A 72,089-nucleotide genomic window follows, 5' to 3' on the forward strand; every position below is an offset into this window, starting at 1 on the left:
TTGCAACTTGATGAATTAGAAGAATTGAGACTTGATGCTTATGAAAATGCTAGGATCTATAAAGAAAGAACTAAAAATTGGAATGATAAGCATATCAAGAAAAAGGACTTAAAAGAGGGAGATTGGGTTATCTTATTCAATACAAGGTTAAAATTTTTTCCAGGAAAATTAAAATCAAGGTGGTCAGGTCCATTCAAAATTGTGAAAGTTTTACCTCATGGTGCTGTGGAAATTTTTGGTGAAAAATCTGGTAATTTCAAGGTAAATGGACAAAGGTTGAGGCATTATTTAGCCGGTGAGCCAATTGAGAAAATAGCAACTTGCTATCTTTCTCATTCTCCATGAAATTTTGAGTAAGTATGGTCAAGCTAAAGACCTAAACTTAGCATTTTTGTGCATAACTCCCAATTTTTCTTTCATTTGTTTTAAGTTTTTTTTTATATACTCCTTATTCAGAGTTTAACATTGTTCTAATTTCCTTGTGCAGATGGGATACAATGCATTGCAAGCAAATGAGCATATAAAAAAAAAAAAAAAAAATAACATTTCATGTCTTTAATTTCATTGCTTAATTACTTCATATTTTGAACTTATTTTGCTTGTGTTGTTTTTATTTTACTTGAACCATTTACTTATTCAGTTTTTTTTAGTTCCTCATAAAATACATTTTTCTTTTATATTTTTAGTACATTGCTCACTTGCTTTTATGTGCTACTGATTTACACTTGATGGCTATATTTTTGAGCTTAACTTCCCTATTCCAAATTTTTGAGATTAATCGATTTAATTAATGGATTCCATTGCACTGTTTCTTTTGCAATGAGTGCAGCAGCTGTCCAAATTTTATCTAATTAAATTGGCTGCACTTCAATGAGGTAACAATTCTCATCTCAGCTTGTGTCACTGTCAACACAAGTTGTGCTATCGCTTATGCAACAGGGTAATAATTCTTTATGCACATATGATCTACCCATTTTCTGCACATTATCCCATTCCATGCACTCTTCTAACATTGAGGACAATGTTCATTCTGAGTATGGGGGAGAGGGTAAATTTTTTGCAAAAATTATTTTTCCTTTTTCATTTGCATATAGTGACACATTCATTACTACGTATATACACTTGCATATAGCCTCATATACTTAGTTACGCATACTTAGTTGCAATTAGGTTGACTATACATTTACACTCATGCATATCATTCACTCATTTAAAATTTTTGAATTTTTAAACCAGTCTTTGAATTCCATAAGCCACTTATTCAAGCAATCCAGCTTGCCTTTAGATGGTTAGTGGAATGAAATTTCAATCTTGTTACAAAGTATTAAGCATTATTCTTTCTCTTACTTAATAGCTGAAAATTAATATATCAATTTAGGTATGCAGTGCTAGTTAGTTATTTTGAGTTTTGAGTGTCTGGATAAGCCTTTAAGGAAGAAAATGGTCATTGTCGTCTCACCATTCCTAGAACAAGCATCTTAGATCTTTCAAAGCGAAATTTTTAACTTGCATTTGATAAGAATATGATTTAGGCATTCCTTCATATTTTAAACCTCACATTTAGCCTTAACCTACCTCAATTTCATTTTAACCCTTGCAAACCCCCTTGAACCTTAATCTCCTAATTTCTTTGGAACCCAAATCATTTACCTAGCCATTAAACCTAAACACTACCACCTATCTATGAGAATAGTATTTTAGCAATTAAGTGCATAAAAAAATGATAATGATATAAAAAAAAAAATAAATAAATAATAATAATAATAATAAAATAATGATTAAAAAAAAAAAAAAAATCTCGGAGGATTGAAACATCTTGAAAAGTGCTAGAGTAATTGTCAAAAGTTGAAAAGGTCACCAAAATATCCCAAAGGTAATTTTGGGTGTGACATGAAATAGGGACACATACAAAATCAAAATAAAATAAAATAAAATAAGCATAAAAAAATAGTCCCTTTGTATAATCATTGTGATAGCACTTGAGATTCATTGTGAATTTCTTTCCTCTTGATATATATAAAAAAAAAAAAAAAAAAATATTGGATGCACTTTGAGTTTCATGATTAATATTATTCTCATATTTTGTTTACCTTATTCCCTTTCTTTGTTAACCACAATTTTACCCTATTAGACCCCATTACAACCCCTAAAAAGACCTAATGATTCTTTGAAAAATGCTTGTTACATTAGTAGAGTTAGATCTTTTATGCTTGCATATGGGTTTGGCAATATAATCTTCCATACATTACTCACCATCTATTTGAGACACATTGGCTATCTATTTCATTTAGGTTTGTTTTGGCACAATTGACTCTTGTAGTTGGTTGGTATTTGTTGCTTGGGTTGATTGGTTAATTCTTAGCTATTCTGTAATAGTTGAGAGTGCTTGCTTCATTCTTTGTGCTTTTGGTGGGAATTTGGAATGTTGGTGGCTAGAGGTAAGTTGGTGGTTTGGATTAGTGAATTTTGTGTTTTCAAAGACTGATTCTATTCCCTTCCAAATGAGTTTTAATGAAATTTTGCTTGAGGACAAGCAAGAGTTTGAGTATGGGGGAATTTGATGCATGCATTTTATATCATCATTTAGGAGTAATTTTTGCACATAATTTACCCTTATTCATAGCTATTATTTTAGATATTAGTATATATTTAGTCAATTTTACAATTTTCACATTTCTTAGTTTAATTTTTGGAATTTATTTGTTTTGTAGGTTAAATCTGGAGAAATTTGATGTATTTTGATCGAGTAGCCATTTGGAGGAGATTAAAATCGAAAAAAAAAAAAAAAAAAAAAAAAAATTTTGAAGTTGAGAAAAAAATGGTAGAGCGACACAACCCATGACACAACCGACTTACTTATGTCGTTTTCTTGGAAAATTTTTTGACGTGGCATTTCGTTACTCAGCCTTTTTACCTCACTTTTTCTAGATCCTTCCCCTTTTACCCATTCTAGAACAATCCCTTAGCCTATATAAAGACCCATTTTATCACTTTCTTGGGATATAGAGAGCATAGAGAGCAAGGGAGGCATTTTTAGAAAGATAGAAAGAGAGCAAGGGAGGCATTTTTAGAAAGATAGAAAGAGGGAAAGGGAGGAGCATCTTTCAGATCTTCTTCCAAAGAAAGAAGGATCAAGTTTCTCGCACTTTTCTCACAGAGATCCTGCTGCAAATTTGCTGGGTTTTTCTACCCCTTTTAGCTTACATTTCCATTATTTCTTCATTTCTTCATTTGGGTTTGTCTTTAAACAATGATTTGTGAGTAGTTGATTGAGATTCTAGAGATGGGTTTGTAAATATTGATTTGTTTTGTGGTTTTGAACTGATTTAGCCATTTAAATGAAGATTGTTATATTTTGATTTATTGCTTGTGTGCTTATTTCCTTGCTTGATGAATGGGCCCTCATTAAGTTAAGTTTTAATCCTTAATAGATGGACTGAAAAGTGAATATTGGGGATGGATAATCTTGCAATAAACTTTATTTTCTTGGTGTTAGAAATAAGCTAAGAAGATTAAGGGGAACTTTCCAAAAATCAATTAGAGCATTAATTGGGTTTTGTTAGATTTGAAATACCGTGAAAACAGGGTTTGATTTAATGAAAACCAATTTTGAGATGCTTGAAAAAGGTTTCAAAAATTTAAGAATTGATTTCCCTCAAAATTGCAATTCTCATGTGTTTGGCTAAATTAGGGAAAAACCACATGCAAACAATATTGAAAATCCAATCTCTAGAATCAATTTATTTTTCATTGAAATTAGATATAAATCCTCCAAACCTCATAAATAGCAATTTAAATTTAAATCCAATTTAAATCCAATTTCTATAATCACTTTATTTTTATTTTTATTGAATTTAGATTTAATTTCTCTCAATTTCATAAATAGATATTTCAAATTAATTTTTTGGGTAATCTAGTTTAATTAATTTTAGTTAATTGATTGATCTAGTTTTAATTCCTCAAATACCAATTTTAATTCCAAATTTCATTTTACATCTTTAATTTTTGTCTTAATTTTAATTTTTAGATTTTATTTTTAATATCTTTTAATTTTTGTCATTCTAATTTGCTTATACTTTTATTTCCAATTTAAGCACAATTCCCTGTGGGATCGATATCAATTTTTAAAAACTATACTACTGTGACCCGTGCACTTGCGGACACCGTACCATGGCTGACGCCTTAAGTCTCAAGACTATGGCAAGTCTACGGGTTACTCCTTTGTCTATGGTACATGAGTTGAGATCATTGCATGCCAGCTTAGAGATTAATGATGATGGGCAGACAGCAGTTGCATGGCATGTACAACCAGTGTTGATTGATTAGATTAGAATGGCTACTCAGAATGATCAGAAATATCAGAAGCTGATGGAAGAAGTCCGAAAGGGCAAGAAACCAGAATTCTCAATCAGAGATGATGGTCTATTGCTACAACAGAGCAGAATGTGCATTCCTAATAATGTTAATTTGAGGCAGATCATTTTGAAGGAAGCACATGAGTCTCCTTTTGCCATGCACTCTGGTGGCATAAAAATGTATAGGGGGCTAAAGGAGCATTACTGGTGGATGGGTATGAAAAGAGATGTGGCAGAGTTTATTTCTAAATGCCTAACTTGTCAGCAAGTAAAGGCAGAGCATCAAGTACCCGCTGGGTTGTTACATCCACTACCAGTACCAGAATGGAAATGGGAAAGAATAACGATGGATTTTGTAATGGGACTTCCGAGGACACAGAAGAGTTATGATGCAGTTTGGGTCATTATTGACAGACTAACCAAGTATGCTCATTTTTTGCCAGTTCGGATGGACTACAGTTTAGAAAGATTGGCCAAGTTGTATATTGATGAGATTGTGAGACTGCATGGAGTGCCAGTATCCATCGTATCAGACAGAGATCCTAGGTTCACTTCTAGATTCTGGGGTAGTCTTCAGAGAGCCCTAAGAACTAGATTGAACTTGATCGCATTCCACCCACGCATGATGGCTAGTCTGAGAGGGTAATTCAGATCTTGGAGGACATGCTACGGGCTTGTGTGATTGAGTTTGAAGGCAGTTGGGATACACACTTGCCTTTGATTGAGTTTGCTTACAACAACAGCTACCAATCAAGCATTGGGATGCCTCCATATGAAGCTTTGTATGGCAGAAAATGTAGAACCCCGTTGTGTTGGGATGACGTGGGTGAAAGAAAGATGATTGGACCCGAAATTGTTCAACAAACTGAAGAGAAAATCAAGGTGATCAGAGATCGACTTAAGACTGCATCGGACCGTCAGAAGTCCTACATTGATTTGAAAAGAAGGGATAATAAGTATGCAGTGGGTGAGAAAGTATTCCTCAAGGTTTCTCCTTGGAAGAGAATTATGAGATTCGGTAGAAAGGGGAAACTGAGTCCTCGTTTCATTGGGCCATATGAGGTTCTGGAAAGAGTGGGTCCTTTGGCATATCGTTTGGCACTACCTCCAGAGTTGGAGAAGATACATAATATCTTCCATGTGTCTATATTGAGGAGGTATTAATCAGACCCATCTCATGTACTACCAGTAGAGGAAATTGAAGTGAATCCAGACCTCACATATGAAGAAGAACCCATAGAGATTCTGGCTTATGAGGTGAAGCAGCTACGAAACAAGCAAATACAGTTAGTAAAAGTGCTGTGGAACCATCATTCGGGCCAGGAGGCTACTTGGGAACGAGAAGAGGACATGAGGAGACAGAACCCATAGCTATTCAGAGATTAGTATCAAGTAAAATTTCAAGACGAAATTTATTTTAAGGGGGGGAGAATTGTAACACCCCCGTTTGCATAGCCTGGTAAATTTCACTGTTCCGGTGACTGATGTCAGTCCGGACAATTAAGGGGATTAGAACCACACTTAAGACAACTAGATAAGCCATAAATACAAATAATTAGTAATGTTCAATTAGTTAAGTATAAATAAGAAAAACAGAACAGAAGAAGTTATTAGAAAATGCGGAAAACTAAAATGAACCAAAAATTTTAACTAAATGTTTAAACACTTATTAGAAAATGCTCACCACTTATCAAAAATAAGAAAATTGTTTTAAAATCCCTTGTAGGGTACTTAATGAGTTATTGGTAGGTGAAGTTCGGTAGTTCATTAGGTATTCTACGGGATCATGTTATGCCTTACAGAGGGGTAAGGTGTGACACCAATTGGTATGGGACCAATTGGGACTGAAAATAGGCACTATGTGACACAATTTTCATTTAGGAAGCATGCCTTAAAAGTGACCAAAATCTAGTGAACAAACCGACCAAACTTGAAAATCTGCAGTATGAACAGTACACATAAATAGTAATCGTGTTTGGGTCATAACTCGAGCTAGGTAGGTCAAAATAACCTGAAATTTTACCAGTAGTTAGATGAGATATAGACCTAAAAATTTTATGAAGAACACCAACCCAAATTATGCCATTAACCCAATCAAATTAGTGAGCAAATTTCACTGAATCTGCAAAACTGCAGATTTACCACATGAACAGTAAAGTTTCAATGGCTATAACTCTCCTTAGAAAACTCCGATTTAGGTGATTCTTGAACCGATGGAAACATAAGACATAGAAGAACATTTCATATGAAGAAAATTAGACCAAATTATGGACTTAACTTGATCAAATTGCTGAACGAAGTTGGATCAATAAATCTATCAGAAATAAATTCTGCAGATGAGCGAATCGTATTTTGGCTATAACTTGAGCTACAAAACTCCAATTGGAGTGATTCAAAAAGGAGAATAAACTTAAGACAATAGGGAACATTTTCTATGAAGGAAGTTTTGCCAAATTCTAACAGAAAAGTGACCAATGGAACAGTGCAACTTAAGACACTAAAACTAAAAATTTGCAAATTTGCCTAAAAGACTTAGAATTTGAGTAAACAACCAAAACCAACAAATTTAGTGACCAAAATGTGGTATGTGGGTGAAGTTGGAATTCTCATACCTATTAAGCCTTAGAAAGTCAACAAATTGACTTGAATGTATCATGAATAGTAACCCCGAAATACAAAATTTAAAGAACGTCAAGTTTAGCACATTAGAGCTAGGTATAAATGAATGTAAATTTATTTTTGGACTAATGATGAGTTATGATACTGAAACATTGTGAAACTGTGTGTTTCAGTTGAAAAGAATACCGGGAAAAAACTCGAGGAATCGAGTCAAGGCCAAGAGGCAACTCGTTTAAGGTTTGTACACAACTAACTCTTTTGTTATTTTTCAATTCCAAGTTGATTTGAAATAAATTTATTGTATAATTTATAATTTTTGTTGTGTTGAGAATTTTAACTTATCGAATGAAATTGTACAATTTGAATATAAATTTTCTTATGCATTTAAGGATTTATTGCATTATTTTGAGGATTGTAAATTTTAAGTTTGATGTGTTGCCAACCTTGAGCATGAATTTATGATAATTAAATATGTTGATGATTTGTAAACACTTTGTAAATAGAAATTGCTTTGAATATGATTTGAAACCACAATTGACATGGCAAAATTTGTTGTGAATTCTCATTAGCTTGTCTAGTGAGATATCTCCTCCACTAGATGGGGCGAGTTACTTCCTCTCTGGCTTGCCAGTTGGGGAAGAATTTGAATGAGTACTCATATATACTAGCTAATATTTGTTTCTCCCTTTTAATCTCGGTTATTGGGAGAATGTGAAATGTCGTGGTGTACAACACGGCATCTATTTGAAATTTGGGCCATGAGATAAACTGTGTGAATTGTTGACAACGCCCTTTAAATTATGCATAATTTGATAAATTGTGATTGAAATGAATAAATTGTCAGTGAATCAAAATATTTTTGTATTATTTCAGAATTTAAAAGAAATGTAAATAAATAGTTACTATTTGATAAAATGATATTCAAATGAATAATTTGCATAAAAAGAAATATTGATTTTTGAATGTTATGGATTTTGAAGAATTTAGAAATTTTAAATTCTTATTCATTATGAATTGTTAAGAATAATTTGTATTAAGTTTTAAATTATTAGTTTGTGTACCACTAAGTTCACTAGTAAGCGATAGCTTTGTATGCTGTTGCAGATATAGAGACTAGAGGAGCAGTAGATTGAGCTGCTGAGGACAGGAGAGCTACCTGCTTGAAGTTATCAGGTATAATTTATACCCTGACTGTAAATATTCATTTTGATGTATGTATTGCACGTAATTTTATGGACATGTAAAATCGGTCTTGAGCAGCTTGTACAAAATTTGTATAAAGTTGTAATAAATTTTAATTTAGATTTTCTTAATGTAAATTTCTAGTATGATGAATATAAATTATTTTGTCTCCAATGAAATATGAGTGAAACTATTTTATTTAATCTGAATGAAATGTATTGCTAGTATTTTGAGAATTATTGAATTTTGGACTTGAAAAATTGATTGAAATGATTGTGGAATTGTTGAAATGGATTGAGTTTGATTGTGAAATTGAAGTAGTTGTTGAGAAAAAATTTTACAAGTACTTTTTACAGGTATTTGAAGAACTGATTTCTCAAAATACAGACAGAACTCTGTGAAAATTTTTATAAATTTTTCGAAAAAATAAAATGGGCCAAAAGTTTTAACTAGTTTTTAACTTCAATTAAATGTTTTAAATACCTATTAGAAAATGCTCACCACTTATCAAAAATAAGAAAAAAAAATTATTTTAAAATCCCTTGTAGGGTACTTAATGAGTTATTGGTAGATGAAGTTCGGTAATTCATTAGGTATTCTACGGGATTATGTTATGCCTTACAGAGGAGTAAGGTGTGACAAAGATACAATAAACTTCCAATTAAACTTCTATATTCTGTTGCTTCAGCCTTTTCAATCCCATCATTCTTGCTTATGTCGCAAGGGAGTTTGCGGTCACCTGAACGAACCCTCACCGAAGTGGTAAAGAGTGAGGAGTCGCCACCTTAGTTTTGAGGGAAACTAAAGAAAACCATTTGTGAAGATAAATTGAAATAAAACTACTTCAAAACAGAGATTCTAGGTTCGGGGTCCGTAAACGGGTGGGGAAGGTGTTAGGCACCCCACCTCGTCCCTTAATAAGGGTAAGTAGATTTAATTTTTGCATTAGTTAGGAAGGCTTGAATGGACATGTTAATCCTTTTGACTAAAGGAACATTTGATTTTTCACTAAATTTGGATCACCCAGATACATAAGTAAATGAGACAACCTTAGTGAGTTACTATTGCATGTTAATTTTATTTAAAAGAACTATTTTATTCAAATTTAATTTAAGAATTGGATAAGAACTCTTCTCCGAACTTTTTAATATTTATTAAAATTTTGAGTTGAGGTCGGATAAGAACTCTCCTCCGATCTCTATTTAATATTTATTAAAATTTTGAGTTGAGACCGGATAAGAACTCTCTTCCGATCTCTATTAAGTATTTATTTAAAATTTGAGTTGAGACCGGATAAGAACTCTCTTTCGATCTCTATTAAGTATTTATTTAAAATTTTGATTTGAGACCGGATAAGAACTCTCCTCCGATCTCTATTTAATTAAAATTTTGAGTTGAGAACTCTCCTCCGATCTCTTTTAAATTAACAGGAACCTGAATGGGATCTTTCCGATCTCCCGAATTTTAATTTCAGCTACATGTTATAAGAGCCTAAAGCTAAGGATTCTGGCATTCAAAGATGCTGGGGATAAGGCTTCTTGATACCTTGTGACTAAACGGGGGATACTAGACTTGATTTACCAACCTTCCATGTAGTCACCTTACCAATATCTATTAATGTCCGATCTATTCTGTTTCGTTTACTTTGGTTTTATTCCACTTTATGGCATCTTGCCGAATTGCCGTTTACGTCAGCCTAATAGTTTGACTATTTTCCTGACGTGTTATTCAGGCTCTCTCTTTTAAAAGAGACCCTTAAGTTGCAGTTACCTACGTTTTACCCAACCACTTACACGCTACTAGGAGCTAGAAAACTTGCATTCAGAAATGACGAAGATTAATAAAATGATGGACTGATCACTAAAGAAATAACTCGAGAGTAACATTCTTTGGGGTTCTTTGGCACAAAATGAACTTAGAGAAAATCGCATACATAAGAAGAACAAAGAAAATGCGAAAAGTAAACGTAAACACTTAATAAAACGGCAATATGAGCTCTTACCTGTAAGGAGCCAAATCTATTGAAATAACTACGGGGTGACAAATAGTGATAAGACAGCGGACTGATTAGCCTGAGGGCTGATGTTCGTCGTGAACTGAAGGGTGCTTAGCTAAAATGCAATCAGATTAAGATAAAAATCGAGTGGAATGAAGTTAAGCTTGGACAATGGGAATGAAAACAGAGATGATAAAGGGCTGAAAGTGAGAGTGTGACCAGATAATGAACAAACTGGAAATGTAGAGTTCCAGTATTCAGAATCCCTTTTTAAGAAAACCCTTCAGAAAACTAGTTTCAAGAGTCTTTCTAATCAACACTTCTAAATAGCAGAGTAACAAACTGAATGAAGTTTCAGAGTTCTTCCGCTATAATAATTACCTCTCGTTTATATTTTTTTCCGTTTTTTTTTTTGAACAGTTTTCAGGCAGGTATTTATAGGAATCGGGTGCTCCCCATGAAGGGTCAGGATTTATTTTGAGGGAGATGGAGGGTCTGGATTTTGAAGGACATGATCGGATGCTCGAGAATTAAAGAGAACAAAAATGAACGGCTGAGATTATTCTTCAGAATATTTGTCCTTTTCTCCTTTCAATCTGACGATCTCAAATCCTTTTGTCCGGAGCGATCCGAGGGCTAAGAGTGAAAGGCGCTGGTCTTGTCGTCTCTTCTCTTGATCCAAGGGCTCCGGGTTCGTCCTTACAAGTGAGATCAACAGTGGAGATTGGGATGTACAGATCGTCATGACATACCTGGCACTGCCAAAGATTGCGGCGATTCTTAGGCGTGCGGTGGAGATCTCGTCTGCCACGCTTTAACTACCTCGGCTCTGATTCTGACGACGGTTATTTGGGATTTGTCTTATTCCTTTTGCCTTCCGATCTCTCCCACGCTCCTATTCCGATCTCTCATGCTAATCTCCCATCTTCCGATCTCTATTATTCCGATCCCTAGAGATCGCCCAAACGATGTAATCCGATCTTTTGGAAATAAAAGTCAATTATCATCTTATTATTATTGCACTGATTATTTTCCGATCTCTGATGTGTTTATCCGATCTGGTTCCCAACTGAACAACCCTTAACTGATTCGCAATTCGAAACATTTATCTTAATATGCCGATCTCTAATTAGCCGTTCTCTTTATGGAATTTGAGAGACGTGTCAGAACAGCTGGCGAATCCTGTTAACCGATGCATTGCCTGGGACATCGTGAGCATTAAATGCTCGAACGAGTATAAATAGGGGTAGGGGTTAGCCAGTTTCTTACTTATGCCATTTTCTGTCTCTCGCAAGCAATTCCAAAACTCTCCCGATTTTCAAGCTCTTCCGACTCCGTTCAAGCTCCGGTAAGGGTTTTAATCCTTCTTTTAGCTTTAAGTTCTTTGTTTTCCTTAAAAATGAGCAGCGCCGAAGGTCAGAGAGCGGCAAGCCCACCTTCCGTCTATGTTTCATGGTCGTCTGATGAAGAAGAGGTGGTTGGGCCGAGCGCACAACCAAAACCTTCTAGGGTCTCCGTTCCAGCTCAGGGGCGAACCGCACCATCGAGGCTTGTACCTTCCTCAGGGAGGGAGAATCTTCCTATGGACGAGCTGCCATCGATCTTGCAAGAAACCGATCTGCAGTCGTTTAGCCAGGAGTACAACATAGAGCCCGATTCATATGAACTTATCCGGTGTCACGGCGATCACCGAGCCGATCACTCCTTTGAAGAGAATGACATGGTGATGGTATACGAGGAACAGTTAAAGGCCGGTCTTCGGTTCCCTCTGGACGACTTCTTCAAGGAGGTCCTAAAATTCCACCGAGTGTGCATCGCCCAAATTCACCCTAACTCGTGGCGGATCTTGGTAGCCTTCCGAGGCCTGTGCCGAGCTAAGGGAATCAGACCTACGGCTAAGGTGTTCGCCGAACTGCACAGGCTAACTCGCCGAAAGGACGACGAGCATTGGTTCTTTCAGGCGAAGCCTCATTGCGGGCTCTTCACCGATCTGCCCTCCTCCCTTAAGAATTGGAAGAACCGCTTCTTCATTCTGAGGAGCAAAAATCCGACCTGCTTCGAGGACTTCCCCCGTAGCTGGTGGCACCAGGGGCCCTTGATTCCGAAGCGTATTACCCTGAACAAGGAGGAAAGCCTAATAGTGATGGAGCTGAAGAATCAAGCTGCCACTCAAAAGTACTCCTGTTTAGATGCGGTGACTGCCGAGCTGCATCATTGGACGATGGAGTTGATCACGGGCGAAAAGCGCGGGCTTCAGCTCTCTGATCTTGGCATCGGTATTTTCTATTTCTCAGATCTTTGGACCTTAGCGATCTCACTGACCTCTTTTTTGTGTAGGTATGGCGGGTGGTGAAGGTTCCAGGAAGCGGAAGAAGGAGAGAGAGATTTCCCGGAAAATAAAGGAGATGAAGCGTTCGGCACTACTTCAAACACCCGGCCATGAACCTGGGGAGACGCAAGGAGGCCCGCCCCGACCTCTGGCCGCCGATCATCAAGTCGTCCGATCTCCTCCTCAACAGGAAGAGCCGCCTCCACCTCCTCCAGTTGCTCCAAGCACAGAAGGGGGTCGTTCTCGACCTCCTACGAGGCCCCCTTCTCGTGGCGCCCAAGTACTGATTGCTTCCCTAGAGAACAACCGGACCGTTCGGGAGAACCCCGATTTTGCCAAAGTTTTGGGGTCTTCCATCTGCCTTCGGGAGGATCGGGACAGACTGTCTCCGGACAATCTTGACGACATCCTAACCCGATCCATGAGTCTGAATGTAGAGTGCTTGGTGAACCAGCACATAGTCCGGGAAAAGGCGCACCGCCTGGGTAAGGAGGTCGAGAAGAAGAGTCAAGAGGTGGCATCCCTCCGATCCCAACTCTCATCCGCTCAGGATTACATATCTCAAATTGAGGGGCGGATGAAGTACTATGAGGATAAGATGGCCGAACAGACTCATGTTCTGGCTGAAAGGGATCATGCTCTTAGAGAAGTCCAGGCACTCCGGGCCAACGAAGCTGCTCAGGTCGCTCATCTTGCTGAGGAGCTTAAGGCAAAAGATGAAGAGATGGTGACAGGAATAGCCGGTGCCTATGTGAACGCTCACAAGGATCTCTTGGCCGAGCTCCAGAAGCGTTACCCAGAGGAGGACTTCTCTTGGATGGCCGACCTGGCTCCCGAAGGCGAGGAGGAAAGCGAAGAGGAGGCCGAGGGTGAGAGAGAAAATGAGCAAAATGTAGATCAGGCTGGGGGTGATCCCCCAGCCGAATGACTTGTACAAATTTTTGAAATGAAATGAAGTGGAATGCCCTTTTTGTTCGATGAATGGTTATGATCGGAAAATTTCTAAATTATTAAACACTTGATTGTCTGAGTATGTTGAAATAACTGAAGATGATTATTAACCTAAGTGTGAGAGATCGGAAAACACAATGAGCATGAGATCGGTAGGGAAGAAATGCTGAACGGGACTTGATTAAAATTGGAAATTTGACTTGAACACTTAAGATCGAAATCCTCATTAAACCGGACCAAAACCTTAGCTCTTAAACTTTTGAAAGGGAGATCGGCAATAAAACTTGTAAGAAAAGATCTAGTTCACTTCGTTTATACTACAACGGGTCGGAGAGATCGGTGAGCGATTTAATAGACTGGTAAGGATTTGACTGATGTGAGGACTTAGCATTGATTCAATTCTTTGAGGAGAGATCGGAAATGTGACTGTCTATCAAAGAGAAATCGAAAATGTGATTAGCTGTCAAAAGGAGACTTAGTACTGAGGTCAGTTTCAAAGTTTTATTGATTTTGGGGATCGGCCAAAATATGGTGTCGACAGCTTAATTTCTCATTTACCACAGAGAAAGGAATAGAACTACTTCCCCGTCTTACTTGGTTATCCATTACCAATTGCCCAAACTTGACCTAGCCATGCCTTTCTTCTCTCACAGATTTAGAGGTGAGGTTTTGCAGTAAGATGTTACTAAGCTCAATCTCAAATCTCAAAAGCCTAAATTGCCTTTCTATTGAAGATAATGATGGGGTAATTTGCCTTTCCCATAGAATACTGCCAAACCTCACTTCCCTTCATTCATTATATATTGAAAAGTTCACTAAGCTTAAATGGTACCCACAGACGTCGCCAACCTCAGTGCTCTACAATATTCATATGTCGGTGATTGCCATGAGTTGGAGTCTTTTACAAAGGAAGGGCTGCAGGGCCTGGGCTTTCTTAAACGTTTGCAAGTCCACAACCGTTCGAAGCTTAATTCTTTGTCAAAGGGATTGCAGTGCCTCACTGGGCTTGTGACGTTGACTCTTGGTGGATGTCCTGAGCTGGTAGCTTTGCCTGATCGAGTAAAGCACCTTAACTACCTCCAATATTTAACCTTATCAGGCCAACCCACAGCGATTGATGCATCAGTAGATCCTATTGGCTGCAAATTTCGACGTCAGATAGTTCTGTGCCATAGTCTTGGAGAACCCATTGTCATTGATCGCCCAAAGTTGCAAGTCTTGCCTGAGAACTTGCAGTATGTTCCTGCTCTGGAATCCTTAAGCATATCCTATCATCCGGAACTAGTATCATTGCCTGATTGGCTGGGAGACATCACTTCTCTTCAATCTTTGCATATTTTCAATTGCACAAAGTTGACATCTTTTCCATGGAGCATTCAGAGGCTTACTATATTGCAGAATTTAGACATTCAACAATGTCCTGCACTGTCAAAGCGATGTGAGAAGGGAATATGAGAGGATTGGTGCAAGATAATGCATGTTCCAAATGTTTACATGTATCCTTAGCCACCCACGAACTGATGTAAGACACTTTGGTTCCGTTAATTAAGACCCTTTTTTTCTCAGTAATTCTAAGCATCATTAGATGGATCATGTGCAGAGATAATTGGCTAAAAAGTGGTATACACATCGAACTGAGTCAAAATGGAGATTCATCTCAGCAGTGTAAACTAGTTCAATAATGGAATAGATGGAAGTTGCTCATGGAGAAATTGACGAAAAGATGAACAAGGGAATGACCGATTGATCACGATAATGCGAAAAACCGAACCGAATTCGATGCTTCGGCTTTGGTCTTATTCTAAAAACTGTCCGGTTCGATTATTTTTAATTTTGTTAACCGCTACGGCGCCGTCTCTTCTCCCTCTTTCTGTGCCATGTCGTAAGCGAGTTTCCATTTCCCAACTATCGATTCTACCCACCGGCCACCACTCATCGCCATTGGTCCATTGTACGATCTGTTCCGTTGGTTATTATCGCCTGCTAAACGCTACAATCAGTACTTCTGTTTCTCCCTATCTCTCTATTTTGTTTGTGGTTTCCTGTTTTTTCTTTTTCTTTTTATTTATATTGCCCAGAAAGGAAATAGGTTTCTTTTTTTGGCTTATGAATATGGGAGCTAGCTTTTGTAATCAATTTTGCAATTGTGTTGGTATCAGACTTGAGCCTTTTCACTAGTTTTGTTGTTTAAATGGAACTTCATCAAATTCAAATTGTATAAGAAACCATGATTAAGTATTGATTGCGCTTCTGCAAATTCTTTGTGGTTTATGTATGATGGGCTTTTTTTTTCATCTCTCTCCAATTTTTCATTTTTTAAATCTAATGTTAATTATTTTCTCTCCCTTTTCTGCATATGGAAACTAGCAATCCTCCAAGAAATGTTTTTTTGGGTTTGATGAATGTTTGGACAATTAATGGCTTGCAATTCTGATTATTGATTCTATTGTTCTGGATACTGGAGAGCGTTCTTACTCTTGTTTTGGATCAGTTAAAACCAGTTAACCAGGTTTGGATTTTAAAAGTTTATAGTTTGGCTTGGAAGATTGCCTTGACTTAACTGTGAGTACCCCTATTGAAGATTGATTTATTCAGACGAAAAAGCAATGGCTGCTTTTGTTTTTTTACATAGTATTTGGTTGGAAGAGTTTTGATTCTCAAATTACTGATTATAATTAACTCTTATTTCTTTTAGATTGCATACTTATAAACGTTAGCTAATGGGTAGCAAAGATGAAACTTGCTTCGCCATTTCTATTATCATCATCATCATTGGCCTCATTTTTATTGCAATTGTTCGCGTTATCTATGTGGTTTATCGAACCAGCAAACCCTTGCGCCCTAAATCCCCAAAGCCACTAAGTACTTTGATTGTTTTGGGTTCAGGTAAACTCTTGAGATATTATAATTCTCGTGAATTAATCGATTAATTGGTTGATTTTTGCAGCTACAGTTCTCATGAATTGGATGTGGTAACTTTTTTGTTGTAGGGGGACACACTGCAGAGATGATTAACGTCTTATCTGCATTGCAGAAGGATAGGTTTATGCCTAGATTTTACGTTGCAGCTGCTACTGATAATATGAGTCTACAAAAAGCTCGTGTCTTGGAGGACTTATTAGCTGATACAGTAAATAAATTGTTCTGCTTTAATATTTTTCCCCACAGAATCTTAGTTGTTTGTTTTGTTTTATGTTGATTTAACAGAGAGTTGAATTGTTTCAATGCATTTTCTACCTGCTTGATCGCTCGATTTTGAAATTTGCTGCTTGCATAGTTCACTTTTGAGAATTTATATTTTGATTTTAGTGAGGGTTGGTGTCCAATAGGTGATAACATCACTTCAAAGAGGTGACAAGTATGATTAGTTTCTTTGTGAAACTATGATTAGCTTTGATGAATCATTTAGGATTTGCTGGTGTTCGCAAGTCAAAATCCATAATTGATGGGGTATCACTCTGATGTAGGTTTGGCTTTGTACATTGTAAGCCCTTTCAAATTCTTTTCCCTCTAATTTGTTTGGAGTCATTATACATTTTTGAGGATTTAGCCCAAAATCGTTTAGAGTAGAGGAAGAGAATCCATATAGCCAACTCCAATAAATTTTTGGGATAAAGGCTTAGTTGAGTTGAGTTGAGTTGAGTTGAGTTGTAATTTGTTTGGAGTCGACAAAGTTTGTGAACACACTGCTCTTTGCAATAATCTTAACTTCTGGAGTACATGCATTGGTAGTGCTTGATGCGATATTTGAACTTCTGACTGGCTAGTTGGGCTGCTTGCTTTTAGGGTGATTTTGGCCTGTATGATCTCAGTTATATGCTAGTATTGATAGGTAAGCGAATCCTGTATAGCTTCTGAGCACAAATGACAGTCCAATATCTGTGCTTCTGTAGTAAGTGTGTAGAATTTCTGATTTTCATTGGGATTCAAACTGATGTTACAATTCATTTGACTGTTAGTTCTTTCTGATTTATCTTATATTGCACAATTTTGCATTGATTTTTACTGCAGAATGGGGGCAAGGTGGTCTCTGCAAAGTTCATGCAGATTTACAGAAGCAGGGAAGTTGGTCAGTCATATATAACCTCCATTGGGACAACTTTAATTGCTATTGCTCATGCATTGTGGCTGATGATTAAAATAAGACCCAAAGTGGTATAATTTATATCTATGTATTACATATTTTTTCTTCCTTCTGCTCTTGTTATCTGAAAATTACTAAATCAGATTATACTGACTGTTTCTACTGTTGTAATCTTAGATTCTTTGCAATGGTCCTGGGACTTGCATTCCTCTCTGTGTCATTGCATTTTTGTTCAAGGTTAGATGACTTACTTTCAGACCCTAGTCTTTGCTGTGTGTTTCATTAAGATGGTCTTGTAGTTAAAAATTTAACGTTTCCGTTTTACCTGCAGGTGGTAGGGATTAGGTGGTCGTCTGTTTTTTATGTTGAGAGTATAGCAAGAGTGAAAAGGCTTTCTTTAAGTGGTTTGCTTCTCTACAAGTTGTGCATAGCTGATCAATTTTATGTGCAATGGCCACAACTACAGAGAAAATATCCTCGAGCTATTTATGTTGGTTGTCTCATGTAATTGATCATGTTCTAATGCTGTCATGGTACTTGCTAGAACCTCAAGTACTCAGTATAATTTTCAATTTTGAAGTTTTACTTTTTAGTGGTGCTCTAGTTCTTGGTCACAAACTTCAGTTGCATGTTAGAAGTAGAGATGCATATGTGCTCTGTGGATGCCCAGTAGATTGAGAGAGAAAGAGATGAGAGAGAGTTAATTGCCATGAAGCTCCTATTGCAGAAATTTGTTGTTTATCTGATTTGATTGAATTCTAACTAAATGTAATAATATTTTCAGCATAGTTATTGATTGGAATATAATTTTGAGGTTTGTTTCTGTAACCTGATGTAAGCAAAAAATTTATCAACAAAACTTTATTTTATATGTATAGATTAATTGCCTTGTCTAGCACTACTCAGGCTACTATTTCTTTTAACCTCTATTTTGTGTCATTTATGTACTATTTTAAACTGTAACATATACACGCAAATTGAGAATAACGGGTCATGAAAATGCAAAAATCTTTCATTGTTGGCCTTTTGTTGTGGTGTTTCTGTGAGCTGATTGACGATTGAGCATTGTAATGAATGTAGCCATGTTGAACTAAGACTTGGCTCTGTTTTCTACTGTAGATGCAGATATTTTTCTTTTGGCTGAAGAAATGAGGATAGCAAGTGATATGGATTAGCCCACCACATTGCAATAATAAGATGAGTTCATCTTGAAATGGTAAGAGCACACAAAAGGACATACTTGGTGAACTGAATGCATTGCACCCAGAATGATTTTGACAAATCAGTAATGAAAAGGAACTTGTCGATTTGTGGTCTTGCAATTTATCATATGATGCAATCTAGTAGATTTGTTCATATTGAATGCTGTAACCTTTTGATAGGAAGTTGTAATACATCAATCCAAGTTGGAAAAATTAAAGAGATAAGGACCAATACCTGGCAATTTATGTTTCTTAACCATCTGCTGCTTATACAATGTGCGGCTCATGAGAAGCTTGTTATTAATACGTGCAGTTCTAAAACTTGTGGGGTCATACATAGATGCATAGCATGTATATCCTAGGTGAAATCAGTAAGCTAGTTAGTATTAAGTGATGGGATTAGATGAACAAGTGGACAAATTTGGGTCTTTTTTTTTTTTTTTTAACTGATAATTTGGGTGTCTTTTCACAATCAATACGGTCGTTCTTTATTTTTATGACAATACAAGTGGATGGATGCAGGAGATATTAGGAGTACAAGAACATGATTGTCCAATTCAATGATCACAATGTTCCAACTTGTATTCAGTATATAAATTTAATATAATTTTATATTTTTAAAATTGAATTGGCCTCAGATTTATAATAAAATTAATATGATTCTATATATTTAAAATTAAATAAACTTCCTAAGATTAAAAATTTTTATATTTTATTAGACTATTTATCTATTTGTATCTTGATCTAGAATATTAATTTTATTTTAATTATAACTTAAAATTTGAGAGAGCCAAATAAAAATTCTTTGTAGTACGTCTATAATGTTTATAAAATAACTCATTTAAAAAGTATTTTTTATATTAATTTTTAAAATAAAACCTTTAAAAGCAAGTAAAAAGTCTTTTTTCCCTCGTATTAATTATCAACTAAATTTTTTTAAATTTTAACTATTAAAATCTTTATATATGTATATACCCTCTCACGTTAGCTGAGACAGAATATCTTAATAATGACGTTAATTATATTAACATGCTACACTTACACAATGTTTGGATAGATAAAAAAAGAATTTGAAAAAAAAAATACACTTATATCTAAAAATTTATATATCTACTCTTTATTTTTAGTGTTAACTTTTACTTTCTTCTTTATTTTCTATTCATCCAAACAAAATAGGAAAAAATAAAAAATAAAAAAATTTCACTCCTTTTAATTTTTTCCTCTCTCAAAATATAGTGTTATGTAACGTTTATTGATGGGACACATTTTTATTATAATTTTATAATTTTTTTTAAACTATTATAATTGTATTGCCATGCTATATATGAACTTTGTTTGAGACTCTTTAAGCAGTGACATATTAATATATATATATATTTTTGTACATATAAATATTATTAAGATATTTTATAATTTAAATGCTAACGCCGTTGTTCCTGAAAAGAAATGCTAATCTACTTTTTTGCTTTTAATTTTTTTTTATTTCTAAATGGACTTTCAATATTTATTTATTTATTTATTTTATAATAAATGAAAAATATATTTAATAAATATATAAAAAAAAAAAAGAAAAAAACTCCAGGAATAGCTGTCAAGTATCTATCTGCAGACCCCATTTTATTCTTCCCTAGAGGTTCCAGTATTTGAAGCTTTAGAAACTTCAATGGCATTTCTGTTTTCAGCCTTGGATTTACGATCGTCGAGGTAATGCTGATAGACATACGAGAGGAAGCCCCAGACAGCCAGCAGCATGGAAATTGCCTTTATACCATCCATTTTGTCGTGGAAAAGGAACACGGCTACGACTGGAATAATAGGCAAGCCTAAGACACTTATGGCATTGGAAAACAGAGAAGATACCTCAAAAATCAACCCAACAGATCCAATGGCAAACACCTGCCAAATTATAGCAGTCCAACTTAAGGTCATTACATAGGACACCTTTCCCATTTGATACTCATCCATCTCTCTTGTTATACTTTTCCACTCTCCGCCGGCGAAAAATCCAATCATTGTAACACCAGTTGCAACTATTCCCTGATAGATTACCATATCCATGACTACCTTAAATGTTTGCCTTTTCAGAACCTTCCTGAAGCAAAGCTGTGTCAGTGACAGCATCAGTCCAGACCCTGCAGAAGCAGCCACAGTGCATATGAAACCGATTGCGTACTTGGCTTTAGAGAATCTAGTCGGGTTTGCAGACTCGTTATTGAACACCAGGAGGACAGAGGAGATGGTTAGAAGGACTAGAGAATTGATTATAAATGGAGTGAACTTCTGGGAATTAAGGAAAAAGGAGAAAACAGAATTAAAAGCCAACTGAGATGCACATATAAGGGTGTAGGTCGATACAGGAAGGTACTGTAACCCAATTGAATACATAAAGCAATCTGCTGCCATCAGTAGGCCAAGCGAGACATAAATTGCTGTGAGGGTTAAGACAGATGGTGGTTTTGTGCAAGTATCATATGCAGTAGGATTTTTGAGTTTTATAATGAAATAGTAGGGAATGAGAATTGGGAAGCCAACAAGTTGCACTAGCGTTGCCATCCATTTGCTATTTCCACCTTTAACAAAATACATTCTTCCTAAGATAACAGCCACTGACTGACCAAAGAGGAGAAACAGTATATAGAGCGACACTCGAAACCACCAATTGTAGTTTCTTCTTTGTGGCAGTGTTGACTGGTTTGTGACACTCGCAGACTCGGGTGAATTTTCTTCTTTAGCTTCCTGAACTGGTAAGAACAAAAATTAAACAGATCAACTTCTGTAGTCACTTTCAACTTTACCTTGGCTGCATGGTAACTAAGGTTTGAGCAAGGTCTTTAAATCGTATATTACGAGAAGAAGAATATGACCTAGTCTGGATGAGAATACTTGATGAGTTTTTTTATAACACAGGTCCTGGGACAACTATAGATCTGATATTTATGTAGAAGCTTTGATTCAGAACTATGAATCTACTAACTTATGGATAAATTTTCAGGTGGAAACTACAAAGGCCCTGCAAGTTCAAAACATTCCTAAGAATTGTGACTATGCTATGAAATACTTACTTCTCTAGCAACCATCCTTCTATGATAGCAGTTTTATGTCAAGAAATTAATTGAAAACTCTTTCTTTCTTTCTCTTTGTATTCTTCTGTTTCTTTTTCCACAATATGAAGCATTTTGCATTACTTCGTTTTCCATAAGTAAAAATATGTAGATCCAAGGAGATCATGTACTAATATTACAGCCACAAGTTCATTTATTACATGGTATGCTTTTAAGGTTGAAGTAAATAAAGATCAGAAGATGTTTTTCTATTGAGTTCTATTTACAAGTGCTAGTAAAAGAAAGCAGAAAAGTAGTAGCATGTGCAGTTCTCCCTCGAAACCATAAGTATTTAGATGGATGACCAACTTACCCATAATTTGAAGTTGCACTTCTTGAGCTTCTCCCATGTCAAAAGGTTCAGAAGTTCCAAAAGATGAAGCCTAGGGGGTGGGGGGAAGAGAGCGAGACAGAGAAAGAGAGAGAGAGAGAGAGAGAGAGAGAGGGAGAGAGTTCTTAATATTAATGAAGCGAATCCCTTGTGTATATATCATGCAATTCCGGCAAGTAATTGGGGGTGTAGGCATATGATGATGGTAGGCCATAGTTTAGTTGACCCTCTGCTGCATCCCTACTTGGAGTTCCACAGACTTCTTCCCGTTGATTTTGGCTCGTTTGGGATTGTGGTTTGAAAAAAAAAACTGATATTTTGAAATATAGATGAAAATTTTCAAGGTGTTTTTCCCACAGTAATGTCAAATACATCCTTAATCTTCATGTATATATATTTTTTTTTCTCTCTCTTGAAACTATGAAGTTACTGAAATGAAACCAGGAAGACACTCATTTACTTAGAACAAGGGCATCTGCTTGTCTTCATTGTGCCAGTTTCAGGATAAAAGGCACCCACATGCTTTTTTATTAATTAGGAATTCGATAAAAATCTAAATTAATAACAGGTTATCCAATTTGCATGCCTACTTGCTTCATGGAAAAACCAAGGATCCAGTGTCTGTCCCTAGTGTCAAGATTAGATTGATATTTTCTTTCCAAACAAGGAGGAAAAAGAAAAAGAACAGAGCATAGTGAAACTATGTTCACTATGCATTTTTCAAAACTAGTCATCTAAGCATAAGCATAGATAGACTTTGATACCATATATAGAAAATAAATCAGACATAACTTTATCTAAAAATTAGCTTGAATGACGATTTACTCAAGTTTTATATATAACTCAAATACATCATTCCAAATTAATGTGAGACAACATCTGTATCAGATCAAAATTCACATTTCATTTTATTTTTTCTCCATAAATATCTCAATTCTAATCTCATGGTGATTTGAAGAAGCAAAGAAAAGGTATTTACAACTTTATTGTAGTTCAGAGTGATTATGTTTCTTTTCAAAAAGCAAGAATCAAACATCATGGTGAGTTCCAACTTCATTGTAAACACATAAATTTGATTATTTTCTTCTTGTTCTTTTTTCCCCTTATAAAGATTGGATAGACATAATTTAGTGGAGAATATCACCAATCAGAGAGCTCTTTATTGCAAGTTGAAAGTAATGAATAGACTCTTATAAATTTCATATGGTATACGATTTACATGTGATTTCACTAGATCTAACTGGTTCGATTCAAAATTAGAATCAAAATTGAAACTGAATCGAAATTAATATTAAACAATAAGTTATCAAAATTTGATTAATTAAAATTAATTTGAATGAGACTAAATCGAATTGATTCAATTCTAAATTAAATCATATACTTTTCCTTTTAAAAAAATTTAATTATTAAATTTAATCAAAATCAAATTAAAACTAGAACCGAAACTCAATTAAAATTAAAAGCGGCAACATAAGAGTTGATTTCAATTCTCCAAAACCTAAAACCCAAATCTCCAATTCAAGTCCAGGATCCAAAATTGCACTCATGTCTCAATTAACATTTAACAGGTTGGTTGAAATAGATTTATCAAGAATTGAAAGATCTCATGGCATTTCTGGCTGGCAAAAAGCGAACTGTGTAAGAAGTGGTGGCTAGGCCTAGGCCTGAATTAGGTGTCCCATAAATTTAAGACATCGATTGATCATCAATGATTGGAAATATTTACCCTCTCTCTACTTTTCTTACTTCCAACTGTTGTTGCTAGAAACTATACCTTCTCTTTTGTTTTTGTCCTTGTTTCAGGATAAGGGCTTCGGCTTGTCTTTATCAGGCAGCCATGCAAGAATTAATGGCCCCATGCAGCTGGATTTTTCTTCCAATTTCTTTGTTTTTCTATGAACAACTTCAACGTAATAACAGTAGGATCCAGCATCTCTATGGTATATTATAATTAACACTTAAATTTTCATATTTTAAAAATAAATTAAAATATTTTTAAATTTTAATTTTATCATATATTTTTGCGTTTCTCTATTTATATATCTAAAAAGTTACTAATAAAAAATTAAAATGTTACAAATTTTAAAAAACTCAAGTATGAAAGTATTTATAACAATAAATTTAAGAATAAATAAATAATTTATTATAAGGAGAATTAAATTATTTTGATAATGAGAAAAATAAACGAAAAGACAATAGTATATGACAAAATTAAAATTGAGAGATATTTTAATTTAAAAAAAAATTACATATTAATTATGGTATAATACAAAAATAACAAGATAATTTATTGAAAGTATGAATGCTAGCCATAACCATCAAGAAGATGCATACATAATTTATTAAAAGTATGAATGCTAGCCATAACCATCAAGAAGATGCATACATAATTTATTAAAAGTATGAATGCTAGCCATAACCATCAAGAAGATGCATACACAACTCCTGTTTGAATTCATAGATTGTCACGACCCAATCTATGGGCCGGACCGGCACTAGAACCTGGGCCAGCCTAAAGCCCCCGAGGCCCGTAGTAAGCCTAACTATTCATCAATCCAATTCTAAGGCCCATTTGGGCCCAATATCAAGAAATCAACCGAACGGAGTCCGGCCATAAAGTGGACTTTTCAACGGGGAGTTTTTGGCTCACCCGACCTGTAAACAAAATATATCATCAATTGGGGAGCTCAGCTCACCCTCCACATACTCATCAGCATAAAAATAAATGGGAGCTCAGCTCCCTCATCCAATCCATCAAACAGGCATATCATTATATGTTTACAGGTCCAACATGATAATAATATTACAAATCAAAATCAAATAAATACTTCTAATACATGCGGAAATTCTAGGAGTTAATAAAATTACACAAACATTGATAAACAACCTACGAGGAAAGGAAGCAGGTTAACCTCAAAAATATCCTCCTGTGGCCTGAAAAAATATTGAACAGGAGTGAGCGTTCGACTCAGAGAGTAAAATATCAATTTTAACCATAATCTCTATAACTATCTAGAACTAGTGCACCCTGTAGAGTGAAATGCAGCATCAGCAATAAATTCACATCATAACATCAAAAAGGTAATTTGGAGCACTCACACACCCTGTAGTATCAATCATAATATATGGGAGCTGATCCCCTATACAGCTCTCTTAAATCCAACCTGGTGCCAGCGAAAAACTCAAGCCGGACTTTCGCTTAATAAACCAAATCGGGGGTCCCAGCGAAGAACTCAAGCCGTGACTACCCGTCCTATCCATAGTCCACACCACATCACACCCACGCCAACGCACGCACACTGCTCCAAATTAACACAACAACATCCATGGCACTTTAACAGTTATCAATGCAATATAAATCGTGCCTAGAGATTAACTACATAAATATATGCATATAAGTGATGCATGGGCATGCTTGAACATATAATAATAGTGAAATTACAATTAAAATTAATATTTTACTCACAGACTTGACAACGGTCACTGTGGCGGCTGGGCGGAGGAAGGAGGCTGTCCCGGCTCACCTGACAATTACATTACAATTTTTAATATAAATGACTCAATACAATCAAGAAAAGACCAAATACGTCCTAAGTCGTGCCGAAAATCTGGCAGAGTCTCCCCTATACCTAGGACCTACCCAACCTGCAAAAGGGCTCAAAACACACTTCTATATTCACAATCCATATATCCACAACTCAATCACATCACACAGCCCCTCCTGGGCCCATCAAATCAATCATTCATCACAATATGTAAAATTTCAATTTAGTCCTTATAATTGATTATTTTTGCAAAAATTGCCCAAAGAAGCTCTAAAAATTCTAAAACTTTGCCCCGCGGTCCTTAGCAATATTACTAGGCTATTGCAAAAAGAATCATAATTTTCTAAGCTACCACGAATATTTTATGGATTTTTAACCCTATTTAAGCACTAGAAAATTACGAAAAGCAAGGTTCAGGTTTACCTTTGCCGATTCCGACTTCAGGAACGCGCTCGGGATGTCTGACAATGGGGGGGTAGCCAAAACCTCGGTCCAATTCGGAGACTTTTCCGGTAACGGGTCTGTCTGGCCCGAAACTTGCAGACCCGGTCAACTGTCGAATTTCCGTGAATTGAGGATACCTACACGAAGCCCACAACACGGGGGTTAGTACATAAATTTTTCAGAATTTTCTAAGCTCATTTAATGCTCGAAAAGACACTGCGAAGTTCCATGGGACCCATTGAAAAACAGTGTCGGAAAAATTCGAAATTTATGTTGCCGCGAAGCTCTCGACGAGTAGAGCGCTCTGGTACTCTCGGTTTTCTCGTGGGATTCACGGTTTGCGAGAAATCTAGCCCAAAAGTCAAAATGGGCTAAAACTTCCCGGGTAAAAATTGGACAAACCGCTCGATGGATTTCGGCGTTCTTGGTGTCTATGGAAAGCTCTCGACGAGTAGATGATTTTAGACACAAGACCCGGTCCGATTGGTGGCCGGATCGGCCGAATTTTGGCCGGGAAATCGAAACGTCACGCGCGCGAGGGAGGGGAGTTCGGGCGCGTTTTCCGGCCATTTGGGGAGGCAGCCGGCCGGGGGAAGGAGGTGGGACGGCGCGCCGGTGAGCTGGGGTGGCGGGGGAGGTGGCGGCGCGGCAAGGGGAGGAGGGAGGAGAGAGAAAAGAGAGAGAGAATGGGAGGAGGTCGGGACGCGCGGAAGAAAAGAGAAGAAGAAAAGGAGCCGGTCAGATTCGGCCGGTTCGATTCGGAATACAAAATTTTGAATTTTTACTTTGCCTCGGAACCGAAAACGAGGTCTAAAAATTCTGAAAAATTTTCAGAAAACTCAGAAAAATTCGTAGACTCCAAATATATTTTTAGTTTTGCCACGTGGTCTTTAAATTAATTTTTAAAAATCATCAAAGTTTATATTTTCGGAAAATCGAATCCGATTTTTAAAATCCGAAAAATCTCAAAAAAATTCCTAAAATTTAAATAAAATTAAAATACCAAAAATACTCATAAAATAATAAAATTTAAAATTTTGGGGTGTTACATAGATAGATTTGGACATTTCATTATTTTGGTTTTGAATTTAGATTGAAGTGAAATTCATAAAGTGATTGATTTTAATAACTTCCATTTTAAAATCATAAGTTTCGAATCCATATGCAATATTAGAATTTTAAGGCAAATTAAATTATGTAAATCTTTGTCCATTTTTACCTTAATTGGGTAACATTATTTTCATAAAACATACTAATAATTAATTGAATTATCTTTTATCTCACTTAGATTGTTATATTTAATAGAAAAAAATAAAATTAAAAAAATAATTAATATTTCTCAATTTTTTAAAAACGATAAATAATTTAAAAATAAAATTTAATACGACAAATAAAAATAGCATATTTTAGTGCATTAAAAACATAATTTTCACTTTGATTACTATGATTATTTGATCATTAGTGGGTATTAATTAATAGCAGAGATTAAGTTCTTGACTTGAGCATTGGGAGTAAACTTAAATTAAATTATCACATTTAGACCTTTTCTTTTACAAGATAAATAAATGCAAATTTGATCGTCTTATTCATTAAGTCCATCATCACTTCTTGACCATTAATTGATCTTTTAATTATAGTATGACAATAATTTGAGGCAATATTTTATTATGATATTGTATTTGTATTCCCTATTTGCATGTTTTATTTTATTATAATATACATTTTTTATAGTGTTTTTTTATGATTTTATTTATAATTTAAAAATGAGTAATAAAATACAATTGTGCAAATATATTTACTTTCTTCTATAATATATATATATATATATATATATATATATATATATATATATATATATATATATATTATTTTTTTGAATTGAATGCAAATTTAATGGACTATTTATTTCTTTCATCATATATAAATTTTTATAAGTGGGTGAGATCAAAGGTAGTAGTAGAACTTGTTAGGTATTACTGTTGAAATTGTTATTGAAAAAATTAATTTTTTTGATATACCAGTTAGAGAATATTAAAAAATAATTTAAAATTAAATTTAATAAATTTTAATTATAAGAATACTAAAATAATAAAATAACTTTTTTTAAACTTTTTTTTTCAACAATATTTAAAATAGTACTTTTATTCAAAAAAATAATTTTACATCTCTAAACGCAATACCAAACAAATACTACGATGTAAGTAGGGTGCTGTGACTCCCAAAAAAATTTTCAAAATTATAATTTTATATATAAATTTTAATTATTTTTTTAAAAAAATTATTGTTTGCCTCTCAAAAAGTTTTCAAAATTATAATTTTACCTATAAACTTTAATATTTTTTTCAAAAAATTTATTGTTCGCCTTATTAAAATTTTTAAATTTAAAATTTTACCGATACAATTTAATTTATTTTTTTAAAAACTACTATTTGCCCATCTTAAATTTTTATTTATGTTGTGCCCTTTTCACTTTTACGTAAAGTTTATTCATATTTTATATTATTTAATTTTTGATCTCTTAAATTATATATTTTTTACTTTAGTCTTTATATTTTAATCAAAATTTTATTTAATTTCTTTCTAATATTTATTTTTAGTCTAAAGATTAATTTCTAATTTTCCCCTGACGAGGACACAACAAACCATAAGAAATAAAAATGAAGGAATATCAACTAGACTATTTGTAAATTGACATGCACTTTATTGTGGCTTTTATTATTATTATTATTATTATTATTATTATTATTATTCTCTCAAGCAAATTAAAATGAGTAGATATAGCTCCCAATTGGCATAAAGAAATTCCTACTCATGTATTAGTAAAAGTTAAGAACCTCTTCATGAACATTGTTTATTCCACTCTTGGACTTTTGATCATCAAGATAATGTTGATAGACATATGAAACGAAGCCCCAAATAGCCAAAACCAAGGCAATCACCTTCAAACCATTCATTTTTTCATGGAAAATGAAGACAGCGAGCACCGGGCCGATAGGCAGACCCAAAGTACTAATGACATTAGAGAAGAGTGAAGAAACTTCAAAGATCAACCCAGTACACCCAATATTGAAAACCTGCCAACCTATAGCTGTCCAAATCAAAGTCATGATGTAGGACACATTTCCCAGTTCAAATTCCTCCATATCTCTCCTTAATCCCTTCCATTCTCCACTGGCAAAAAGTCCCACCAGGATAGCCAGAGTGGCAACTATTGATGGATACAATATCATATCCAAAACCACCTTGTAATTTTCCTGTTTTAACACTTCCCTGAAACAGAATTGTGTTAAAGAAAGTATCAATCCATACCCAGCAGAAGCACCAAGTGTGCATATAAACCCAATCACAAACTTCCCTCTTGAGATTTTCTTTGATTCTGTGGAGTCACTTTGGAATACAAGGAGGGTAGAGGAGATAGTAAGAAGAACTACAGAGTTGATAATGAAAGGAGTAAACTTCTGTGAATTGAGGAAGAAGGAAAACAAAGCATTGAAGCCTAATTGTGACGCACAAATTAGAGTATATGTAGACACTGGCAGGCATAAGAGCCCAAGTGAATAAAGCATACAATTTGCTCCTAGAAATATCCCAAATATGGCATAAATCAAGACAAGAACTAGCTTGGAGGGCGAGTTTGGTTTAATATTGTTTGAGGTGGGATTTTTGAGTGGTGGTGTGAAGTAAAGGAGAAGGATAAATGGGAAGCCAGCAGTTTGCACAAATGTTGCCATCCACTTGCTGTTTCCACCTTTGTCAAAGTATAGTCTTCCCAAGATTGTAGCCACTGTCTGGCCTGCAAGAAGGAAGAATGTGAAGATGGCTATTCTGAGCCACCAACCAAAGTTCTGCTGCAGGAGGAGTATTGGCTGGTTGGCCACATTTGTGTGCTCAGGTCGAGTTGTCTCTTCAGCTTCCTCCCCTGGCAAGGAAACACATAGAACTTAAATACAAAATGCTCAACAACAATTTTCAGAGAAGCTAGCGCATGGTTGCATTTCTTGGGAATATCTAAATGTAGAAATAGCATGTCTCCTGAGCTAAGAGCTCTTGGATTTTTGCTTTTTCTAATTAAATTGAGATTGATAACTAGGAAATTATTTTAATTCATAAGATCTTCTACTTTAAACGCAAAATTGTTATTGGTTTTTATCAGTTACCCACCCATCTCTCTTGCTATCACATGAATGATTTAAAGAAAACAAAATGAAGGGTAATTTTGGTTAAGTAAAAACTTGCTTACCCATGATGTGTAGCTGCACTTCTTGAGCCTCTCCCATGCAAAATGATCAGGCTTAGATGGAGAGGGAAAGAGAATTCTTAGTTTATCCAAACAAAGAAGAAGAAATTCACCGTATACAATTCTTGCTGCTGACCAGTTTTTACTTGGAAATTAAACTAAAATGTATAATTTTAGTTCTTGGGCAGTTGTCGATCAATGGTCTATTTGGCACTGATTGTCCCTGCTTGTCTGTTAGCAGAGAATTATGACTTAGTTTATGAACCCTACAAGGCGCTGTCAATTGGTTTGTTTGGACTTGAATCCAATCCGCCGGCCTTGTAGGCCTTTAATTTTACCAGAATGTCGTATTAGAATAGGTGGAGTTAAAAAAAAAAAAAAAAAAAAAAAAAAAAAGAAAGGAGAAGACGTATAGTTGTGAACATCAATCTGACGGTGCACATTTTTTACTCAAACCAATTGTTATTTGCTTGAATTCTTGCTTTCACTGTTATTATAATTATGTTTCTGCTTCTTATTAAATGATGGTGAAATGAGGATAGCAACGGGCTAGCCACTTGAGTTTTGACATTTTGAACTAAGTAAATGCAGTTTAATGCATGATTTCCATGTGCAGAGAAATGTGAACTGTACAAGTACATAATTTCAATAAAATTGCATTAACATTAAATCTTGAATTCGTTCGATAACAAACAACAAATCTATGTCATAGTAACCTACAATTTGTTTCAGAGATGGCACAAAATGGGAAAAAGAAAAAGAAAATATATGACAACAAAAATAATATGTGGTGGTATGCAATATTTCAAAAACAAAAAAGAAAAAGATAGAATCACTTCCTGTTATTTGCCTGCCTGTCTAGTCTACTTACTGATTCCCCAAGGCAAATCCACTATCTAACTTCAGCTCTGGCATGTCATCAGAGAAAATTTCTCCCTTAGGTTTGTTGAAAACACTCGTCCTTGCCTGTATCTGCTAGCAACATTTTCCAAGTTCCCTTATTTCACTTCCTATATCTCTTTGTACATACCACAGAAAACCTCTATGCATATTCTCATTTTAGTCTTCATTTGTCAGGCCTGTGTAAAGAAGCAGGATTATTCAATTCTGAAATGGCAGTTGTATATGACTAATTAAGCCAAACAAAATCCTAAATCTACTACAAGCTCAATTGTAATTATAATGTGGCAGTGAGTTGCTTACAGAAGAATGAGGGATCTGAAGAAGAATTAGTGAGACACAATATAATGATAGAGAAATAGCAGCCCCCGCAACAAAATTATAAAAAAGCCGCCGATTGTCTTTTGTGGGTATAAAAACGGCCTTCAGTGTATTGGTTAATTCAAAAAGCCGAAGAGATACCTGCAGAAGAAAGTGAAGATGCAAAATCAAATTAGTTACTATCACTGGCTCTCAAAACATTATATTGTCAACAAATGTACTTACTAGGACATAGATGGCACTTGTGAGCATGAAATTCAGCAATGGATATTCTGGTATGATAGAAAGAAGCCACTTAGGCTGTCCATTCGGAATGTTTGATCTGCACATACAACATATAAGGAATTTAGAAATTGCAGTGTTTGTAAAAGGCCTGAATTCTTTCCCTTCTAAGTGTTTTCTTAAGAATATTGTCTTACTGCTGTATTGATAAATAAGGTTTTCGTTTTCTATGTTCACTTTACATATTATTAGCTTTTCCCCCTTTTTTTTTCACTACATTTATTCTGAGTAGGAGGCCTTGAAGAAGAGTAAACAAAGACAATTCAAGTTCAAGATGAGATTTGGAAAGATGTGCATATGGGGTGGTTGAACTATACACAACCATTAATAAAGAGTTTTCAGCACCGCCTTACGGAAAAAAGTAATAACCAAGTTGGACTAATTTGAGTTTATTTTCCAGATTTGTCAGCATTCATAGATCTTCCATAAAAGCCTTCATTATGAATCATCAGTACATACATTAAAATGCACCGAGTGCTGAGGGACAGTGAAAGTGATAAGAAGGATTGCAGGAAAAAAGAGGGAGGAAAAAGACCCAAATAGTATATAGCTCAAACCTCAGCCAGATGTGGAACTGTGAAATATAGGTCTCCAAAGTTATCTTTCCTAGCCAACTGCGACGAAAGAGGAAGATTAGAGCAAGCACAAAATGTCACAGCAAATATACAAAGAGATAATCCATATAACAATCAAGCAAATTCTGAGAATTCTACATGCTATAAAATAACATATGGGTAAAATAACATACGCAAAGAGAGTCAAAGAGAAACTCCGTAGCTGCTGAGTGAAATTCCGCAAGCAAATGTACACACTGGAATCACAATAAGCAGATATAATAAGAAAAAAAGAAAAACTAATTAAATCGCATCATGTTATCAGGTGTTCTACACACCACCTAGAGCGCTCCAAAGTCCTCTCTGTGAATAATTAACTTCCTAACCCAAAACCCTCTTCCAAAAAAAAAAAAAGTTCATAATACATACGTGATGGGGATCCACGATGTGTAAGGGTGGTACTTGTTGTATGTAACCTTGTCCAGCTTGTAAATATATTCATACCACAAATAGCCAACCTTGGCAATGTAAAGAGAATGAGATCAAACAACAATCACAAATGCAGAAGATATAATGAAGAATCTATAGGCAAGTAATGGTATTTCTAAGTTCACAAAATAATGCAGCTCACCAGCAAGGAACCTGACACAATTCCTGTTTTGATTGAGAGTTTCTTCTTGGTTTCAGATTCCTCCAATTTCTCCATCCATTTCTCTACCTGAAATTTCAAGACATAATTTAAATGGTTTAGAAGTTGCGCTAACAAGAAGGAAAACTCATGAACTGGCCAAGTGTTAAAGTAATTACATTTGGGTGGCAATATGCATATATCATTCCAATGATCCAAATATAGCGATCAAGTCCTGATCTGAAATGCCACTCATGTAATCGGGGGAGATCTGGCTTTGCAGGATCAGTATACCCTGCCAAAGAAAAGAAATAAATATCCAAAAGCCAAAAGGTAAGCATGCCACTTCGAATATTGAAATAGCAATTCAATTCAAACTTGTTTCAAGTTAAATTAACCGAATTTTCGTATATAAATACTTTAAGATGAAGGCAGCAAAAAAACCAATAATGTGCGAGGTATGCATATAGAAGAAAAACAAAGTCAAATAAAAGCCATAAATTTTGTTAAAATATAACAAATAGGAAACAAAACCCTATAACAAGAGAGCAGAAGTTACCCAATCAAAAGCTTTTAAATTGATTCCAATTATAACAAACCAGTTGAATTTTAAATCCATTCCATTTATAGCAAGCAAGGTTATGGTGTTTAAAATTATTTGTCAATCAAATAATCATGAATCAAAACAAGAAAAGATGCTTTAGATACTGACCCAATAAGAATGGTAAAGGACTCCAGAGAAAATAAAAAACTCCAGGTATCTCCCAAACCAAGATAACCACAAGAAAGCATGAAAGAATCTTCAGAGTCATCACTGAGCTACTCTCATTATACTTATTAAATATACCAAGGGCCCCATACACCATTAGAGTGAATAGCGTGTGCATTGGGCAGATGTAATACAGCATATAATCATTGTTAAGAACGATACAGCAAAATGCCACAAAGAAATTGAGCCGCCACATCATCTGCACCAAATGATAAAATATTTATACCATTTTTGTTAGTCATTTACATTATCAAGTTCATATATTGTTATTGTACAACAATATAAGGTACAGAATCACTGAATATTACCTGAGCAAAGCGTGCAAGGCTAAAATCCTTTTTAATGTAATAATATGAGAAATTGCCAAATCCAGTCATCCAAACATATGCAGCAATAAAGACACGTATTGCATTGTAAATTTCTGTTGCAGCAAAGTAATGGTACATTAAGAATAGGACCTGTTAAAACAAAGCACAAAACAAGAACCAAAATAGGGGTTAATGAAGCCTCAGAAACTATGTTAACTATTTTTTATGCATTGAATGTAATATATTGTTTGAAGACAGACCAAGCAGTACAAACAATCTCTAATATCCAACGCTAATATAGGACTTGATAAATATGGATAAAGGTTTTTCCAGGCCACATTCTGATTTCAATTATATGGTTGAAAACCAAAATTATTGATTTCCATCTAATATCCATTTAGTTTGTTGACATCTTTTTAACAGAATTGGGCTGTATTTATGCACAAAACAAATTCTGTGGTCTTTCTGAAGTCCAAAAAAAAAAAAGTACAGATCAAAGAAAAATTATATTATCCAGACAAAAGGAGTAGTACCATAGTACAAATTCTCAAAACAAAGACAAAAAAAATGGTGATTACACCCTCAGAAAAAGTCAATCTAGACATGAAAAAGTAATCTGAAAGCTAAGGCATTGTTTAGTGTACAAGTTACAAAGCTTAGTAAGAAATACTTGCCTGCATCCATCCTTTCCACTCTTCAGTTTGATGCCGGTTAAGGTAAAGTATGGATTTCCCAGAGAATGCTGATTTGTCATTGTGTTTCTTCAATGAAGTCATTCCTGATACTATAATGAGGAGAGAGTAGAGGAAGAGGAAAAGGTCGCGATCGTATTTCTGTCCAAAGAGCACCCAGACAAAAAATAAAATAAAATAGAAAGATAAACACTGGGAATGATAAATCCCATCATATTTTTTATTTTGTCTCGTATTAATGCATGCATATGAAGTACAATCTAAGCACCACCATCCACTAACCAGAAAAGAATAATTCTTTCAGGATCACCAAATAAGCAGGTAATATTTCATTCCACACATAATTTTTTATACATATAATTTGGAGCTCAGGGGAAAGATGGTGTGGTCCAGCTAAGTATGGTGTCTATTATGTGCATATTTACTATCATGGTAATACTTTGCTGCTTCAAATGGCTTGTTGCATGTAGTAGATTTATGATTAAACTAAGAGAGGATCACAATGACTATTATAAAGGTTCCTCTACAAGTTGTGTGATTTTCTGAATTGAGAGATTTGAATTGAAAGCCTAAACTAGTATTAGTATATAAATGACCACTCTAGAGAATTGCACCTATGAGCTACCACTTAAACCCAAGAACAATGGCCAATAAACTATGAATATATCCCTTTTTCTTTCTAACAGATAAGAAATGGAAGAAAGCACCGTTATTGATGTGTTCAATTGGGTGAAAATTTTGAATCAGATTATGCTACTTAAATTGGATAGTGCTTTTCACAGCAGTCCAAGGGGTTGTACAGACAGAAAATTTATACACATATTTAAAAGAAACAGGGAACTTAAAGCCCTCATGGGAACCACCGTGCATTATTATACTTGAAAGTAGCATTTCATTGAAAAGCCATCTGAGACAAAATCATGAATAAGTACAAAATGTAAACCAAGGAACAGCAAGAAGTACCTTGGTGGAGTCTCCCAACAAGTTCGTGCGGTCACATATATAGAAATAAATCATAATCATCCCAAACTCAGACCTACATGAATTTATGAAGTAAAAATTCAGGAAGTTTCAAGAATTAGCATTTATGTGTATCCCTATCTACAATATACTCACATTGCTCTCAAAGTAGCTCGATTTTCTAGCAAGAAGGAGTCATCCATAGTCATAAACCTATAACACCAAAAGTTGCAGAAGGTAAACAGAAATTTAGGTACTCAAGAATCAAGATAAAATTCTGTGAGAATGCCGCATGATGCAGCAAGCAACCTGATTAAGTTCAATTTGATAGATGAGCTATAAAATTTGGCAGATGCTGTTCTTGTAAGACCTCCTTCAAGCAAAACAGCTCGATCATCTTCCTTGATTGTCTCCTTTTCCAACTCAGTCAGATTATTGTCTGAATGCCTGCAATCCAGATAGTTCATCAACATCAGAAAATAAAAGAGTGAAAGTACATATCACTATCCATTATGTTATTTTCATAAATAAGTATATCTTCCATGATTGTCTCCTTCATGTTGACAATTTATAACAACTGTCCTTTTAAATTGAGGTAATTGCTACACCATTTGCTCTGTGTTCTCACTATTTTGATCCACTCCCTTTTAGTTTTACATTTCAAAGAATTTTTTATAATATGTTATACCAAATTAACATTTATTTTCTTAGATATTTTCAATTTCTAAGAAATTTATCTCATTCACAAGAGAAGCATTTTTATGATAGTCACTGACCAGTTTACTACAGTTGCATTATTTGGTACACCATGTTAGGCCTATTAACTAAACTAATAAGATGGAAAAATAACAAAAAAAGTCCAGCTAAAGGTTGTTATGCCAACAATAACTCTTTAAATATCACTCCAAATTTGCAACCATGATACATTGAGAAGCTCTATAATTTTGCATTAACTCAGCAAGGAAATGACAAATCAATAATGCTTTTCTTCATTTAATGTATTCTTTTATTACATAGACTGTTCATAAGTTCAAAGAAAACAAGGGGGGAAATCTATTTCCCACTATTGTCATATCACAGTTAACAGCCAGTACACATCAATTAATACCACAAAGGGAATAAACTTACACTTTAGAAAAAGATGAAGATTTCTTATAGTCTAAGAACTCTGAATATATCCATGCAATGAAAACTGGGATAATTCCGAGCATAAAGGACACCTGGGACATAATAAAGAAAGGACATTTCCGTTGATAACTACTTAGAGCATGAAGTGCTAAGTGAAGATAAACAACAGCCAAAGAAAGAACAATAAATAAATGCTGAATATGGTGTGTCAAATTTTCAATTCAATAGTACAAGCAAATCACTATTCCATCTTTAAGTTACACTCATTCTCTATATTACAAAAACATGATTGTGCATTGACATGCCAAATGTGTGTTAGACATATGCCAGCAGCAAAACGTATGAAGATAAACTGGCAAATTCCTTGCTAAGCATTAAAATTCTATTTTATCAAATAATGAATGAAAACTGGTACGTTAATTTGATAGCTAAATAATAGGTTCTTGAAAGTAAAGAACCCCAAATTTATTGCAGAAAACACTCCCACATAAATGACAATCCTTTTTAGAGGATCTAGAACCAGCCTTAAGATTTTAATCATGACTCTCGGAAAACCATATTAATTTCAGCATTCATAAAAATAGAAACTAAAATCTACCCCTAGCAGATGGAATCTAACAAGAGGTAGCAGAGGCAACTCACCAAAACTAAACTTAAATTCGCAAGAACTAAACAAAAAAAATATATTCAAAATCAAAAAAGCAAAGCAAGCAGCTCACTTGTTGAAGCACCATCATGTCTTATTAGAAATGTAGCAATTGGCAAATATTAGCTCAAAAACTTCTTACAACCTGAAACTACCATGAATTGAATTATTTCCAGTTTGTGAATTTATTTTCTCCAGTCTTACTAATATCTCAGCAAGAAAAAATTATGATTATCAAGCAAACACTAAATTCTCAATGAATTAACGCAAATGCTGTCGACATTCAAACACTGTTAGCATGATCCGCATTGCAAATAACCAGTAAACAACATTATACCAAATAAATAAATAACAATTGCAAACCAATGCTTAAAAAAAAAAAAAACCGCACCAGTCCAGGCGTAATTGGCCCTTTTATCACCATATTTCGATCCAAAACCCTGTCAAAATCAGAAATGAAACCGAATCAGATCAAACAAGCAAGCGCTACAAATCCATTCAGATCAACAAAAAAGAAAAAAATTAAAAAAGAAAAGATAAGAATGAAGCACCAGAGAGATTAAAGGAGTCAAGCAAGATAGGCAGAGAGCAGTGATCCAAAGGACATGGTCATAAATATTACTAAGAAAACGAAACCAAACCACAAGCACAGGTAGAGAGAGAGAGAGAGAGAGAGATCTGTGAAAGAGAGTTTGCTTGAAGAATTGACAAAAATGGCGGAGGAGAGGTCCCTCTCAGTGAGTCTCCCTTCCTTCTTCCTTCAACGGTTGGTGGAGGTGAGTGGGTTTGGTTTCGGTTGCTCTATTGCTTTCATTACTTCACGATTATTTTTTCCAAATTTTAAATTTTCTTACTCAATCAAACCTGAAATCAAACTATTCCCCCCCTTTTTTTCCCTTAAATACAAAAACATGCAGTTCTGTTAATAAATAGCCACAGCTTCCACCGTATCTTTGGGCCTAATGACTTTGATTATCAATAATTAATCACTCATCTCGTCTGCTCATGTTAAATAAATTATTTATTATTTTATTTTAATAACATAATTAATATTTATTTTTTAATTAATTATAATTTTATTTTAAATTTTAATTTTAATTTAATTCTATATTTATTGAAAAAATTTAATTTAGTATAATTTTAATTTTTTTAATTTAATTTAAAATTTTCAATTTAAACTCAATTTCACTTAAAAATTAAAAAACTCAATTAGAAAATCAAGAAATTGAATTTTCTAATTTTTAGGTTTAAGTTCAGAAATTAAAAAAAATTAGTTTTAAAATCAAAAAATTAAATTTATTAATTTTTTATTTAAATAAAAAATAAACAAATTTAACTCATAAATTTTTATTTTTAATTGAATTGAGTTTAAATTTAAAATTTTGAATTAAATTGAACAAAAGATTAAACATAATTCATTTTGAAATAAATACAAAATCAAGTTAAAAGTTATATGATTACGTTGTGAATTTAATTCTTTTTTTTTTTGCATGTGATTATTTCAAAAGAAGTTATTATGTCACTAAATGAATGCAGACTTATACCTAATTAAGGGCTAGTTTGGAATCAAAATTAGTCCAATTTAATTTTAAATTAAAACTGAATTGGAACGTTAGAATTGGTTTGATTAAAATCATACTTTGACCAAGCTAAAATCAACTTATTTGGTTTCCAACCAAGCTCAAAAGTTTTTTTTTCTATAAAAATTTGAGAAAAAAAAAAATTGAATCGAACTAAATTAAAATAAAAAGTAAGAAGTCTTGCAGTATTTTATTTTCTTAAACTTTAAATTGAAATTATTAAATTCGGTTCAATTTAACTCGTCAATCAAAAGGCAGATCGCATATATTTTGATAATTTTATTTATTTATTTATGTATACATAGAGTTTACTATTAAAAATAATATTTATGTTCTATACAAAAAGTAGTAATTATATTTTTCAATACATTTTGTATTTATATTTGCTCTCAAATCATTTTAGCTAGTCTTTGATTCCCATATAGATCAACAAAAGGAGTTGGAATGGTTAAAGAAAGTAAATAAAAAAAATTATGGTCATCATCATGATTGAAAGGGAGTGAAAGAAATTAATTCAGTCTATATATGGATTTCTCTTTTCTTTAAAGGATAAAATATGAAGAGTTGGAGACTATCATGACCCTTTACCATAACTAATAAAAGAAAGCTTAAAAAAAAAAAAAATCCTTGCAAGTGATGACCTTTTCATTAGATTTGTAGATCAATTCATCAATGAGCAATCAATTAAAGAGACAGAAAGAGAACTTGGTTAAATTTAGTCTCTTTCTTTTTCACTATATCATATGATCAAATAATAAAAGAAAAATAAATTTTTTTATTATCTATATTGAGGGGTGTGAAAATTTGATTTCAATTTGGGATTTGTCCAATAATAGAGATTGAATTAAAATTTTGATATGTTTACGGTTTGATTCTTTAATGTTTTAATTTGATTTTTAATTTTTCGATTTCGATTATAGTTTAGATTTTAATTTTTAAAATAATTTTATGCTATTATTTCTATAAAAAAATCATATTTGAATTAGTATTTAAAGTTTAAGATTGATTATTAATGCACAATATATATTAATATGCCTTATAACTATTACTAAATTATATAATCTTTAATTATAAATTGCATATATAATTTAAGATTAAACATAATAATACAAGTATATCATATAATATATTTTTTAATTATATAATTTTTAATTATAAAATACTCATATAATTATGAATCAAGCATATATATAATATAATAATTGTCACGATCCAACCTATAGGCCGAACCAGCACTAGGACCTGGGCCAGCCTAAAGCCCTCGAGGCCCGTAGTAAGCCTAATTATTCCTCAACCCAACTCTAAGGCCCATTTGGGCCCAATTTCAAAAATTCAACCGGACAGAGTTCGGCCATAAAATGGACCATTTAACGGGAAGTTTTTTTACTCATCCGACCTGTAAACACCATATATAATAAACTGGAGAGCTCAGCTCACCCTCCACATAATCAAATGTCATAAAAACAAATGGGAGTTCGGCTCCCTCATTCAATCTAACCATACATGCATTTAATAAGTTTATAGGTCCAACATGACAATTATATTACAGACCCAATCAAATAAATATTTCTAATACATGCGAAAAATTCTAGGAGTTAACAGAATTATAGAAACATTATTAGACGACCTGCGAAGAAGAAAAGCAGGTTAACCATAACAATAATCCTCCTGTAGCCTGGAAAAAGAATAAATAAACAGGAGTGAGCGTTCGACTCAGAGAGTAAAATATCAATTTTAACCATAATCTTTATAGCTATCTAAAGCTAATGCACCCTGTAGAGTGAAATGCAACATCGTCATAAATTTCATACAAATCACATAAAAAAGGCAATTTGGAGCACTCACACACCTAAGAGTGTCAAACAATACATATATGAGAGCTGATCCCCTATACAACCCTCTTAATTCAACCTCTGCCAGCGAAGATCTCAAGCCGGACTTTCGCTTAATAAACCAAATACGGGGTCCCAGCGAAGAACTCAAGCCGTGTTTACCCTGAAGAACCGGGTCCCAGGGAATATCTCAAGCCGTGTCTACCCGTCCTGTCCATATCCAACACTATACCACACACACGCCAATGCACGCACACTGCTCCAAATTACTACAAACAACATCCATGACACTTTAACAGTTGTGAATGCAACATAAAACGTGCCTAGAGTTTAACTACATAGATATATATATATATATATATATATATATATATATATATATATATATATATATATATATATATATATATATAAGTGATGCATGGACATGCTTGAACATATAATAATATCAAAATTATAATTAAAATTAATATTTTACTCATAGACTTAACCGCAATCACTGTAGCGGCTGGGAGGAGGAGGAGGAAGACTGTCCCGGCTCACCTGACAATTTTATTACAATTATTTAATACTTTTGACTTAATAAAAACTAAGAAAAAGACTAAAGATGTCCTAAGTCGTGCCGAAAATCTGGAGGAGTCTCCCCTATACCTAGGACCTACCCAATCTGCAAAAGGCTTAAAACGCGCTTATATATCCACAAACCATACACTCACAACTCAATCACATCACACAGCCCCTCCTGGGCCCATCCAAACAGTCATCAATCACAATATGTAAAATTATAGTTTAGTCCTTATAATTGACCCTTTTGCAAAAACTACTCAAATGAGCTCTAAAAATTCTAAAACTTTGCCCCGCGATCCTTAGCAATATTACTAAGCTAATGCAAAATGAATCATAATTTTCTGAGCTACCATGAATATTTTACAAATTTCTAATCCAATTCAAGCACTAAACAATTTAGAAAAAGTAAGGTTCGGGTTTACCTATGCCAATTCCGACCCTGGGAACGCGCTCGGGACGTTTGACAATGGTGGGATAGCCAAAATTTCAACCCAATTCCAAGACTTTTTCCGTAGCCTGTCTGTCTGGCCAGAAATTTGCAGATCTGGGCAACCGTCAAATTTCTGCGAATTGAAGGTACCTACATGAAGCCCACAACACGGGGGTTAGTACAAAATTTTTACAGAATTTTCTAAGCTCATTTAGTACTCGAAAAAACACTATGAAATTTCGTGGGACCCACTGAAAAACGGTGTTGAAAAATTTTGAAATTTATATTACCGCAAAGATCTGGACGAGTGGAGCGCTCTGGTACTCTCAATTTTCTCTTGGGGTTCACGGTTTGTGAGAAATCTAGCCAAAAATCGAAATGAGCTAAAATTTTTCGGACAAAAATTGGGCAAACCGCTCAATGGATTTTAGTGTTCTTGGTGTCTATAGAAAGCTCTCAAGGTGCAGATGAGTTTAGACACAAGACCCGGCCTAAACAGTGGCCGGATCAGCCGGATTTTGGCCTGGAAGCCGAAACAGTGCGCGGGCGCAGGTGGGTCTTCGCGTGCGTTTTTCGGCTGCCTGGAGAGTCGACCGCCCGTGGTGAGGCACTGGGGCTGCGTGCCGGCGAGGTGGGGAGGCTAGGGTGGCAGTTGGCCGGCGAGGGGAGGTGAGAGGAGAGAGAAAACGAGAGGGGAAGGAGGGACGTCAGGCGCGCGCGAGGGAGAAAGAAGAAGAAAAAGAAAAGACCAGTCCGATTCGACCGGGCCGATCCGATCTAGTTCGATTCGGCCGGTCCTATTTAAAATACAAAATTTTGAATTTTTACTCTGCCTTGGGACCGAGAACGAGGCTCGAAAATTTCAAAAAATTCCAGAAAACTAAAAAAAATTCGTATAGTCCAAATATATTTTTAGTTTTGCCACGTGGTCTTTAAATTAATTTTTGAAAATATCAAAGTTTCATAATTTTGGAAAATCGAACCCGATTTCTAAAATCCGTAAAATTTCAAATAATTTCCTAAAATTTAAATAAAATAAAATATTAATATTTACCCACAAAATAATAAATTTAAAAATTTGGGGTGTTACATTCTTCCCCCCTTACAGAAAATTCATCCTCGAATTTTACACAAGGCAAGATAAAGTACAGAATTACACATTGAATAGATAAGCGTACTTGCTACGCATGTCCCGCTCTGACTCCCAAGTGCATTCTTCCACTGACTGGCTCCTCCACAAAACCTTAACCATAGAGATCTATTTTGATCTTAACTGCCTCACTTGGTAGTCCATTATGTCTATAGGTTGCTCCTCAAACGTTAAGTTTTCTTTCAGCTCTACTACATTCGGCTGTAGCACATGAGAAGGATCACGTATGTATTTCCTGAGCATGGAAATGTGAAATACAAGATAAACATGAGAAAGGTTGGGTGGTAACTCCAACCGATAGGCAACTGCTCCAACTCTATCAGTAACCTCAAAAGGTCCAATAGACCGAGGTGCCAACTTGCCCTTCTTTCCAAATCTCATGACTCCTTTCATCGGAGAAACCTTCAGGAATACGTAATCGCCTACTGCAAACTCCACATCCCTCCATTTGGGATCTGCATAACTCTGCTGCCTACTGAAAGCTGTTTTCAATCGTTCCCTAATCAAAGGAACTATCTCTGAAGTATACTGCACTAGGTCTATATCATGCACCCTCGCTTCTCCCATTTTCGTCCAACATAGAGGAGACCTACACTTTCTGCCATACAATGCCTCATAGGGTGCCATCCCTACGCTGGAATGATAACTGTTGTTGTAGGCAAACTCTACCAAGGGTAGCTGATCATCCCGTTAACCTCCAAAATCCAAAACACACTTACGGAGCATGTCTTCCAGTGTTTGGATTATCTTTTCAGACTGCCCATTTGTCTGAGGGTGAAAAGTGATACTAAAGTTCAACTGTGTGCCAAGTGCCTCCTGCAACTTCCTCCAAAACCGAGAAGTGAATTGGGGCCCTCTGTCAGATATTATGAAAGCAGAAACCCCATGCAATCTGACTATTTCTCAAATATAGAGCAGGGCATACTATGCAACAAAATATGTGGTCTTCACAGGCAAGAAATAAGCTGATTTAGTCTGACGGTCTACAATTACCCATATCGAATCACATCCCCATGTGGTACGAGGTAACCCCATCACAAAATCCATAGTAATCATTTCCCACTTCCATTCTGGGATAGGGAGCTCTTGCAGCTTCCCTGACGGCCTCTAGTGTTCAACTTCACATTCTAACAAGTTAAGCACTTGGACATAAAATCTGCTATGTCTCTCTTCATGCCATTCCACCCGTAACTATCTTTCACATTATGGTACATCTTGGTGGAGCCTGGGTGGACATTGTATAGTGTATAGTGTGACTCTTGCATGATTTCATTTCTAATATTGTCCACGTCGGGCACACATATCCTGAAACCTTGTATAAGGGCGCCATCATTGGCAAATCCAAACTCACCACCTTCACCCTGCTGTACTCTTTCTATGATCTTCATCAATTGTTGGTCTTTGTGCTGGGAAACTTTGACTCTATCTCGTAGGTCTGGTCTCACTGAAAAATGAGCCAACAATACCCCCTCATCTGAAAGATCTAAGATCAGACCTTGATCCATTAACTCATGTACTTCCTGAATCAACGGTCTTTTCTCCACTGATATGTGCGCCAAGCTGCCAGAAGATTTTCTGCTCAAAGCATTTGCTACTACATTGGGCTTCCCAGGGTGGTACTGGATGGTACAGTCATAGTCCTTCAGAAGCTCCATCCATCTCCTCTGACTCAAATTTAAATCCCTCTGTTGGAAGATGTACTTCAAACTCTTGTGGTCGGTGTATATCTCGCACACTTCACCATACAGGTAGTGTCTCCAAATCTTTAGTGCAAAGACTACAGTCGCCATTTCTAAATCATGGGTGGGGTAGTTTTGCTCATGCCTCTTTAGCTACCTTAAAGCATAAGCCACTACCTTTCCATTCTGCATCAAAACACAACCTAGGCCAATTCTGGAGGCATTACAATACACGGTATATCCTTCACCACTCATCGGTAATGTCAATACAGGAGTGGTGGTTAGACACTCTTTAAGCTTCTAGAAACTCTCCTCACAATCATCTGTCCAAATGAATGGAACATTCTTCCGAGTTAACTTAGTTAAGGGAGCTGATATCCTAGAAAAATCCTACACAAAACGCCTATAGTAGCCAGCTAAGCCCAGAAAACTTCGCACCTTAGTGACTGTTGTAGGCCTAAGCCAATTAGTTGCAGCCTCAATTTTCTTGGGATCCAATTGAATGCCTTCACTAGAAACCACGTGTCCCAAGAATGAGATGTTTTCTAGCTAAAATTCACATTTTGAAAATTGGGCATATAGCTGGTGCTCCCTCAAAGTCTGCAACACCATCCTTAAGTGCCACACGTGTTCTTCCTCGGTTCGAGAGTATACCAAAATGTCATCTATGAATACGATGACAAAACGGTCCAGGAATGGCCTGAACACCCTGTTCATCAAGTCCATGAAGGCTGCTGGTGCATTAGTGAGTCCAAAAGACATCACTAAAAACTCATAATGAGCATATCTTGTCCTGAATGCTGTTTTGGACACATCCTCATTCCTGATTCTCAACTGATGGTAGCCTGATCGTAGGTCTATCTTGGAAAAGAATCTAGCCCCTTGGAGCTGATCAAACAGATCATCGATCCGAGGAAGTGGATACATGTTCTTCACAGTCACCTTATTCAGCTGTCTATAGTTAATGCACAACCTCAATGACCCCATCTTTCTTTCTCACAAATAGAACAGGAGTGCCCCAGGGTGAAGTGCTGGGATGTATGAAACCCTTGTCCAAAAGCTCCTGTAGTTGCTCCTTTAGCTCTTTCAATTTTGTTGGTGCCATCTTGTAAGGCGGCATTGATATGGGGTTTGTACCCAGCACAATATCAATGCAGAACTCTATTTCCCTTCCTAGTGGCAACCCTGGAAGCTCTTCAGGGAAGACATCCATGAATTCTCTAACAACAGGAACATTTTCCATGTTGACACCTTCTACAGATGTATCTCTCACCAATGCCAAATACCCTTGACATTCACGCCTCAACATTTTTCTAGCACTAATTGTTGACACCAAATTATATAGAGTTGTGCTCCTATCACCATCAAAGCTAAACTATTCCACATCAGGTATGTGAAAATATACCTTTTTGTTCCTGCAGTCTAAAGTGGCATAATGAGTTGCCAACCAATCCATTCCCAAAATTACATCGAAATCCATTACTGGTAGAGGAACCAAGTCTGCTAGGAGGATTCTTCCATCCATTACTACTGGGCTACCCGGAAAAGTCATGTCTACATCTATGTTGTCACTAAGCAGGGTAGCTACAAACAAAGGGCATTATAAAGTTGTAGGGTTCCTACCCAATCTCATGGCAAAAACTAGGGAGACAAATGAGTGCGTAGCACATGGATCTATCAAAACACAAGCCTCATAGAAACAGAATAGAAGAATACCTACCACAATTGCATTGGAAGCTTGAGCATCCTAATGGGTCAGGGTGAAAACCCGAGCTTGACCCCTACCCTGTGTTGCAGAACCCTGATACTGACTTCTACCTCTTAATCTGCCTCCAAATCCATATCCTCCTTGTCATCGGCCCTGTTGGCCACTGAACTGACTGCCTGCCATGTTGGAAGCACCAGGATAAAACTGACAAGGAACATTTGCAACAGAACCCTGTGACCCCATCTGTGGCTTGCTGAACACGGGGCATTCCCTAACAAAGTGACCTTGTTGGCCACACTTGAAACATACTCCTGAACCCATCATACAAGGTCCTGAATGTCCTCTTCCACACTGTCCACAAGGTGCCAAGGAGGATCCTAAACCAGATCCAGAACTGCTATATCCCGAACTGTGACCACTGCTGTATCCGTACCCTGGTCTAAATCCTCGAGATTTTGTGTCTAAAACCACTCTTCTTGTTCCAACTTCTTCCTCTATAATTACTTTGGCCTCCACTATCCGTAGTACCCATGTGGGAAACACCTGAATAATCCTCTGCTCTATTTTTCTTTTCCCTTCCACTATCATCTCCTATATAGCTAATCTCAATCTATCGGACTCGATCAACTACCATATCAAAAGATTGATCAGACATCATGGCCAGGTTTGCATATCTCCTGTTCAGCCCCTTTAGGAACCTTTTCACCTTCATACTTTCTGTAGCCACTGCTGTAGGGGCATATATGCTCAATTTTAGAAATTCTGTAGCATATTCATCTACAGACCTGCCATTCTGCCTTAAGGCCTCAAAGGCCCACTGCTTTTGGTCTCTGAAACTTTTTGGCACAAACTTGTTGATAAAAAGCTCCACAAACTGGGTCCATGACAAACTCTCCATCCGAGGTAATATGTAGTCATTCATCTATTGTCTAGGCATAGGCCCCATGACATGCTGTACACACTCTATAAGTCTCCTGTCAGTCAACTGCAACTCCATCCCTGCCTGTTTGCAGGAATCCAAAAATCGATAGGCACCGTCTGACACATCATAAGTAGCAGCCACCAACTTCTTGAAATTAATTATTTGTTTATAAGGTTTCCCTCTTGGTGCGGTGGACTGCTGCTGTTGGTGGGGTGGACCATATACTGTGCCATCATATCGATGGTTCTTTGCAAACCAGCTAGAGTAGCTGCCATTGGGTCCATGGGACCCGGGGCTACAAAAGACTGTTCCTGAACTGGTGGTGGCTGCTCCTCTACTTGAGCAGCTCCAGGCCTCCTACCCCGTCTCCTCGGGGCAGGCACCTCATCTTGTGCCAACACCTCGTCAGGCACATTTGGTTCTGGTGCAGTGGCAGCTCTTCGACTTCTACGCATTTTCCTGAAATTAAGCAGCATTAGCCCATAAAATTCAAAACTGCGTGTTACACAGCTCTATAGACTCATACTTAGCAAAGATGACAATGCAAGATAAATGTGGACCCTATATTCCACATGTGACTCCTATAAGACTATCCCTAACACTTTAGACAATTTTTCCCTATGAATCTGTAGCCTAAACTCTGATACCACATTTGTCATGACCCAACCTATGGGTCGGACCGGCACTAGGACCTGGGCCAGCCTAAAGCCCCCGAGGCCCATAGTCAACCTAACTATTCCTCAACACAACTCTAAGGCCCATTTGGGCCCAATTTCAAAATTTTAACCGGACAGAGTCCGGCCATAAAATGGACTATTTAACAAGGAGTTTTTTGACTCGCCTGACCTGTAAACACCATATATAATAAACTGGGGAGCTCAGCTCACCCTCCACATAATCAAATGTCATAAAAATAAATGGGAGCTCGGCTCCCTCATCCAATCCAACCATACATGTATTAGTAGTTTGCCCTAGAGCATATCATTTAGTATGTATCTTGTACATAATTTTATTAATAAAAGGCATTTCCACTTTTCCGTTTATATAATATATTTATGTGTAATAGAAAAGGTCCATTGATATTTTGTTAGAAATATTATTCTTAAGTTGTTAAGAATATGAGTGACAATATTTCTAGCACAAAGTATCATAAATAGGTTCACAATCGAGGATACTTCATAATAAGGACATGACTTATCCAGAAAGATTGTATTCATGTTTGTTCCCAGGTTATTTATATGAGATATAAATAAGATGGAATGGTGAGTCTCATGCCATATAACAAACATGATAGGCATTTATAAATGATAAGTAGGCCGAACCAGTGACACTTATGACAAGCACATGGAGTTTACTCTTGTCAATGTTTTGTCATAAATCATATCAGTGCATATAATCATTAGACCTGAGATAGCACAGTTATCTTGTATATAGGTAGTTTGAGTTTGATACTGCTTTCATACTTGTACTATGTATGGGTATATGGGCATGTGTTGGCTCCTGCTAGTTATATATGGAGGTAGGTGTTGATCAAGATGGAATCTATTCCTCTAAGTAAATAGAGATAAAATCTTATGTTCATTTAATTATTCTTGATGTTTCAAGTTCCTGGCCAGGACAGATAGATTTATTCAGAAAAGAGTTTCTGATGAGAAAAATCTTTTTAATCAAGAACTAGAGTTAAAAGAGAACATAATATTCATAGCAAATGGAGTTTGACATAAACCATGACTCCAGCTTGAGTTAGGATTTTGTAACAGAGAGATTCTAGTGCATGGTAACATATGATTATAGGTTCATTTAAGGTAAATCTTATTACTAATTGGGTGGCCATGGCATGCTATGCTAGGTGTTAACCATGGTCTATGAGGTTCATAAAATGATTTAGAGAAATCATTTATGGTAAGAAAGAGTTCTGATGATATTAAGAGTTGATATCATGTCTCATTGCCAATTAGTGATGAGCCTAGTAAGTCACACACATACACAAGTTATCACCTATTTAAATATGATTTAATTAATTAATTAAAGAGTTTAATTGATTAATTAAATAGGTTTGGTTTGCAATTAAATTGCAAAGTCCCTAGCATGACTTGAAACCAAATCTAGATTATTGGATGTGTAGTATAAATTAAATTTATATTTAAAGTGTTTAAATATGAATTTAATTGATGAGAAATTAATTAATAGAGATTAATTAATTAATTAATTTATATTTGATATAAATTAATTAGAAGAAGAAAATAATTATTTTGGGTTAAGAACTCAAAATTAAGACACAGGGGCATTTTGGTCATTTCACAGTGTGACACGTGGCACCATGAGATGGTGACACATGGGATTACACATAAGCTTGCCAAATGTTTTTTTTTAATCATGTAAGATGATTAAAATCAAGAGTAAATATAGGTTTGACACTTGGCACAATGTGATTGGGTCACTTAAACCTAGAGCTAATCAAAGGGTGACATGTGGCAAGGGTTTAATGTGTTAACCTAGCTATTTAAGTGTGGTTATGAAAAGGAAAAATAACCAGCAGCCTCTCCTCTCATTTGTCACGCCACTTTGAGCCTCTCCAGCTATTTCTCTTCATCTCTCATCAATTCAAAGAGATTAGCCATCAATCTCTTGAATTAAGAACACTAGAAATTATTTCTAGTGTCCTGTTTACATCTCTAATCTCTTAAAAGGCAGAACTTGAATTTCTAATTAATAGAAAAAGCTTTAGAGGCTGTTCAAGGGCTGCCATAGGTGTTCTTGGTGTGGACAAGCTAGAGGGACAACATTTGGTGTCCTGAAGACGAATCTCAAAGGCGCAGACACGCTGCAGTGCATCAAGAGGTTAGTGTAATCGTTCTTGATTTAATCTAGGGTTCTAAAATTAATCTGATTAATTTTAAAATCTTAAATGGCAAATACAGATCCAAAAACATATTAAAAGAGTTTTAATATGTTGTTTATCATTGAAATCAAATAGATAAAAATAAATCTTGCATGGTGCATGTGACCCTAGGTGAAAATTTTTGAATTCAATGGTATAATCTTGTGTTTTTCACGCCTGCCTTCAATTGGTATCAGAGCCACTATATTTGCCATTTAGATTGTTGATTATATGATTTAATTGTGTGATTTGATCATGAGATGATTGATTCATTGCTGGTTGGATCAAGAGGTGTGGCGGCACACATGGTAAAGCCACCATTGGTGGCAGCAACATTGGTTCCATGGGAGGTTCAAGGTTTGGCTTTTAATTCTGCAATTGTTGTATGATCTAAGGCCTATTCTTTAACTAATTAAAGTGTTTAATTAGTAGTTTTAATCACACAATTAAATTATGATTCAAATCAGAATTTTAAAAATTGTTTGAATGTGATTCAAATCTGAATTTTAAAAATTGTTTGAATGTGATTCAAATCTGAATTTTTAAAGTTGTTTGAATCATATTTAAATCTGATTTTTTAAAATTGATTCAATAAAATTCAGATCTAATTTTTTAAAAAATATTTGAATGTGATTCAAATCTGATTTTTTAAAAAATGTTTGAATGTGATTCAAATCTGAATTTTTGAAGTTGTTTGAATGTGATTCAAATCTGAATTTTTAAATTTGTTTGAATGAGATTCAAATCTGAATTTTTAAATTTATTTGAATCATATTCAAATTTGGATTTTTAAGTTAAATATGAGATATTCAATTTAATTTAAGTATGTATGTTTTATTTAATTGTTAAATAGTGATATGCATGATGGATGATCATGGACTATAAAAGACCAATGTGATTGGATTTATTTCTTTTATGTTTCTTTGGGATTGTAAATTAATTAATTTATTTTAATTTATTTTGGGCATGTATTATTAAGTTTATAATATTTTTGGGTTGTAATTTCATTTATTTAAGTTCTTGTAAATTCACCTTGGTATGCCAAGGATTACTATGTAATATTGGATTGCAAGAAGTTCAAGGAGGTCAAGAGCATTGGTGGGACCAGTGGGAGGAATTCAATATCAAGTGTTGATTATGTACTCTTTCAGCAACTCTTGTAAAATGAATGAATGAAATGCACCTAGGAATGCCCTGATTCAATTCTTGGTGGCTCAGAATTGAATCCCTTAGAAAGTCCATGATCATACCATATTTACTGCTTATCCATGAATGTATGAGATGTATGGGAATGTATGCAATTATATGATATATGCATGCTAAATGGATAATGTGCAAAGTGAGACCTTAATAGTAATAAGGATGGCTATAAAATCTTCCAAACAAATGATTAAGTTGGAAATGCTATAATTAAAGTAATTATAACATAAGCCCTCCATTGGGGCAATTATTTTAAGAAATTTTAAATAGTTGCATGAGATGCAATTAATTTAAGAGATTTTCTTAAGAATAATTGTTAAGCATGAGATGTTGTAAATATGTAAATGGTTTGGTGGCCAATATTGGATGTACCTGAGGACATTAAAATTATTTGCATAATTACTGACTCAATGGGATCAACTTAACTAATGCAAGATAAGTCAATAATGGATGTACCTGAGATTTTGAGCATTAGGGGCTAGGTAAAGGATTGAATCTCACATGAGATGTGATGGGCAAGGAGTTGCTCACTTATAGTTTATTGTAATTCCAATAATGGATGTACCTGAGGATGATCAATAGAATTATAAGAATTCAATCACCCACTAGAAATCCATCCAACTAGGATTTCCGTTTTCTACTCTGGAAGTGTAAGATTCGCTAAGTTAGTGGGAGGACCAATTTGATTAAAAGACCATAATCATTTTAGTTAATTACATGATACATTTACTAATTAATCTGGTTATTTTCTGCAGTTAATTTTCTGATAAAAATGAGCACAAAACAACCACCACCATCCAATATCCTTGCAAGCATACTTGATCACAACAGGTTGATAGGACCTAATCATGCGATTGGCTAAGAAATTTGAAACTTGTCCTGAACCTTGAACATATAGGATATGTTCTAGATTTAAATGTTCCTGGTCCCTTACCTCCAGAGGCCACACAAGAGGAACATGAAACTTTGGACAAGTGGAAGGAGCATGATATGAGAGCTAAGTGTTACATGCTTGCTTCCATGAGTAATGAGTTACAGAAGCAACATGAGAACATGCAGAGTGCGAGTGAGATCCTCCTTCACCTACAAGAGTTGTATGGTGAGCACAAAGAGAATGCTAGGTATGAGATATCTAGACAGCTATTCCGTATGAGGATGTCTGAGGGACATAATGTTGAGGATCATGTCCACAAGATGATTCGGCTGATTGAGCAGTTGGAACATCTTGACTTCAACATGGATTTCCAACTACAAACGGATTTGATCCTTCAGTCCCTTCCTGAGTCTTTTGGGAATTTTGTGACAAATTTCCATATGACTAAACAGGAATGCACCTTAGCTGGTTTACTCAACATGCTGGTTATTGCCCAAAAGAATATGCCGGGCAATAAAGGAAAAGAGGTAGCTTTGGTTGCATCTTCTTCTGCTGGAAAGTCCAACAAGAAGAAGGGCAATAAGAAAAAGAAACCTCAGATTCCTGGTCCTTCTAAGAAAATAGCTAAACAGAAAAGGAAGACTAAAGCTGATTAAGGCAAAGGAAAGTGTTTCCACTGCCAACAGGAAAGTGTTTCCATTGCCAATAGGAAAGTGTTTCCATTGCCGAAGAAAGTGTTTCCACCGCCGAGTATAGCAATCTAAAAGAATACAATGCCATGGTGAAAACCAACTCAAGTTCAAAATATATTAGGAACTTAAGTTTATGTCATGTTGCATAAGATAGGATTGCAAAATTGGAGAAAATGGCGATTCTGTCCTAATTGGGCACTGAGCCTACACCAACTTGTGAAACATGCCTTCAAGGCAAAATGACTAGATCACCATTTGTTGGACAAGGGCTAAGAGCTGAAAATATTTTTGAATTAATAGTTAGTGATGTATGTGGTCCGTTTAAAGAAATGTCTAGAGGGGGCTTTCATTATTTTATTACCTTTACTGATGATAAATCAAGGTTTGGGTATTTGTATTTGATGAAATACAAACATGAATCCTTTGAAAAGTTTAAGGAATTTAAATCTGAAGTAGAAAATCAAACAGGAAAAAGTATTAAAGCTCTTCGATCAGATCGTGGAGGTGAATATTTGAGTACTGAATTTGATGAATACTTGAGAGAGCATGGCATTGTTTCTCAGCTGACTCCTCCAGGAACGCCACAGCTGAATGGTGTATCTGAAAGGAGAAATCGTACCCTATTGGATATGGTACGTAGTATGATGAGCTATACTGATATGCCAATCTTCTTTTGGGATTTGCATTGGAATCAGCTTTGTATATTCTGAATAGGATTCCATCAAAATCAGTTTCTTCCACACCTTATGAGATATGGCATGGAAGAAAACCAAGTCTTAAGCATTTTAAGATTTGGGGTTGTCCAGCTTATATCAAAAGCTGAACACTGATAAATTGGAGACCAGATCAGAAAAAGGTCGATTTGTTGGATATCCAAAAGATAGTTTTGGATATTATTTTATTTGCCTACTTCACAAAAGGTTGTGATAAGTAGAGATGCCACATTTCTTGAACAACAGTTTGTTCAAGAAGGAGGCAAAGGAAGGCAAATAGAGTTAGAATTGGAGAATTCTGACCATCCAACAGATCAGATGGATATAGATCCATCTAGTCAACCTATACCCATTGATGAAACATCTACAGCTGTTCCTCGTAGAACAACCAGGGTATCTCACCCACCAGTGAGATATGGTTTTCTTCATGAAGAAGAACAAGAGTTGTCTACTCATGAAGAAGTAGATCATGGAGATGATCCACTTACCTATGAAGAAGCTATATCAGATATAGACTCTTCAAAATGGATTGATGCTATGAAATCTGAGATTGATTCCATGTATAAGAATCAAGTTTGGGATCTTGTTGACCCACCTGAAGGTATTGTACCTATAGGGAACAAATGGGTTTTCAAGAAGAAAATTGGTTCTGATGGAAAGGTAGAGACCTATAAGGCAAGGCTAGTAGCGAAAGGGTTTCGCCAAAGGCAAGGAATAGACTATGAGGAGACTTTCTCGCCTGTTGCCATGCTTAAATCAATTAGGATTTTATTAGCAATAGCTGCATACTATGATTATGAGATTTGGCAGATGGATGTCAAAACAACTTTTCTCAATGGATACATTGAAGAAAACATTTTCATGGAACAACCTAGGGGATTTGAATCCCAAGATGGTTCTAAGGTATGCAAGCTAAAGCGATCCATTTATGGGTTGAAACAAGCTTCGAGGAGTTGGAACATCCGTTTTGATGAAGCCATTAAATCCTTTGGTTTTATCAAAAATGAGGATGAGCCATGTGTATATAAGAAGGTTAGTGACAGAGCTATCACTTTCCTTGTCTTATATGTGGATGACATACTGTTGATAGGTAATGACACAGGTATGTTGACAACTATAAAGGTATGGTTGTCAAATACATTCTTCATGAAAGACTTAGGGGAGGCAACCTATATTCTTGGGATTCGCATCTATAGAGATAGAGCGAAAAGAATAATAGGTTTATCCCAAAGTCTATACTTGGAAAAGGTGTTAAAGAGGTTTAACATGCTTGATTCCAAGAGAGGATCATACAGTGAGACATGGTATCCATCTTTCTAAAGAGATGTCTCCAAAGACACTCAAAGAAAGAGATAAGATGGCCAAGATTCCATATGCTTCGGCTATTGGAAGTTTAATGTATGCAATGTTGTGTACTAGGCCAGATATCGCATATGTTGTTAGTTTGACTAGCAGGTATCAATCCAATCCAGGTTTAGAACACTGGATAGCAGTCAAGAATATCCTTAAGTACTTGAGAAGAACTAAGGATTTATTCTTGATTTATGGAGGTGGAGACTTGCAATTAGGTGGTTATACTGATTCTGACTTCCAATCAGATATCGATGATAGAAAGTCTACCTCTGGATATGTGTTCATTTGTAATGGAGGTGCAGTCAGTTGGAAGAGTTCCAAACAGAGCACGACTGCAGATTCCACCATCGAGGTGAGTATATTGTTGCATCGAGATCTTTGGAAAAGAAGTCGTTTGGATAAAGAAGTTCGTGATGAACTTACAGAGTTCCTTCCATTGAGTCGCCAGCCCACTACATCGTGACAATAATGGAGCGATCATACGAGCTAAGGAACCAAGGTCTCACCGTAAATCCAAACACATAGAAAGGCGCTACCACATTATCGTGAGAAATAGTTGGGCGAGGCGATGTAGCCATGCAGAAAATAGCATCGGTGAAAATCCAGGTGATCCATTCACTAAGCCTATGTCACGCACTCGTTAGACCGACATCTTGAGAAGATAGGTCTAAGATATTGTAATGAATGGCTCTAGTGCTAGTGGGAGATTGTTAGTAGTTTGCCCTAGAGCATATCATTTAGTATGTATCTTGTACATAATTTTATTAATAAAAGGCATTTCCACTTTTCCGTTTACATAATATATTTATGTGTAATAGAAAAGGTCCATTGATATTTTGTTAGAAATATTATTCTTAAGTTGTTAAGAATATGAGTGACAATATTTCTAGCACAAAGTATCATAAATAGGTTCACAATCGAGGATACTTCATAATAAGGACATGACTTATCCGAAAGATTGTATTCATGTTTGTTCCTGTGTTATTTATATGAGATATAAATAAGATGGAATGGTGAGTCTCATGCCATATAACAAACATGATAGGCATTTATAAATGATAAGTAGGCCGAACCAGTGACACTTATGACAAGCACATGGAGTTTACTCTTGTCAATGTTTTGTCATAAATCATATCAGTGCATATAATCTTTAGACTGAGATAGCACAGCTTATCTTGTATATAGGTAGTTTGAGTTTGATATCGCTTTCATACTTGTACTATGTATGGGTATATGGGCATGTGTTGGCTCTCGCTAGTTATATATGGAGGTAGGTGTTGATCAAGATGGAATCTATTCCTCTAAGTAAATAGAGATAAAATCCTATGTTCATTTAATTGTTCTTGATGTTTCAAGTTCCTGCCAGACAGATAGATTTATTCGTAAAAGAGTTTCGATGAGAAAATCTTTTAATCAAGAACTGGAATTAAAAGAGAACATAATATTCATAGCAAATGGAGTTTGACATAAACCATGACTCCAGCTTGAGTTGGGATTTTGTAACAGAGAGATTCTAGTGCATGGTAACATATGATTATAGGTTCATTTAAGGTAAATCTTATTACTAATTGGGTGGCCATGGCATGCTATGCTAGGTGTTAACCATGGTCTATGAGGTTCATAAAATGATTTAGAGAAATCATTTATGGTAAGAAAGAGTTCTGATGATATTAAGAGTTGATATCATGTCTCATTGCCAATTAGTGATGAGCCTAGTAAGTCACACACATACACAAGTTATCACCTATTTAAACATTTGGTGTCCTGAAGACGAATCTCAAAGGCGCAGACACGCTGCAGTGCATCAAGAGGTTAGTTTAATCGTTCTTGATTTAATTTAGGGTTCTAAAATTAATCTGATTAATTTTAAAATCTTAAATGGCAAATACAGATCCAAAAACATATTAAAAGAGTTTTAATATGTTGTTTATCATTGAAATCAAATAGATAAAAATAAATCTTGCATGGTGCATGTGACCCTAGGTGAAAATTTTTGAATTCAATGGTATAATCTTGTGTTTTTCACGCTTCCGTTCCTTCAACATGCATTTAATAAGTTTACAGGTTCAACATGACAATTATATTATAGACCCAATCAAATAAATATTTCTAACACATGCGGAAATTCTAGAAGTTAACAGAATTATAGAAACATTATTAGACGACCTGCGAAGAAGAAAAGCCCGTTAACCACAACAATAATCCTCCTGTAGCCTGGAAAAAAAATAAATGAACAGGAGTGAGCGTTCGACTTAGAGAGTAAAATATTAATTTTAACCATAATCTCTATAGCTATCTAAAGCTAATGCAACCTGTAGAGTGAAATGCAACATCGTCATAAATTTCATACAAATCACATAAAAAAGGCAATTTGGAGCACTCACGCACCCGAGAGTGTCAAACAATACATATATGAGAGTTGATCCCCTATACAACCCTTTTAATCCAACCTCTGCCAGCGAAGATCTCAAGCCGAACTTTCGCTTAATAAACCAAATACGGGGTCCCAGCGAAGAACTCAAGCCGTGTCTACCCTGAAGGACTGGATCCTAGCGAAGATCTCAAGCCTTGTCTACCCGTACTGTCCATATCTAACACTATGCCACACGCACGCCAACACACGCACACTGTTCTAAATTATCACAAATAACATCCATGACACTTTAACAGCTGTGAATGCAATATAAAACATGCCTAGAGTTTAACTACATAGATATATACATATAAGTGATGCATGGGCATGCTTGAACATATAATAATATCGAAATTACAATTAAAATTAATATTTTACTCACAGACTTAATCGCAGTCACTATGGCGGCTTGGTGGAGGAGGAAGGCTGTCCCGACTCACCTGACAATTTTATTATAATTATTTAATACTTTTGACTCAATACAAACTAAGAAAAAGATCAAAGATGTCCTAAGTCATGTCGAAAATCTGACAGAGTCTCCCCCATACCTAGGATCTACCCAGCCTGCAAAAAGGTTTAAAACGCACTTCTATATCCACAAACCATACACCCACAACTCAATCACATCACACAGCCCCTCCTGGGTCCATCCAAACAGTCATCAATCATAATATGTAAAATTACAGTTTAGTCATTATAATTGACCCTTTTACAAAAACTACCCAAATGAGCTCTAAAAATTTTAAAACTTTGCCCCGCGGTCCTTAGCAATATTACTAAGCTAATGCAAAAGGAATCATAATTTTTTGAGCTATCATGAATATTTTACGAATTTCTAATCCAATTTAAGCATTAAACAATTAAGAAAAAGTAAGGTTCGGGTTTACCTATGCCGATTCCGACCCTGGGGACGTGCTCGAGACGTCTGACAACTGTGGGGTAGCTAAAATCTCGATCCAATTCTAAGACTTTTTCGGTAGCCTGTCTGTCTGGCCGGAAATTTGCAGGGCTAGGCAACTGTCGAATTTCCTTGAATTGAAGGTACCTACACAAAGCCCACAACACGGGGGTTAGTACAAAATTTTTACGAAATTTTCTAAGCTCATTTAGTGCTCGAAAAAACACTACGAAGTTTCGTGGGACCCACCAGAAAACGGTGTCAAAAAATTTCGAAATTTATATTACCGCGAAGCTCTTAACGAGTGGAGCGCTTTGATACTCTCAATTTTCTCGTGAGGTTCACGGTTTGCGAGAAATCTAGCCCAAAAGTCGAAATAGGCTAAAACTTCTAGGACAAAAATTAGGCAAACCGCTCAATGGATTTTGGTGTTCTTGGTGTTTATGGAAAGCTCTCGAGGTGTAGATGAGTTTAGACATAAGACCCGGCCCAAACAGTGGCCGGATCGATAGGATATTGGCCGAGAAGTCGAAACAGCGCGCGCGCTCCAGTGGGTCTTCGTGCGCGTTTTCTGGCCGTCTAGCGCGCCGGCGAGGTGAAGAGGCTAGGGTGGCGGCTGGCCGGCGAGGGGAGGTGAGAGGAGAGAGAAAACGGGAGGGGAAGGAGGGACGTCGGGCGCGCGCGAGGGAGAAAGAAGAAGAAAAAGAAAATGGCGGTCCAATTCGATCGGTCCGATCCGGTCCGATTCAAGATACAAAATTTTTAATTTTTATTTTGCCTTAGGATTGAAAATGAGGCCCAAAAATTTCGAAAAAATTCTTGAAAACTCAAAAAAATTCGTATAGTCCAAATATATTTTTAGTTTTGCCACGTGGTCCTTAAATTAATTTTTAAAAATCATCAAAGTTTCATAACTTCGGAAAATCGGATCCGATTTTTAAAATCCAAAAAATTTCAAATAATTTCCTAAAATTTAAATAAAATAAAATATTAATATTTACTCACAAAATAATAAATTTAAAAATTTGGGGTATTACAATAATACACAATTATAAGAAGAGTTAATGTATTTATAATTAAAATTATTAAAAAATATAGATAAATAAAAAATAATTTATTAAGTTGTACATAATCCACAGATATATATATATTCGGTCTATTATGATTTGGTTCGATTCTTAATAAAAAGTCAGAACAGAACTAAAGCATTAAAATAAATTCAATTTTATATAATTCTCGTGTGTTTTGCACAATTATTTGATTTAATTTGAGACTCCAAAAATAATGCATTACCTATATTCTCTAATAATTCCATTTATAATAAATTTTTAAAAAAATTAAGATCTGAACACTTTGACAACAATATAAAACATTGGATGAATCTATTTTTAACTATTAATCTAATAATAAATATTTAAATCCTTTTTGTTTATATAATTAGTTGCCTTACTGATTTAATGAGGCTGTGTTGTGTGGAAAGCAAGCAAGATTCTTTCTTCTTAATTACATTGGGGCTTGAACTTAATTAGACACTAGAGTGCAAGATAAGCAATGATCTAATCCTTTTGCTTGTACACTTTTAGATATGATTTACTTGCTACTCTCTACTAAAAGTAGTAGTTGGTTAATCATTGATGCCTTTGTAAAATCAACAATTTAATAAGTAAATATTCACCTTATGCTACCAACCAACCAAGAATTTGTATTTTTTATATTTTATAATTAATTAAAAATAACAAATTTTAATCTAACTTTATTTAAATTCGTCTAATATATAAATTTATAATCTATATCAACATATATAAAATTAAAATGATTTAAAGTCCAATGATTTATAAATTTTCAGATTAAAGATTAATTATATGATTTAATTTGAAATTAATTCATTTAATTTATCTAACAGCTCTAATATTAACTCAAAATTAAATATATAAAATTAATTATTCTAAAAGGCTTATAACCTTTTGGTTGGTACTAAGTGAAGATGGTTCAGTAAATCAATATTGTGCTCAGATCGTTTCAACTCATGACATTTGTGGTATTATGCTATAAGGTATTAGAGTTGCTATTTATTTAAATTTTTTACACGATAATAAACGCTTGATCCTATAATTGGTATAAGACCTGAAATAATGGATTTAAATTTTTAGCAGAGTGATTGTTAGTGCTGAGTGAAGATAATTTAATGAGTCAGCATCCTGCTAAATCCTACACTTATTATTATTTTTTTTTATAGCAACTCAATTTTTTAATAATTTAATCGAATTTAAAATTCTCCACTCATCTATTTAGACGAGAATGGCCTAATGCTTCCTTTATGCGTTGGGCCAATGTACAGTGGAGCTTCTTCTCATCTGAAAGATTAAATGGGTGGACAGAAGCACCAAGCCCATTAGGCCCAAAATTACCCCAATAGAAAGTTCATTCAATTTATGCTATGTTTGCAAGTATTAATTATTTCTATTAAAATTAATGAATTATTATTAAAAATCTAAAACACCCTCATTCAGATTTTTTTTTCTTTATAAATAAGAGCAAAATATTACTATAAGTGAATTCATTTTATATATGTTTCAAATGAATTCTCTCATTTAAAAATTAATTCCAAACATATGAAATTTGTAACAAAATCATTAGAATTTAATTCTTTTAATATAATTGAATTAAATTTTTACAAAATTGTATCATTTTTAAAATAAATTTATTTTTTCAAAATTATTTACTTTTAAATTTAAGAAATTAAATTCTAACAACTTTTTAAATATAAAAATTAATTAATTAAAAAAATCCAATTATATAATAAAATTCTTTGATTTTCTAAATATCACTGTCAGGCCAATAAACGAATTGTTATAATGTAATGCATTTTTCTTATTTATACTCAGTTCATTATGAATTTAAGATACAAAATATATATTGAAATTCATTTAACTAATACATGGATCCTACCTACTTGTTTTGAGGAAAGAATTAATAATTTTTTTTTAGAATATTGTTAGTTGATTTAAATAGGGAGTTGAGTGAGTACTCTGTTTGTACCCAAAGCCTAATAATGAGTTTGAGAAAGAAAACACAAATTTATTTTTATTTATTTAATTATATATTTTGCAATGAAAATAGAATCAAATTGGAATTCTCATCTTGAAAACATGTTTTGAACATTTTATTTCTATGGTCAAAATTCCTCTTTATAACTATAGACAAATACATGGACCCTTCCTTATAAAACAAAAAAAATCAACTCTCCCATTTCACACTCTTATGAACAGACCTTAGATATTATGAGCATATGCATTTTACATATTATTAGAAATATAAATTATAATATATAATTCAATTAATATTTCCATTTACATTCACAACCACATACTATTAAGAATTTATGCATAAATGAGTCATGTGAGTGTTATTGACTTGCAAAAGTGTACACACACAAAACACACACACATGTATGCATGTTAGTAGAAATTGTATATTTTCTATGCCTAGTACACAGGCTCCATGCTCAATTTTAGAGCTAATTATTAAATATACGAAGACTACTAGTGCTTCTTCTTGTATAAAAAAGTAGATCATTCTTATAATATAGAGAGTGAGTCTCACATAATTATAGGAGATGGTGCATGTACACAAAGTACATCTAATAATTTCTCAAATTTTAGGGCCAACAACATTTTCTTTAGTGGCAACGGTTGGAGTATTTTTAAGTATTGAATTTGACTAAATTTTATTAAGGTAATAAATTTAAATAATATATAATTAAATTTAGAATAACTTTGAATTTTTTATGAAATAATACTCGTATTGAATTAAATAATTAATTAAATATAAAATTTATATTATTTTAAGAAAATAAATCGAGTCTAACTCATTTACAAACTAGCTCAAGGGAAGATGAATGCCTAAGGTTTTATAATTGGCATATTACCCCTATCTTAAATCAATGTGAGATGTTAACATGCCTCTCATACTCAGAATCAAATACGTAAAGCGTGAAGCACATGAGATGCCCAAATATTGGTTAGGAAGACTCTAGTATTATCTTAAGAAATGGGTCGGGTGTAACTCACCCTCAAAAAATTAGTTTAAGGGGGAGGAATGCCCAAAACTATACAAGGGGCATATTATCTCAAACCAATGTGGATTTTAACATATTATAATAATATTTATAAATTGTTTGAACATCATATTTTAAATAAAGAGAGTTTAAATATTTTATAAAATTATTAAATTTTTTAAATGTAAATTATTAGTATATATATATATATAAATTATTAATTAAAATGTTCAAATTCAAATAATATTCGGTTAATATAATCAGGTTTATGAATGGCATGAACAGTTTAAAATAAAATTTAATCGAGCTAGGAACAAATTTAAATATTAAAATTATTAATTAAATTTAAATTCGGATATAATGATTTCTACATACATCATGTTCATTGTCACTCATCAAAATTCAAATTTTATCGAAATTAAATTTTGAAAAATTAAATGGAATATATGAATGAATCCAAAATTAAGGTAGGTTTGCATATGATTTTCTCATGTAGCGAGCTAGGGCAAGAGGTGACAAGTAATTTGCTCAGCAGACCATGTTTTCCATTTTGCTTTCATGTTTTTCATTTATTGCTAACTTGAGGGTTAATGCAGAATTACCAAATTGAAGAAAAAGAAAAAAAAATTATATATATATAATGCAAGAAAATGAATTCAAACTCAAATATTATACCTTACGATTACTGTATGGCATGTAGCCCACCATTGAAGTTAGCTATTCCATCGAGTCAGCTAATGTATTATTAGTTTCCTGTATATATACAAAATTAATTTTCAAGCAATAGCTACTCAATCATGACAATGAAATGTGAACTCTTGCGTTCCTTCTTTTGACTCAATAAATATTCTCATTTAAAGATGGCTTTTGAATTTCTTTTTCAAGAAATAAATTCAAAGGAAACGTAATTAAGATTGTTTTCTTTCTTTTTAATCAAGATTTATATGTATGTGAATTTTAAATTTTGTATCTAAACGTGACTAATGATTTTAGTTTAGAAGTTGAAGGCATATTAATTATCTGATAGAGTTAAGTTTAATTCCCTACTCTCTTGATACTCTTATTAAGAAAATGATATAAAAAATTAGTTGAATATTATATTTTCTTATTAGCCTAAATTTTAAAAATCTAACTTTTTATGATATTTTTAGCTTAAATAACTTGAAATTAATTATATATAGAAAATGGTATTTACTTTAAATTCTATAATTAATTAAAATAAAAAATTACAATACAATTTCCATAATTTAAAAATTAATTTCCTAAAGTATTGTATGGTCAAAGTCATAGCTAGCTATGTGAATATATAGCTAACCATTATGCTTTTCAAGGTTTGGCAATTGAGTGCAAAAGCAATGTTTGTTTGGCAATTACTTGATGCTTGTGGCTGATCATCTAGCTTGTTCTTTTCCTATTATTTATATTTTGTTAGGTAATTTAACACTTTCTTAAAACATATTTTATTTAAGATATTTTTTGCCCTTGATGTTTCCCACATACAAACACTCATAAATTTATATATTCATATAAAAATTGCAAGTCTTTCATGAAGTTTGATCAAGAAACTTTGGTCAATAATGCATATTTTTTTGAGAATTTATTCTTTTTCAAACACATATGTATATATTTATTTTTTTAACTTAAACCCGATATATCACGAATCAAATTATACAAAATATATAATGGGATTAAAATAAAAAAAAATTCTGATAAACCCACCTATTAAATATATGAATCTTACATATTTGTATTTCGGATCTACAGTGAATCAAATTTAAATAAGAATTTCTCTGTATTTTTTTATATATAGCTTATATCTAGGTTTCAAAGACCATGCAAATAAACAAATATTTACCTTAATTATTGATAATTAACTCCTAATTAATAATAGTAGTTCATCTTGACTGTATTTGGACCAAGGAATTACTTGATGTTCAATTCTATATATTTACAAAAACTAGAATTGGATCTATATAATAAAATTAATATGGTGACCTCATCCTAATCATGCTAATTACCTAATTAATTAAACATGATTAACACTTCATGAAAAACCATGTTAGCTAGAAAGTTACTTTTAACCCAACTAAATAAATAACCATGCATGTGAAAATTACCCTTGCGTCGAATCTAAGAAACTAATTAAACATGTTAATTTAATTTTTTTTTTAATTAATTAAAGGGTGACATCTGCCATGATCCCATTTGGATCCATTTGGTCAATATATTTGCTCAGGACTAAACGATGGGACCAGAAACAGGAACAAGAACAAAACCTATTTTGTTTATATATGTCGACGTGCATTCCATTTCCACCCTTTGATTATTATTATTATTATTATTATTATTATTATTATTTTGAGTCAAGATACACATGGAAAAGGCAAATCGTTGAAGCTTGTATGTGTATACATATATTCTCTTAAGACTTTTTGGATGAACTTTTGGCTTTTTTTATATATATTTCATCAACAGAAAGCCATATTCAACTGTCCCATGAGAAGAGGCAGTCAAAATTTTCTGCATTTCCTTCTCTATAATTGAAGAGAAGAAAATATATATATAAACCCCACATGTAAACTGCATTCAACGTTAATTCCAAGATGATCAATTGCATTTTCAAAAATAAAAAATAAAGAAGAACTCATTGGTAGATTTTTAATTATATTATTTTTTTTTGTAAGCAACTCAATAATTAAAATTTTCAATTTGTAATTGAGAGATGAATGACTTTAACAAATAAATAAGAGAGAGAGAGAGAAATTCTTTTCATTCATAATTAAAAACCAAAGAAAAGAAAAGAAAAGAAAAAAAAATTCCCCTGAAAGATCTCATCTTACATTTTCATACAATAATAAAAGCATCCAATGGGATTGCATAGCAGTACAAGCACATGCAAATGCAACCTCCTAATGCTAGGTTTTTGAAAAACCGCTATGCCGGTTGACCTCATCATCTTCTTGGATTCTCTTAAGACATTTTTCTCATTGTTGATCTATATAGCATCTCATCAAGCACATGATCACCTCCAATCCCCAAAGGATACCATAAATAGTCCACTTCTTGGGAGTATTCGAAGTGGGTATTAATCAAGATCGATTAAGAAGAGAAGTAACATATAGTTACCTAGCTAAAAAGTCGGGGAAAATGATGATAATTGAAAACTAATAAGTAGTTGAAGTATGTATATGTACAGATGCTCAGAAAGGAAGAGACTTAATTTCAGGGCTCTTGTTTAAAGAACATAGAAGGGACTATGTCTTGCAAGAGTCCATAGTCTGGAACCTGATACTGGTGGTGAAGATGTTGGTTATTATTGAGACTCTGCGGGTATATAGAGCCTGCACCAGCACCAACTTGGTTGCTTATGTGGGGCGCCATGTGAAACAAAAAATCCTGAGGAAAGTTAGGCCTAGAAGTTCCTATGGGAGCTGGTGTAAGCATAGAATGTGAGAACATAGCTGCAGCATTTCCTCTAAGCGTTGCAGGGAGCGGATGATTATGTTGCCCTTCATATGTTGTTATCACAATGGATGGATCTTGAAATGACCTCTCTACTCGTTTCTTCACAGTACATTTCTGAGTAGTGCACCTGTAATAGCTCCTGCGATGTCAACCCAAGATTTTTAATTAATTGTATGTGTGAACAAGCTTAATTAAACCAATGGAGCTCTCCATTCAGTTGATAAGAACAGAACAGAAACAGACATATTACAACTAATTACTTGTTCCAATTGCATATATCTTCTTCTTTTCTTGACTTTTCGTAATCAAGAAATGAAAAAAAATTATAGTCAATGGAAGATATTAATATTTGTAACATCATGTTCTTAAAGAGGGGGGGTTCACTTCACATTTCTTCACTAAACTAGGTACATGCTTTAGGTGCAAGAAATTAAACTAGAGGGCAATACCTTGGATAGGGACTATTCTTTACAGCCTTCTGTCCATACTTTCTCCATCTATACCCATCTTCCAGATGATCAACCTCACTCTTAGTCATGAAGGCAAATCTTGGCTCTCTTTGCTTTTTCTCTCCTTTTTTCTTTGTCTTGCCCCTGTTAATATACACAACCATAAATTATTAAAGTTGCACCATCTTCAAAAAATGTCAAGAAATTAAATTAATAATAATATTAATAATAATGATCAAGGATGAATTGACATGTAAGATCAAAAACATACTCTTTCTTGGAGCATTCTCCTCCATCCTGCTCAGACCCTTTTGGTGGGCTTTCTTTCTTGACCTTTCCTGAATCTTCTTCACCACCAGCCTCACTTGAAGAGAAAGAAACTGAAGAATTTGGGGTGACCGGATTTTCAGTACTGTTACCACCTCCACCTAAATCTCCAACTTCGACAGGCTTTGGATTGCCTTCTATGGAAGAAAAAGGTTCAGAAGACGAAGGAGACATGCCAAAGGCTTTTGCGAGAGAGTTATAGTCCATGGATCCATGTAAGCACTCAGTGAAGCTCATGTAAGAAGAAGGATCAAACCCATGTGAGGACCCATAAGTAGAAGAACCAGCAATGGAATAAAGAGGCTTTTGACTATTATAAGCACCAGTTTCATCGATGACATCGTAGTGATCTTCATGGAAAGAAGCATGGTAGTAGAGGTCTTTGTGTTCATCAGACATGGAGAAAGAAGAAGAAGAAGAACAAAGAGATTAAAGGGTTTGGATTTTATGCGATGGTTAGACTTTTAGTTCATCGGTCTCTATAAATCTTTATATACATGTATGTTTGAGATTTTAGAAATATAATAATTAGAGAAAAGAGAGAGAGTTTGGATTTAGATGAGATTAGAACAGCAGCTAATGCCACTTTATGAAGAACGTTGACAAATAAAACTTCCAATTAGAAGAGCAAAAAGTGGCTTCTCTTGTGGAAACAAAACCTCCCTCCCCTATCCTCCATCATCTCTCTATTTTCAATTGAGACTATTTCTAAGTCTCTCTTCACGGCTTCTCCTCCATCTACTCCTTGTACTTTTGCTCTTTTTTCTTCATGACACAAGACGTTTAAATAATTTCAAAAACCCCCCTTTTAATTAACCTTCGCTGCTTAATTCTAAATAGTCCCTTCTCCACTTAAAAAAATAATTTTATATATTTATTTAAAAATTTTTACATAAACACAATTTATTATAAATTTAAAATATAAATATACGATACTTATTTATTTAATAAGTAAATTACACTATACATCTCATATTTTAAATTTATAATAAAATAAATTTAAAAAAAAAACTTATTTTTTCATAAAATATATATATTTATTAATCTCCTCACCAACGTAATAATTACTAATAATAATATTTATTTATTATATATATTTATTTTAATTAAATAATGAAATTATCTATAAAACTGTAAAGTTCGGATCCATTTATCAATAGGAAGTAATTGTAAAAGAAAAAAAATAATAATAAGTCACCGAAGATTACCAGTGACGGGTAATGGTCAGTCGCCTTTTAAAGAGAGAGAGTGGCGTTTTTCTCATTGGGTCAAAGATTCAAACTTTACTGTTAAAGAGGTACGGGAATATCAGGCTTACACGTGTCTTTATTGGCACCGGCATTTGACCGTAGCCGACATACGACCCTGGCACGTGGGACTTAGGAGAAGCTCTGCGGCTTTTCTGCGTCGATGATGAGGATCCAACGTTACCGTTTTACCCATATGGCTCTGGGCCTCTGCTTGTGGATTTTATTTTATGCGGTGTGTATTGTGTAATGTGTTTGCTCCTAATCTCGAATGGGAGTCTCTGTTTCATGGTGCAGAAAAATTAAAAATAAAATTAAGATAATAAACATTAAATCCAAAATAACTGAAAAATCAAAATAATTAAAATTCACACTGCAGCATGGAAAATTTAATCAATAAAAGAAAAACCCAATTGCGAATCATGTGGACAGTAGCTAGTAATACAGGGCCTGTAGAATTGAAAGACAAAAGGCATGATATGTACAGTGGAAATTTAACAGGTTTCTGCTGAGAATTCAACAAAACTAAGCTGCGTGATTTGTGGCTAACAAATAGCTTATTAACATTGAGTCTTGGCATGTCATGCTACTTTGTCATAGCCCACAAACAAGGACCCCTGCTACTCAACTAGACCCATTAAAATAATACATCTATCTTAGTTCAAATATGTTCCATTTTTCTTAAAAAAAAATTTATTTAATTATGTTAGATTCGATAGATTTCTTGATAGATTATATTTAATTTATTTTTAATAAAAATATACATATATATATTTTCGAGAGCAGAGATTGCTCCTCTGTCTCTACTTATAAAAATTTGGAATTGAAGCGGAGACTTTCTTACTGAAAAATGGGGCGGGGTAAGTTTATCCATGAGATTTTTTTTAAAATTTTTTTTATTTTAATTTATTATTATATAATATAATTTTATTTATTAAAAAATAAATTATAAATTAGAAATATAATTTTTATAATATGTTTGTATTTTTTTATTAAAATTTTAATATTTAAATATATATATATAAATAAATTAATTTTTAATAAAAAAATAATAATATATAATTTTACATAAAGTTACAGGAATTCGAGGTGGGAATAAGGTGTCTTTGTCCCTGCCCCGCACACAAAACTGAGATGAAAGCATAGCATCGTAATACAATGATATATATTTTATCATTTTATTTTATAAATTTTTAATGTGGGACTGGAATTCCCAACAAGTACCCAATTAAATTAAATGATTTCCCCTTTTTGATAGAAAGAGAAAAGATAAACTTTTGATCTTGCTTTGTATTTGAAACTAAGGTTCATGTCATGCTATGCCATTGGTAGCTGGTTAATCTTTTATTAGATAACTTATTTTATTTGCACTTAAATAAAGTCATTTCTTTAATATTTTATTAAAAATAAAAAATAAAAATAAATAAATACTATTTACTTGCAATATTTTAATAATAATAATCTTGACAATTAATTAAATCTTTCCTTTAAAAATTTTTAAAATATTAAAGAATTAGGGATGTAGATAGGTTGATTTCATTTGCTTGCTGTGTGACATCACATGTTTTCCTTAACATGTTAGGCTAGCAAATTGAGGATGTAACAACCCAAAATTTTAAAATTATAAATAAAATAATTTCGAACCTAATTGTAAATCTTTAAAAAGTTGAGGGACTAATAGTGTAATTAAGAATTAAAAAAAAAGGAGACCCAAAAATGCTGCGTAGGACCCCCTCTAACTCTCCTTCTCTTTCTCCTCGACTCTCTCTCCTCCCTCTCGTTTTTCTCCTTGTCGGTGACCACCCCAGCCTCCAAATCGACCACCCACCTCCAGCGACCATGAATGCCGCCAAGAGCAAGAAGAATAGCGGGCAACGTGCGGGCGTAAGAGCTTCGGCCGTTTCGCCGCTGACGCCAAGAAGCCTACAAGCAGTGGCAGCGTGGCTCAGGCATCCCTTTGGGACCTCCTTCGTCGACGATAATGGAGCTTTTTCGGCGAGTCGAAGAGAGAGAAATAGGAGAGAGAAAATTTTGGGCAGTGGCTTTCCGGCCACTTTTTCGGCGATCTGACCGTCGGATCAGAAATCAGAGGCCACCGATGGACTCAGGACGACGAGATCTTCGAGATAGGACCGGCACCGCTCCGATCGAATACCGTTGGAAAAAGGAGATAATTTGACAGTCCAGATCCCTTGGTGAGATTTTCAAACTTTTTCAATTCTCAAAATTTAAAAATAATTTTATGATAATTATTAAAAAATTTTAGGCATAATTTAGGTGCAATCAGATCGAAGATAGCTCACCGGTGTTAGAACTGCATTTTCAGCCAGTTGTGGCTGCTCGGCAGCCCGTCTCAGAACGTGGTCGATATTATAGTCAATCCTAACATTTTTAGACGTTCTGAAGCATTCCATGTGTCAGAATTAGCATAGGTAAACCCAAACTGTCATACCTTACCCCTCTGTAAGGTATAACATGATCCCGTAGAATACCTAATGAACTACCGAACTTCACCTACCGATAACTCATTAAGTACCCTACAAGGGATTTTAAAACAATTTTCTTATTTTTGATAAGTGGTGAGCATTTTCCAATAGGTATTTAAAACATATGATTAAAAGTAAATCAAATTAATATTTTTGGTCCATTTTGTTTTTACGCAAATTTTATAAAAATTTTGACAGAGTTCCCTCTGTATTTTGAGAAACCAGTTCTTCAAATACCTGAAATAAAAGCACTTCCAATAATTTTCTAACCACTGCTTCAAATTCATACTCAATCTCAACCAATTTCTCAAATTCACAAGTTCAATAATTTTCAAAATACTGTCAATCAATATCATTCATATTTCCTTAGAAACAAAACAATTTAGATACATTATTACAAGAAATTTACATTAAGAAAATCCAAACTAAAATTTATTACAACTTTATGCAAACTTTATACAAGCTGCTCAAGACCGATTTTACATGTCCATACAATTACGTGCAATATATACATCAAAAGAAATATTTACAGTCAGGGTATAAATTATACCCGATAACTTCTAGCAGGTAGCTTCCCTGTCCTCAGCAGCTCAATCTGCTGCTCCTCTAGTCTCTATATCTGCGACAGCATACAAAGCTATCGCTGAGTGGTGAACTCAGTGGTGCACAACTAATAATTTAAAATTTAATACAATTTGTGCTTGACAATTCATAACAAGTAGAATTTTAAAATTTCTAACTTCTTCAAAATCCCTGACCTTCTGAAATCAACATTTTCATTCATGCAAATTATTCATTTGAATAACATTTTGATCAAATAATAACGATTAATTTACATTTCTTTTAGATTCCGAAACAGTACAAAATCTTTTGAATCACTGACAAATTATTTATTTCAATCACAATTTATCAAATCATGCATAATTTAAAGGGCGTTGCCAACAATACACACAGTCTAACCCATGACCCAAAATTCGAATAGATGCCGTGTTGTACACCACGACATTTCACATTCTCCCAATAACCGAGGCTAAAAGGGAGAAACAAAGACTAGCTAGTATATATGAGTACTCATTCACATCATTCCCCAACTGGCAAGCCAGAGAGGAAGAAACTCGCCCCATCAAGTGGAGGAGTTATCTCACTAGACAAGCTAATGAGAATTCACAACATATTTTGTCATGTCAACTGTGGTTTCAAATCATATTCAAAACAATTTTTATTTACAAAGTGTTTACAAATCATCAGCATATTTAATCATCATAAATTCATGTTCAAGGTTAGCAACACATCAAACTTAATATTTACAATCATCAAAGCAATGCAATAAATCCTTAAATGCATAAGAAAATTTATATTCAAATTATATAATTTCATTCAATAAGTTAAAATTCTCAACACAACAAAAATCATGAATCATATAATAATTTATTTCAAATCAATTTGGAATTGAAAAACAACAAAAGAGTTAGTTGTGCACAAACCTCAAATGAGTCGCCTGTTGGCCTTGACTTGACTCCTCGGGTTCTGTCCCGGTATTCTTTTCCACTGAAACACACAATTTTATAGTGTTTCAGTACCATAATTTAACATAAATCCAAA

General features: G+C 34.4%; 5 protein-coding genes across 14 annotated transcripts; 1 reads left to right on the top strand and 4 right to left on the bottom strand.

The window, feature by feature from the left end:
* Positions 1-14,295: 14,295 nt before the first annotated feature.
* Positions 14,296-18,974, top strand: LOC110638203 (UDP-N-acetylglucosamine transferase subunit ALG14). 8 transcript variants are annotated; one of them, XM_021788671.2, is made up of 9 exons: positions 14,571-14,954; positions 15,033-15,431; positions 15,800-15,941; positions 16,128-16,318; positions 16,423-16,562; positions 17,444-17,587; positions 17,694-17,753; positions 17,848-18,020; positions 18,636-18,974. In XM_021788671.2, the coding sequence occupies exons 4-9, from the start codon at positions 16,153-16,155 to the stop codon at positions 18,658-18,660; spliced, it is 708 nt and encodes a 235-aa protein (XP_021644363.2). In that variant the 5' UTR covers positions 14,571-14,954; positions 15,033-15,431; positions 15,800-15,941; positions 16,128-16,152; the 3' UTR covers positions 18,661-18,974. The 8 variants fall into 8 exon arrangements, with proteins under 8 accessions (XP_057996384.1, XP_021644363.2, XP_021644362.2 ...); XM_021788670.2 differs by having other exon boundaries at positions 14,572-14,954; positions 15,800-15,994; XM_021788673.2 differs by having other exon boundaries at positions 14,572-14,954; positions 15,800-16,318; positions 18,642-18,974.
* A 1,236-nt stretch (positions 18,975-20,210) lies between these two features.
* LOC110638192 (probable purine permease 10) lies at positions 20,211-22,656 on the bottom strand. The gene is made up of 2 exons (XM_021788657.2): positions 22,133-22,656; positions 20,211-21,459 (listed from the first exon to the last, which is right to left on the bottom strand). Exons 1-2 carry the CDS (start codon positions 22,167-22,169, stop codon positions 20,336-20,338), a joined length of 1,161 nt encoding a protein of 386 aa, XP_021644349.2. The 5' UTR covers positions 22,170-22,656; the 3' UTR covers positions 20,211-20,335.
* Positions 22,657-28,927: 6,271 nt separating this feature from the next.
* LOC110638193 (probable purine permease 10) lies at positions 28,928-30,858 on the bottom strand. The gene is made up of 2 exons (XM_021788658.2): positions 30,380-30,858; positions 28,928-30,058 (listed from the first exon to the last, which is right to left on the bottom strand). The coding sequence occupies exons 1-2, from the start codon at positions 30,414-30,416 to the stop codon at positions 28,956-28,958; spliced, it is 1,140 nt and encodes a 379-aa protein (XP_021644350.2). The 5' UTR covers positions 30,417-30,858; the 3' UTR covers positions 28,928-28,955.
* A 154-nt stretch (positions 30,859-31,012) lies between these two features.
* Positions 31,013-38,425, bottom strand: LOC110638191 (protein REDUCED WALL ACETYLATION 1). 3 transcript variants are annotated; one of them, XM_058140399.1, is made up of 18 exons: positions 38,116-38,420; positions 37,956-38,004; positions 37,638-37,709; positions 36,919-37,010; positions 36,100-36,237; positions 35,947-36,003; positions 35,794-35,866; positions 34,813-34,971; positions 34,139-34,288; positions 33,774-34,029; positions 33,241-33,356; positions 33,065-33,151; positions 32,863-32,951; positions 32,628-32,690; positions 32,437-32,493; positions 31,823-31,919; positions 31,580-31,738; positions 31,013-31,455 (listed from the first exon to the last, which is right to left on the bottom strand). In XM_058140399.1, the coding sequence occupies exons 3-18, from the start codon at positions 37,653-37,655 to the stop codon at positions 31,450-31,452; spliced, it is 1,617 nt and encodes a 538-aa protein (XP_057996382.1). In that variant the 5' UTR covers positions 37,656-37,709; positions 37,956-38,004; positions 38,116-38,420; the 3' UTR covers positions 31,013-31,449. The 3 variants fall into 3 exon arrangements, with proteins under 3 accessions (XP_057996382.1, XP_021644346.2, XP_021644347.2); XM_021788654.2 differs by lacking the exon at positions 37,638-37,709 and having other exon boundaries at positions 38,116-38,425; XM_021788655.2 differs by lacking the exons at positions 36,919-37,010; positions 37,638-37,709 and having other exon boundaries at positions 38,116-38,418.
* Positions 38,426-65,261: 26,836 nt separating this feature from the next.
* Positions 65,262-67,441, bottom strand: LOC110638187 (WRKY transcription factor 28). Its single transcript, XM_021788652.2, has 3 exons — positions 66,699-67,441; positions 66,428-66,571; positions 65,262-66,117 (listed from the first exon to the last, which is right to left on the bottom strand). Exons 1-3 carry the CDS (start codon positions 67,151-67,153, stop codon positions 65,736-65,738), a joined length of 981 nt encoding a protein of 326 aa, XP_021644344.2. The 5' UTR covers positions 67,154-67,441; the 3' UTR covers positions 65,262-65,735.
* Between the last annotated feature and the right edge of the window lie 4,648 nt (positions 67,442-72,089).

This window comes from Hevea brasiliensis, chromosome 18 (assembly GCF_030052815.1).
Source record: "Hevea brasiliensis isolate MT/VB/25A 57/8 chromosome 18, ASM3005281v1, whole genome shotgun sequence".
NCBI classification, from domain to species: Eukaryota; Viridiplantae; Streptophyta; class Magnoliopsida; order Malpighiales; family Euphorbiaceae; genus Hevea; species Hevea brasiliensis.

Coding starts and splice junctions, on each gene's coding strand:
- LOC110638203 (XM_021788671.2), top strand. CDS start 16,153: ATGGGTAGCAAAGATGAAACTTGCTTCGCCATTTCTATTATCATCATC. Junction 17,588..17,693: donor TTAAAATAAGACCCAAAGTG/GTATAATTTATA, acceptor TTGTAATCTTAG/ATTCTTTGCAATGGTCCTGG. Junction 18,021..18,635: donor ATTTATGTTGGTTGTCTCAT/GTAATTGATCAT, acceptor TTTCTACTGTAG/ATGCAGATATTTTTCTTTTG.
- LOC110638192 (XM_021788657.2), bottom strand. CDS start 22,169: ATGGGAGAAGCTCAAGAAGTGCAACTTCAAATTATGG. Junction 21,460..22,132: donor AGTGCAACTTCAAATTATGG/GTAAGTTGGTCA, acceptor TGTTCTTACCAG/TTCAGGAAGCTAAAGAAGAA.
- LOC110638193 (XM_021788658.2), bottom strand. CDS start 30,416: ATGGGAGAGGCTCAAGAAGTGCAGCTACACATCATGG. Junction 30,059..30,379: donor AGTGCAGCTACACATCATGG/GTAAGCAAGTTT, acceptor TTTCCTTGCCAG/GGGAGGAAGCTGAAGAGACA.
- LOC110638191 (XM_021788654.2), bottom strand. CDS start 37,988: ATGGTGATAAAAGGGCCAATTACGCCTGGACTG. Junction 35,867..35,946: donor CGAGCTACTTTGAGAGCAAT/GTGAGTATATTG, acceptor AAATTCATGTAG/GTCTGAGTTTGGGATGATTA. Junction 32,952..33,064: donor TTGTGTCAGGTTCCTTGCTG/GTGAGCTGCATT, acceptor TACATTGCCAAG/GTTGGCTATTTGTGGTATGA.
- LOC110638187 (XM_021788652.2), bottom strand. CDS start 67,153: ATGTCTGATGAACACAAAGACCTCTACTACCATGCTTCTTTCCATGAA. Junction 66,572..66,698: donor GGAGAATGCTCCAAGAAAGA/GTATGTTTTTGA, acceptor GTATATTAACAG/GGGCAAGACAAAGAAAAAAG. Junction 66,118..66,427: donor AAGAATAGTCCCTATCCAAG/GTATTGCCCTCT, acceptor TTGACATCGCAG/GAGCTATTACAGGTGCACTA.